Source organism: Coffea arabica, chromosome 7c (genome assembly GCF_036785885.1).
Source record: "Coffea arabica cultivar ET-39 chromosome 7c, Coffea Arabica ET-39 HiFi, whole genome shotgun sequence".
NCBI classification, from domain to species: domain Eukaryota; kingdom Viridiplantae; phylum Streptophyta; class Magnoliopsida; order Gentianales; family Rubiaceae; genus Coffea; species Coffea arabica.
This window is the reverse complement of record NC_092322.1, coordinates 9,729,428-9,797,597: the sequence shown is the minus strand read 5'-3', so window position 1 is coordinate 9,797,597 and position 68,170 is coordinate 9,729,428. Positions and strand designations below refer to the sequence as shown.

The 68,170-nt window shown below is 36.3% G+C and overlaps 8 protein-coding genes across 14 annotated transcripts; 3 read left to right on the top strand and 5 right to left on the bottom strand.

Moving 5' to 3' along the window:
* The first annotated feature begins 1,109 nt into the window (after positions 1-1,109).
* Positions 1,110-3,180, top strand: LOC113701898 (GDSL esterase/lipase At5g37690-like). Its single transcript, XM_027222786.2, has 6 exons — positions 1,110-1,456; positions 1,570-1,697; positions 1,829-1,955; positions 2,179-2,291; positions 2,392-2,641; positions 2,738-3,180. Exons 1-6 carry the CDS (start codon positions 1,222-1,224, stop codon positions 2,962-2,964), a joined length of 1,080 nt encoding a protein of 359 aa, XP_027078587.2. The 5' UTR covers positions 1,110-1,221; the 3' UTR covers positions 2,965-3,180.
* On the bottom strand, positions 3,091-5,739 carry LOC140010488 (bifunctional protein FolD 1, mitochondrial-like). 3 transcript variants are annotated; one of them, XM_072057694.1, is made up of 2 exons: positions 5,432-5,739; positions 3,091-4,962 (listed from the first exon to the last, which is right to left on the bottom strand). In XM_072057694.1, the coding sequence occupies exon 2, from the start codon at positions 4,497-4,499 to the stop codon at positions 3,393-3,395; it is 1,107 nt and encodes a 368-aa protein (XP_071913795.1). In that variant the 5' UTR covers positions 4,500-4,962; positions 5,432-5,739; the 3' UTR covers positions 3,091-3,392. The 3 variants fall into 3 exon arrangements, with proteins under 3 accessions (XP_071913795.1, XP_071913796.1, XP_071913797.1); XM_072057695.1 differs by having other exon boundaries at positions 3,091-4,658; XM_072057696.1 differs by having other exon boundaries at positions 3,091-4,653.
* Positions 5,740-7,068: 1,329 nt separating this feature from the next.
* LOC113702036 (glucan endo-1,3-beta-glucosidase 2-like) lies at positions 7,069-10,453 on the bottom strand. 2 transcript variants are annotated; one of them, XM_072058195.1, is made up of 4 exons: positions 10,139-10,453; positions 7,863-9,113; positions 7,720-7,747; positions 7,069-7,599 (listed from the first exon to the last, which is right to left on the bottom strand). In XM_072058195.1, exons 1-4 carry the CDS (start codon positions 10,194-10,196, stop codon positions 7,452-7,454), a joined length of 1,485 nt encoding a protein of 494 aa, XP_071914296.1. In that variant the 5' UTR covers positions 10,197-10,453; the 3' UTR covers positions 7,069-7,451. The 2 variants fall into 2 exon arrangements, with proteins under 2 accessions (XP_071914296.1, XP_027078773.2); XM_027222972.2 differs by having other exon boundaries at positions 7,863-9,116; positions 10,139-10,451.
* A 5,430-nt stretch (positions 10,454-15,883) lies between these two features.
* LOC113701233 (uncharacterized) lies at positions 15,884-24,885 on the top strand. 3 transcript variants are annotated; one of them, XM_027221784.2, is made up of 13 exons: positions 15,884-16,089; positions 16,195-16,424; positions 16,542-16,599; positions 17,312-17,381; positions 17,599-17,899; positions 18,103-18,142; positions 19,927-20,738; positions 20,877-20,925; positions 20,993-21,118; positions 22,603-22,707; positions 22,854-22,945; positions 23,075-23,228; positions 24,447-24,885. In XM_027221784.2, exons 2-13 carry the CDS (start codon positions 16,258-16,260, stop codon positions 24,711-24,713), a joined length of 2,241 nt encoding a protein of 746 aa, XP_027077585.2. In that variant the 5' UTR covers positions 15,884-16,089; positions 16,195-16,257; the 3' UTR covers positions 24,714-24,885. The 3 variants fall into 3 exon arrangements, with proteins under 3 accessions (XP_027077585.2, XP_027077586.2, XP_027077587.2); XM_027221785.2 differs by having other exon boundaries at positions 15,891-16,068; XM_027221786.2 differs by lacking the exon at positions 15,884-16,089 and having other exon boundaries at positions 16,351-16,424; positions 17,329-17,381.
* A 15,288-nt stretch (positions 24,886-40,173) lies between these two features.
* Positions 40,174-42,406, bottom strand: LOC113701386 (uncharacterized). The gene is made up of 3 exons (XM_027222006.2): positions 42,141-42,406; positions 41,765-41,894; positions 40,174-41,285 (listed from the first exon to the last, which is right to left on the bottom strand). Exons 1-3 carry the CDS (start codon positions 42,271-42,273, stop codon positions 40,487-40,489), a joined length of 1,062 nt encoding a protein of 353 aa, XP_027077807.2. The 5' UTR covers positions 42,274-42,406; the 3' UTR covers positions 40,174-40,486.
* A 7,978-nt stretch (positions 42,407-50,384) lies between these two features.
* Positions 50,385-54,077, top strand: LOC113701196 (ADP-ribosylation factor-like protein 8c). 2 transcript variants are annotated; one of them, XM_027221727.2, is made up of 6 exons: positions 50,385-50,812; positions 52,788-52,869; positions 52,960-52,992; positions 53,081-53,202; positions 53,369-53,530; positions 53,638-54,077. In XM_027221727.2, the coding sequence occupies exons 1-6, from the start codon at positions 50,775-50,777 to the stop codon at positions 53,753-53,755; spliced, it is 555 nt and encodes a 184-aa protein (XP_027077528.2). In that variant the 5' UTR covers positions 50,385-50,774; the 3' UTR covers positions 53,756-54,077. The 2 variants fall into 2 exon arrangements, with proteins under 2 accessions (XP_027077528.2, XP_071913792.1); XM_072057691.1 differs by lacking the exon at positions 52,788-52,869 and having other exon boundaries at positions 50,678-50,812; positions 53,638-54,015.
* Positions 54,078-58,355: 4,278 nt separating this feature from the next.
* LOC113702121 (probable inactive receptor kinase At1g48480) lies at positions 58,356-61,960 on the bottom strand. Its single transcript, XM_027223125.2, has 2 exons — positions 60,323-61,960; positions 58,356-59,311 (listed from the first exon to the last, which is right to left on the bottom strand). Exons 1-2 carry the CDS (start codon positions 61,641-61,643, stop codon positions 58,695-58,697), a joined length of 1,938 nt encoding a protein of 645 aa, XP_027078926.2. The 5' UTR covers positions 61,644-61,960; the 3' UTR covers positions 58,356-58,694.
* A 1,527-nt stretch (positions 61,961-63,487) lies between these two features.
* On the bottom strand, positions 63,488-67,177 carry LOC140010487 (probable inactive receptor kinase At1g48480). Its single transcript, XM_072057690.1, has 2 exons — positions 65,540-67,177; positions 63,488-64,532 (listed from the first exon to the last, which is right to left on the bottom strand). The coding sequence occupies exons 1-2, from the start codon at positions 66,858-66,860 to the stop codon at positions 63,916-63,918; spliced, it is 1,938 nt and encodes a 645-aa protein (XP_071913791.1). The 5' UTR covers positions 66,861-67,177; the 3' UTR covers positions 63,488-63,915.
* Positions 67,178-68,170: the final 993 nt, after the last annotated feature.

Genomic DNA, 68,170 nt, shown 5'->3' with positions numbered 1-68,170 from the left:
TAGTATTTAAATACAAACAACTCTAAAGAAATTTATCAAAAGCAAAAGCAGATTAAAACCGCTTTAACTTTAAAGCATCTTCTAGAAAAATCACACGCGAATCTTTTTCATCTCTTAAAAGAATTTTTGTTTTTCACTTTTACCTTGGAGGCAAGCAAGAAAAGCTAGTCAAGGACCATGTAGTAGTTTTCTCTCAAAATTAGAGGTGCTGTCGGGTCGAGTCGAGCTCGACTCGAGGCAAAATAACTAAGCTCGAGCTCGTCAAGTTTTTAAAATTTAAGCTCAAGCTCGAGCTCGACATCAATTTATGGAACTCGAGCTCGAACTCAAGCTCGAGTTTAATTAAATGTAATTAATTCAAATCAAGTTCAATCGAGCTTATTCGAGCTCAATCAAGCCTAATCAAGCTCAAGTAATAAAATTTAATATTTTATATATAATTTTAAATAAAGGATATTATTGATATTTTACAATAATAAAAATTAAAATATATATTATAAAAAGCTCGATAGAGCTCGTCGAGCTCTCGAGTATTATATTTCCAAGCTCGAACTCGAGCTCGATAGCTCTAACGAGCAGCTCGAACTCGAGCTCGAGCTTGGTCAACCGAGCTCGAGCTGCTGACCAAGTAGCTTGTGAGCTCGAGCCGAGCTACTTGGTTCAGCTCCAGCCCTACTCAAAATTGGAGCAGTCCCTTAAAGATTCACATCAGAAGTAAGCTTCTTTCCTGCTTAGTAATTAGTATCCTCTGTGATATTTCTGGACATCGTGCTTCTTCTACACATGGGAGTAGAAACGCTTCCATATGGTTACAATAAAAAGCAAGTAACCAGGAAGCTATTAGCATATACTAGTTACATGGATTCAATAAATTAGTCTTACCTAATAGAAAAGCCGCAGCAAGCCCTCAACTGGCTTGAAAACCTAATTAGAATAGCTGTTCTGACTGTCAGACTATGTTAAAGTAAGTTGGCCAACCGTTGAAGGAGGATATACCAACTACTAAACTTACAAATATAAGCTTCCATACACTCTGATCAGAACCCTCTGAAGATTACACCATATGGATCTTTTGCCCATATTGAAATTAATCACCTACTATCTCCAAACTTAGAGAACTGGGCATGACTTGTAAGGCATTGTACAGGCTTCGGAGATGCTATAAATTGTCTCAGCAGTTGATAATACCTAAACAGTGGAACAATAAGCAGAGAGTGAATTATGGAGTTTCAGGGACAAGTGTGTATAGTGTTGATGTTCACAGTTTTAGCAGCTGTGCCAGCAGCTGCATCCTTGGTCACATTTGTTTTTGGTGATTCCTTGACAGATGTTGGGAATAACAACTTCTTTCAGCTCTCTCTAGCAAAAGCAAATTACCCTTTCTATGGCATTGATTTCAGTGGTGGAAAAGCTACTGGAAGATTCACAAATGGGAGGACGATTGGTGATATAATATGTAATTAGTTGTTCTACGTTTAAACTGATATAAATCATGTAAAGAATCCAATTTATTAGACAATTTTAGCTGTGCATTATGTGATCATTTCTGCTGTATGGTTAAAACTGCAGCCGCAAAGCTAGGAATTCCATCACCTCCGGCATATCTTTCAATATCGCCAACTGATGATGCAATCCTAAAAGGTGTAAACTATGCGTCTGGTGGAGCTGGAATTCTCAATGACACCGGCCTGTACTTCGTAATCTCCATTCCCTTGGTTTTGTTCTTATCGTTAGCATGTCTGAAACAAATTTCTGCAGAATAACTAGAGATGTTTATGCTTAACTAACTTTTCTTGTTGTGGACATTCATTCACTGGTCACACAATAGATTGAGAGATTAACCTTTGATGATCAAATCAATTGCTTCAACAAGACCAAGGTAGCAATCAAGGACAAGATTGGAGCAGAAGCGGCAAACAAGCTCTGCAATGAGGCCATGTACTTCATTGGACTCGGTACCTTCATATCCTAAAACACAAATTTTCCCCGTCAAATTTGACACACCTTCATCTGCCCTTAATCCTTATACGTCATTAACACCCCATGTATCAAAAGCAAATGTTGTTATGTTCATGATGGAATCAATGACTCAGATGTAGGAACATATGATTCTTTTCCTTTGTCATTGCATTTGAGGTGATAGTTCCTGCTTTTCCTCATCTCTTGCCAATTTTCCAGGGAGCAATGACTATGTAAACAATTTCCTTCAGCCATTCTTAGCAGATGGTGAGCAGTACACGCATGATGAGTTTGTCGAACTTTTAGTCTCGACTTTAGGCGAACAACTCACTGTGAGTAACTCTACTCATCCTATCTAGTATCTGTACGTGGTTAAAAGTATCATATCAGATGTTTCCTGACGAGCTGCGAGACTTGTAATTCTTGGACCAGAGGCTTTACCAACTGGGGGCAAGAAAGATGGTTTTCAATGGCCTAGCACCACTTGGCTGCATTCCATCCCAGAGGGCGAAATCAAAGCAGCGAATCTGCTTGAAGCAAGTGAATCAATGGGTGCAAGAATTCAACTCAAAAGCACAAGAGTTGGTAACTGATCTGAATGGGCAACTCCCATCTGCCCAGATAGCCTTTGCAGATACCTATCAACATGTTCTGGATTTAATTGAGAACCCGACTGCCTATGGTAATTCTTCCTCAAAATTCCTAGCGCTCTTTATCCCCAAGTTATTCTAATTATTCTGAGTTTAATTTTTTTTCCACACTTTTTTGGTTCGTTTAGGATTTAATGTCTCCAACACTTCATGTTGCAATGTGGATACAAAACTCGGAGGGCTTTGCTTGCCCAACTCCAAAGTGTGCACAAACCGTGCAGATTATGTATTCTGGGATGCTTTCCATCCCACGGATGCAGCAAATGAAGTGCTTGGAGATCGCTTCTTCAACTCCTTGTTTGCGAATAAAGCTCCTGCCCCTGCCCCTGCCCCTGCTCCACAGCCTTCTCATTGACCTTCTGGGCCGAAAACAACATATTTAGTCACATAATGTAACTAGGCAGTTGCCTATTATTAAAAGTGATATAGCCTATTAATTGAAAGCAATATCCAGGAAGCACAGCAGCAGAACAAAGGACGCTGCAAGAGCAAAACTTGATTGTATTAATGTCAGAAGCCAATTACAGTCTTGCTGGTAATATATGTCATACAAAATTTTGAGCAGGATAAATTTGATTGTACTTCTATTCTTTCGTGCTAATCCCTTTGCTGATCAAATCTGATCATATTAAACAACTTCAATCATAACTTAAAGCTGAGATGCTTAATCAAAAAAAAGAAAAGAAAAAAATTAAAAGCTGAGATAATACGACGAGAACAAAGATTCCCAAAACAGGCCATATGTGATGAACAAACATTTCCAGGATTCATACGCAGCTCATTCTAAATGAAGCTTAGCGCACGTCTAGCAGATTCAAGTGTGTTGAATAGAAGCATTGCAACTGTCATAGGGCCAACTCCTCCAGGGACAGGAGTGACTGCCGAAGCTACCTTCACAGCTTCTTCATAGCAAACGTCTCCAATAAGCCGATAACCATTTTCACAGCTGGGATCTTCAATTGGATTTGTTCCAACATCAATAACAATTGCCCCAGGCTTTATCCAACTTCCACGGACTACATTGGGCACTCCAGCAGCTGCAACAAGAATATCAGCTTCACGGGCAATATTTTCTGGGTTCTTGGTGAAGGGGTGCACGATACTCACTGTGGCATGATATCTCTGCAACAGCAAGGATGCTGGTAACCCAACAATATTGCTCCTCCCTATCACCACAGCTCTCTTTCCCATTATTTCTACATCAGATCTCAGCAATAACTCAACACACCCTTTTGGTGTGCATGGGATGAACAGGGGTTCTCTCCCATGCATAGCTAAATTACCCATGTTCAGAGGGTGGACGCCATCCACATCCTTCTCAAGTCTTATTGCATCCAAAATTCTCCCCTCATCCAAATGTCGAGGCAAAGGAAGCTGCACAAGAATACCATGAATAGATGAATCCTTATTAAAGCCAGTCAATGCATTCAAAATTTCATCTTCTGTACAGTTGTCAGGCAATTCAGTCAGTACAAACTTAATTCCAACCTCCTCACAGGCAGCTATTTTGTTTCGAACATAAACCTGAGAATCTCTTCTCTGACCAACCACTATTACAGCCAATCCCGGTACTTCACCAATAGAAGCCTTCATCCTACTAACTTCAGTTGCTATTCCAAATCTAATTTCCTCAGCAACCAACAATCCATCTATTCTTCTACCCATATTTCTGTTGAAACTAGCTTGGAAAGAGTGAAAATCAGAACAGACAATATTTGAATCCCATATGTCAGGAATATCAAGAGAAACAAGGGAAGGAGATTTCAAACTACGATAGGCATGATCAGTCTTCAATGTACATAACACCCTGATCCCAGATGGCAAACAATTCCTTCTTCTCAACCATCTTTCCCCAGCAATGGTCACACTTAGCATCCTTCTCCACATCATTCTGGCCTCTTATGTCTCTTTTATATATCATTTCCTTCAAAAACAAATGCACATGTCTCTCACACAGCTTACCATTGCATTATGAGAATAGTCCTTATCAAAGGCATGTCTCAGACCCTTGCATATTATTAAGTCCGATCTCCAAATTCATATCCTGCGCTGGAATGCAGAAAGCATAAATTTTCTAACTCATGATAGTTTTCATCAGAAAAAAATAATGATGCCAAAAATTCGTTCACTTTCACTAATCTGATTAATGGGAAACCAGTAAAACTTTACGCTAATTCTTTGTCCTCTATAATTGATTATCATACAATTTTTTGTCTTGCTTATTTTTTCTTGAGAATTTGATAAATGATTTGTCATTACTCAATCTTAGCAAAAGGCAAAGAATTAAGATAAAGAAGAGATATCCCTTTTCAATTCAGCTGCTTTGGAACAGAAAATTCGATCAAAATAGTCACTGCATCACAAATAATTGGTGAAGGAATCAAGAGGAGCTAAAACCAATGACCGGATTAAATTTGATAGCTCTCAGAAAAAGGCCAAAGTTTTCCACATGAGAGATAACTAGAGGAGGAAGGCAAAAAGAAGCCCTCAAAGATTTAACCCAAAGGAAGAATCTTTCCTCACATTCCCTAATCTTAAAACTGCAATATCAGCAAAAAGCCTTCAACTTTTACCCTAGAGCAAAGCCTCATCAAGCCATCACTAATATGCACCCACAAAATTAGTTTAAAAATGAGGAAAAAATAAGGATTCTTCCTTCTTAAAATTGAAATCCAAGAGCGCTAAATTTGCCAGCCCCCATAGTCTTCTCTTTTTCGGTGTGGTTAAAGCAAATCAATCATCATTGAGCATATCAAAAAAATCACAAATCAAGAAATAATTAAATTCATAGAACAAACACATTCAAGAAATGTGGGACCTACGAGAAAACGCAAAAATCAACGGGGTGGAAATTGGAATCTGCGTGTCCATAAGTACCGAGAGAAGTAGAGAGTTAATTTTGCATCTTTTCGTATTTCCTCTGTTATTTTTGTATTGAAACAGAGCAAATCATAGTGGATGCTTTTTTCATTAATGTGATAAAAGCTCCAATTTTCTAGGACCCTTAAATCTGAAAGAGAAGAGAACTTTTGTTGACGGAGAAACTGAAGAAAGGAACAAAAAACAATTTTTTTTTTTTGAGCTGAGGTAGTGAAGTGCAGAAGTGCTAGAAAGTAGAAGCTTTGGTCAGTTTATATAGGACTAGGGTTTCAAATTGCAATAGAGTTCTTTTCTTTTATGGGCCTGGTGCGCTATCTTGCCCGAAAATAGATTTCAGCCCGCTATGACTGGTCTACAGTCTTTAATTCTTTTTCTCAGAAAAGTAGTACTAGTTCCTTTGATGAAAGTGAAACACTTGCTACTAGATTAATGATTTTCTTTTAATTTTTGAAACTTGAGACTTGGAGATGATTGTTGCAGGGGGAAATAAAAATGTCATTATTCAAATAGGGATAATATCAGAAACCTCCCCTGAAGTTATTCTGAATATCGCCTAAAGTTTTAAAAATATCACTTACCTCCCTTACTTTTGTTATTTATGTAACAAAATTTTTTAAAACCCTAAATTATCCTTCTACTTGCTAAATAAAAATGCTCCTAGATCACTTTGTTTTTTTTGCAAGAAAATCATCATTTAAAAAATAATTTCTAATAGTACTACCACATCATAATGCTATAGTTCATAAAAATATATATTTGAAAAATAAAAAAGATATTTGCAAAGAAATACAGTTGACTAATTTAACTCTACATGCTCAAAATCGATTTCTTATGAACTTTCTATTTTTTCCAACTTATTATCAACTTGTGCCCAAACCTTTAAATTGTACTAATCATTATAAAAAATAACTCAAAATAAGCAAATAAATCATACTCCACTCTATCACAATTATAAGAAGTAAAAGATAACAAAATTCAATTTATTATAATTTATAAATAGAAAATTGTATAGTCATCCAAAAAATGAGTAAGAGAGAATATTGGAGAAAAGGGAAAGAGAAGAAAGTGACTTTTGTTTCTTTTTTTTTTTTAATGTTTAGCTCCATTTTATTTGATATGTGAATTATGTTTCAAGCGAGGGTGAATACAGTCCTTTTGTAATTACTAAAGGAGTTAAGTGATATTTTTAAAACTTTAGAGGTGTCAAATAATATTAAGAGAAACCTCAAAAAAGGTATGATATTATCCCAATCCACCAGTATGTCAAATGCACGTAATATAATCCAAAGGGGGCATATCATTTGAATTGCTTGTATCAAAATTATTTTGGGTACAATGGGTCTTATATGCTTGAAATCAATATCTGACCTACTAAATCAAGAGCTGGAACCTTTTCCTACAGACTACAGTTACCACTTGAATTCTGATGATGCAGTTCAAAACCGGTTTTTGGTTCAATCCGGTTACTGTTGGTTCAAAATGGAACCATGGCTGCCTCTAAGCCTATAAGTTGACAGGAAAACCTGACAAAAATCAATATTGAAAAAACCAAATATAACAAGAATGGATACGACCAGAATGAATAGAACAAGAATAAAATGATATTTTCAGCTTATTCTGAACTTGGGAGCTATGGCCAATGGAACCAATTTCATTACACATCCTAAATTTCCTATTGCCTAGAAACACCAAGAATAACTGAGATGTCCTTTTTCAACTGAGATTTTTCACCCCGTTGCCTCATATTGTACAAAAAATTTCCCCTGCCAAAGGCCATCGTCATATTATATATCCTTTCCCGTTCACCTTCTTGTAATGTTGAAGGCTGTACAATTTTTTACCCAACAAAATACACAATTCAGATCAAAATTGTTCACAGCAATCGCGAGTACAGCGGCAAAAACCTGATACGGGAACTCTGCCATCTCAAAGCGATGATCATAGTCGAATGCATTTATCAGACTACAACAGAAGTGCACTGGCAATTGAAACCACCACTATCATGAAGTATGCTGCCGAAACAGGATTGCATTGCTGGGCAGGAGAACCTGAGCTCTTGGAACTCATAGCTGGCGCCGTGCTGTTCAGAAACGTCGCATTTTTGTCACTACTGCAAAACAGAAAAAGTAGAGACTTCGCATCATTTATGATCTAAAGAATGCGCGAATGGCAGAACTACGTAAAACCACTCTATAGCAGTTAATGAGCTCTACTTAGAGAATGAAATTACCTTCCCAGAAATAGGCATGAACCATGACCTGCAAAAAAAACAAAAGGATGATAGTACGATTAGTCGTGCAAATCACATCCCAAGCCATGTGTGATTAAGCTTGATGTAGAAGAGAATAAGTGAACATGTGGTGTGTTCATTACTTGGATTTGTAGTGGTGATTGCAGCTACTCCATTGAAATCACAAGCCAGAGGAGCCTTCCCATTTTTCTGGTAATAAGCATCAAATGCATAAGTTGCATGTGCAGAAACAGTGTCAGGTTCATAGCATGGTTGTCCCTGCAAAAGTGGAGAACAATCCACCTTGCCAGGTCCACACGCCCAATCAAGAGCAGCCTGCAGCATTTTGGAGTCTGCACTATCTTTTGCAGCACAGTACGTCTGGTTTGTGGTATCATTAGCCAATACAGATCCCGATCCAGTCAAGCGCAAAATATATATGGGCACGCCATTACCATCAAATAGTCCCCAATTCTTTTCTGACAGTGGTCCGGGTCTTGTGTCTTCATTGTAAAGCTCATAAATGTAAGCACTAACAGCAATTCCAGGGTGTTTAGGAGTTCCAGTTTTATTCAGGACATGTCTTATTAGATTGCTGTTGTAGGTGTTGGCATTTTCTATTGTGGCATCTGGCTCATGGGAGTCGCCTTTCGATGGCCAACCTGACTCAGTCACTAGAACAGGAATGTTGGTGAAGTTAAGTGATGCCATTGCAAAGAAAGCAGCATCAACCATCGCATCAAAGACATTGGTGTAGTGAAGGAGTGTGTTGGCATCAACAACTTCTCTGTTTGCAGGAAGGGGCTTGAAGAGCGCATAATCCAATGGAATGACACCATTAGACTGCATATAATCGTAGTAAGGATATACATTTAGCATGAAATACGATCCCGTGGATTGCAAGAAACTAAGCATGGGGACTAGAACTCTGTTCAAAGAGTGATTAAAGAAGGCTTGAGACGGGGGAAATGGATCGAGGATAATGGAAGAAGGAAGAGGTGTTGAAACTTTGATTTGCCTGTCAAGATTTGATGCTACGAGAGCTGACTGAATGAACCTGAGGGCATTGACAAGTATAGGTGCTGCATTGGGAAGAGAGGTAAAAACTTCTGAGCCAACGCAAACTGTAGTAATATTGGTAGCTGGGTAGTGTGACACAACATTTTGTGAGACCCAATTAGCTGCAGTTGAATTGGACTGGCCTATTGCTAGGAGTTGTTCATTTGGAACGGAGACAGCAACTTTAATTCCTGTATTGGCAAGCGCAAGAAGCATTCCACGATCCGCATTGTATAGCCTAACATATCTGATTTGCTGCTTTTTAAGTAGGGCTACTACTTGAGTTGGGTCTGGCATGTCCGAGAGGTCTGTCCCAATATTCACACCAATAAAGGCTTCTACATTGCAGAGATAAATGTCGTAAGAACAAAATTTCGAGACTTCTTCTGTCAATATAAACCTGTTTCTCTCGCACTTGTTGGCATCTATTAGTACCATATGAAGATGCAAGTAACTACTCAAAATGATGCCACTGGAATCTACTGTTCAGTTTTCCCTACTTTAACTAACTTGAGAGAAATTAAGTTGCTTTACTTGGTCAGGTTAGTGAGCCAACTCTAGTGCAAAAGTACTACCAAATTTCGTATCACATGAAAATCTGTACCAGCTGAGGCGATTGCAGAAACTGAAGCCGCATATTCAACTGACTCAACACCAAATGTATAGCAGAGCATGGAGAGGGAATTTCAAGATTAGAATCTTAATTTGATGCTATAATTCAATCAGATAGCAGCATTGGAACTTTCAACATTAGCATCCATTCTATTTATTTGGATGAGTCATTAGGGTGTGTAATATGTTATGTGAGTAGCAGTACTCTGTGAAACTATCAAAGCTTCAATGATAAGATGTCCGGCAAAAATAGCATTTTTTTGCCATTTTAAAAGGAGGAAATGAAAAGGCAATGAATGACAGCTCTTTAAATATGGACCATTGAAGATAAACTCCAAGAGGGATATGTAGTCCCACCAGCCTCCCATTTATTTTCTCCTACTAAGACCCAACTAACTAAGCTTCCGAGGGACAAAGACAAATTGAAGAGAGTGATAAACTTTACTTTAAGAAGAATGCAGCCCCACCCACCATGTCAGGAACATGGTTTTATACATTAATTAAGTAGCTAGCATAGACAACTAAATCACATGACAATGATAGTATTATTTATTCATGCATCGTTGTTCACAGGTCGAATGAGCATTCAGTAGAGGAATTTGGGATCTTAAAGATCTGCACGAACCACTTAATAAGAAAGCTAAAAGTGACAACTTGACAAGCAAGAGAAGAACTTAATAGCAAGCAAAGTACTGCACTGCATACATTGAGGAGAAGCAAGGGCAGACGGGTATGATGAAGGCCTTACCTTCATCAGCAGAAGCAGCTGATACTACAACCAAAAGCAGAAGAAACAGCAGTGCCATAGCAGCTTTATTCAAATCCCACTTGAGAAGGTGCAGCAAAACTCCAGAAGGTTGAAGAAGGAGAGAACAGGGGAGACGATGAGGAAGGAGGATACGGTGGTTTTTGTGAAATGAGACAAAGATCAAGAAAAAGAAAGAGTGGGACAATGCTGAAGTAAATGGGTATTTAAGAAGAAAGAAAGAGAGAGAAGAGCAAATGGATTCTCATTCTGCATCAATCACGTTAAACTCTTGTCAGATTGATCTAACGGCTAATGATTCATCCTCTTTGACACGATCCCTTCTCTTTTCTACCAAGTGAATATGTACCATATTCTGTTTTACAGATACTACGAAGAATACAGTAGCCCGACAAGTAATTAGATATTTTACATACATTTATACCTTATTATTATTAGTCTAACTTACTATTGCTTCGAAAAAAAGGAGAAAAAAAAATTACTACGTTAGGATGGTGTCAAAGTTTTTGCTTGCGAAAATTCAGATTATTTCGGACGGACTTTCAAGAAAAACTTTACAGTGAACTTTTTTCTGATAAATGTATTTATAAAAATAGTAGGAGCTTAGAGAACGTTTCAAAAATTTTTCATAAACATGTTTATTCAAATATAAAAGGAGCTTATATTTGGGCTTCTCAAGGTTAAAACATGTTACTTTTTCCACTACTAAACACTACTGGCTACCATTGGAACAGCCCTTGGTATTACAATTAAACAATAAAATAAATTTTATCTAATTCATTGGGAAATGACCCCATTTAGCTTTACTGGTATTTTTAACCAAGTCAGTCACAGTCTACGGTGAAGGCTGTGAAGTGTGCAGTATGGGACTATGGGGGACTGGGGAGTAGTCTTGTCTTGATTCTTGAAACGAACGAACCAAAGCAAAGCAAAGCAAAGCAACTTTTGTTGGTAGCCGTTGCGAGTTTATGAATCCTCGCATTTCAGGCTTCAGGTTTCTACTTTCTATTGGGGGTTTTGTTTTTTGTGTTTATCCGTGCATGTAGATGTGGACAACTGGGCATAGATTTAACTGAGAGAGTAGGGCCGAAAGTACAAAGAAAGGCCAGTGATTGCTGAGGCTGAGGTTGTTGTCTTCCAAAGAGGTAAACACCTTACAGCTGGTTTCAACGGTCATATGCTTTGTTTTTTGACGAGCGTCACATTCTTGAATCTGCATCCAGCGTCAAGTCCGTTTTACTTTGACTGCTTCGGTAAATAGTTCTGCTGAGGCCTGAGAGGCTACTGGATTTGGAGCTTGAGACCTGAGAGCTGTGCACGATGCAGAATTGCAGACTCTGCCAATACCAATCCAATTAAGGTCGCACAGTTAGTCGATAAGGAGTAATTCAGAAGCTATATATATATTGTCGCTGCGCCCGTTCTTAAACAATGCAAAACATTTCTTGAATAAGTAGTAATCCCTTTATTTTACACTATTTGCCATATTGTATCGTAGTATCTAAGGGGTTTGGGAGAGAAAAGGTTAATAATAGATATAATTGGTATGGTTGTTTTAATTTTTCTAATGATTTGACTTACATTTACATAATTTTATTATATTTTATAACGAGCAACAAAAATCACATGAGCATACAGTAAATTATAAAATATAATAAAATCATATCAGTGTATACTGATTCACTAAAAAAAAAAAAGTATAACAATAGTATCAATTGTGCTTAATGTTAATCGTACCTACTTCATTCCCATTACTAAGTATGTTACATTCAACTAGTATCTATTTGGATTTGTAAAAATTTTGTTTGTGATAGAGTAGCAAATTGGCGAGAAATATATAAGAAAATCGCAAGTACTCGTTTTGCTATATTTTTATGATCAATTAGAATGCTCATTTACGCTTCAAAGTGATTTTTTTTAAATGTCTTTTCATTGTTACAATTACGTTATCCCGTATTTTGGAATAAATTGTCCATGAGCTATCAATTAGATAAAATGACAACTATCACATTAAAATATGATAGAATATGGATGCAACACCAAAAAGTGTAACATAGGATCCAAAAACCCCAATTCGAACGATGACATTAGTTGATTTTTCATGTCGCGCATATCTAGCTTGTCATGAACTCTTTGATTGAAATTTAGATATGAGTAAATTTTGACCCACTGATTTTTTTATTTTTTTTGTTTGCAAAGTTACACATTATGGTCTTGTTCTTCGTTATAATTATTCTAAAGCTGAAAGGGTCAAATCAAAATGACAAATTTGTTTGTCCTTTTATGGTAACTTCCAAATTTGATGTGACGTAGAGGGGACCAAGTTAAGTTTGGGCCTGTTGTTCAGGTTTGGGAGCCCATTAATTTGGAGCTCGATCCCGGACACGTACGGCTTTGTTGGGATATCATATTATTTTAAATAATATTTTATTTATATTATAAACATATTTTTTAATTTATTTTTTTATATTTTTAATTATTTTTTAATTTCACATATATCACATTACAAAAATGTTAAAGTAATTATTTCAAATAATCCTACTCTATCCAAACAAATCATCATTTTATTGGGTGCTAAACGTAAAAGATGAAATTGTGTTTGTGGCCAGATTCGGGAATCAAAATAAAAAGAAAATTAGTTGACATGTAATTCAGAATAGTTTGTGAAAATTTAATTGCAATTGATCAAGTTGAGGCAAAATTACACTAAACCCCTCTGCAGTTAGGTGTAAGTCCACTTTGCCCCCTAAATTTTCAAAAACCATTTTGCCTCCCATGACTATGGGGAAACTTGGTAGTTTCTGTTTACTTCCAATAGTATGATCTATGACTGCATTGTTCTGGAATGTTGCTCCTTTAATTTAATTTGATTTTATTTGTCACGAATTGCCAATAAAAATTTGCACTAGTTTCACTTTACACCTTTGAACTTGCATCATATTTTCATTTTACACCCTAAATTTCAATCTTATACACTTTGTATCCTAGTTTTTCGTCTTTGCCCTCTTAAGTCCAATTAATAACAATTCACAAGTACGGCTCAATCATGTGCACAACCATGTTAACAAAAACTAGCTGAATAGAGGACCATGTGCACAAGTACGGCTCAATCATTCTGTTAGGTGATTGTGTATTTACCATTATCTTACGATTTCTATGAATCATGCAAAAAAACATGTTTTGTGCAGAGTCATCTCTTTTGTTAATTTTGCTAAATTTATTATAAATTAGATTCAAATGGGATAAAATTGAGACATAAAGATATATAGTGTCTAAAATTAAAATATTTAATGTACAATGTGAGAATGAGATGCAAGTTTTGGAGTTCAAAATAGAGCTAGTCCAAAAAGTTATAATAGAATACATGTTCAACAAACACAATCTTGAAGGGTTGTTTTGATTATGCATTTTATACACAAATACATCATTCTATGGGTGTAAACGAGTATAGTCAATTCAAATATTATAGTGTTTAAACTTATTTGATTATTTTAATTAATTTAAAATTTTGTTTAATTTTGATTTGTTATTTGTCGACTCGAATTTGAATAAACTTTTTATCAAATTTGAAAGGATCAAATTATCCGGTTAGTCACCAAACTTTTGCAATCGTCAAGTTTTGCTCACTCAACTATTAAAAGTCTAGTGAAAAAAAATGTGCCGCTGGTGAAAAAAAAAACTATTAAAAGTCTGGTTTTGGCCATTAAAATGTATCAAGTTAAGACGCGAGACTATTCTGTTAAATTTAACTGTTAAGTTCATCGATCTATCTGTTCCCACGATTTTCAAGACAAAAGGCAAGGTCAAATTAGCATTCAATGCTTCTCACAAAAATTGTCGCTCTTCTTCCTCCCTCTCCTCAAATCTTCGCCAGACGCTTTTCATCCACTGTAGACATCACTCATCCAATGCCACCAGTAGATTTTCGAGCGTCAAATTCTTCGCTGTGCCTGCAAATGCCAAGACCACCATCCCAGATGAGACAGAGGAAGCATCCCAGTCTCACTATGTTCACTCCTCAACATCCACCGCTACCCGCAGCAGTGAGTGATTCCCTCAAAAAGTATTTTTTGTAAGACTCCACTTTGGCATGGTAACACTCGTATATTTGCTAACTGAATCCTAGTGAGTGGTAACCAAGAAAATCTCTTAAAAAAATATATAACATACAAAATAACCATAAATCTAAACCGAGTCTCTACCGGGAAGAGAAGAAAAAAAAAAGTTCTATACCAAGCAAATGCTTTGACTCGTTGACTAATCTTACAATCCTACTAGTCTACTACTATCACACATTTTACTGCTGCCACTATCCACTCTTGAGTGACTGCTAGTCCGAGTCGCACAAACTCAGTCAGGATCAACAAAATGTCTGCCACTACAACCAAGGTCTCCAACTTCTCCGATCTGATCCAATGCGTCACCGCCAACTGCTTATTCAACCCCCTCGGCTGCATCTACCATGCCGAAGATGCCTCTGTTCTTCACTCCCCCGACGATGCCAACTTCAAAACTCAAGAAGATGAAGAACAAGACGTGGACAAAGAAGACGATGACCGCTACGATGTGGGTGACGAAGGAGATTCGCTGAAGAATTGGGATGTGAAAAGAAACAACAGCAAAGGGGACCGAAATTGTGACTTGAGAAATGAGAGTTATCCAAATGGAAATGTTGATTGGCGAAGTGTTCCTAAATTGACCATGCATTTTGTCTTGGAAATCGCGCGGACAGATCGATCGACAAACTTAACGACTAAATCTAACGGAATGGTCTCGCGCCTTAACTTTATATGTTTTAGTGGCCAAAACCAGACTTTTAATATTTAAATGATCAAACTTGACGATTGCAAAAGTTTAGTGACCAATCGAATAATTTGCTCATTTGAAAGTCATCAACTATAAAATATTATTTAAATTTGACTTACTTATTGACGAATCAAATTCAAACAAACTCTTACCAACTCGAGCCTGATTCGAATATGAAATTGTTTAGTTCATCCTTCAACCGTGTATCATTCTTATCATGTTTTCTAAACTAATTTTGCCACTCAAATGCTTAACCAAAAAGTGTCGTATGCAACTTTTTCCAACTCTAGGACACAAAAAACGCTTACGAGTACTGACAATGTACGTTGCAAGCTTTTGTGCACATGCTAAAAATAACCGAATTTACTTGACAAGGAGTGGTGTAGTCTGTAGTGCAACCCGATTGTGAGGAGATTTTCTAGTCATTTATTTAAAAAAAAAAAAAGAGAACATTAAATTTGATGGTTATCTCCAAGCAATTTGTTCGCATTAATATAACTTTGTTTCGACTTGGTGAATACTTAACAAGAGTTGATTTACAAACGGATAATTCTACACTAAATCACAAATAGTTTATACGATAGATATAAATTAAAAGATAATCCATCTAATTTTGATTTTTATAAATTTTTATATTTATGTCTATCATCTAATAATATCGTATTTTTAAATTTTTTTAATAAACTTGACACAATCTCCCCAACAAAATTATAAAAAATGATTAATAAAGCAATAAAACCTATGCTAGTATTACATAAGTAGAGAAGACAGAAAAAATTGGCTCAGTCATTATTATTCTACTCTACCTTATGCTAGTAAATTCCATTAAATATCAAAAAAAGAAAAAAAGGGAGGGAGAGTGAGAGTGAGAGAGAGAATAGAACAGGGCCTATAAATTGGCATAGACCGTCGGCTACAATTGGATGAAAAAGAAAAGGGTAAAGGAAAAGATAATAGCCCTGGGACTCTTATAATCAGCTCGAAACTGCCATGGCTCCACCTCCCAATTGAAAGGAACAGTAACTAGTAGAGAAAGAGACCTCTGTCCTTACCTTCTCCAATGGCGCGCAAACATTTCATAATCAAACACAAGAAAATTGCCGTAGGTACTCTCGGGAAAGCCAATGGTACTACTCATTTATCCTCTTGGATGACCTAAGATTGAATATGTACATTTACTAAGAACCCTAGTTTGATGAAATTCATCAACTTTTCTGTTTAATTTGATGCAGAAGTCGTGGCCTTGGAGGGTAAATGAATAAAGTATTGATTTTGAGAGCTATCCCTTAGAAAATATGGGTGAATTGCGTACGAGTCAGGTTCGGGATTCCGGTTTGTGGTCCGAAGAGCACGACCGGTTGCCGTTGAAGCAGCGGTTGAAAATTCTGTTGGCTCGCAGTAGTTTTTCCGATTTATTTTCGGATTTCGATTCGGAAGATGACGGGACCTCGAATTTACCCGCGTAAGCCTCTAGGTTATGTTTCTGGATTATTGGTTTTTGTTTTTGGTTTCAATATTTTAGAGCTTGAAAAAACGTTTTTTTTGTTCCTTTCTTTTCTTCTTTGTGGTCGAAATGCAGGGTCGCTAATGATGCTTCTGTGAAGGAGGAGGATGACAATGGGCAGTGTGGCTCTGAGGTGATAATCATTTGGCTTTTATTTCTCATGAATTTAGTTTGACTGAGAGGATAGGAATTCTATCCTTAGTTTGATGGTACAAATTTCTACTTTTATGATTTTATTAGAGATTTTTCTATAGTCCTATGATGCTATGAATGTTTTGGGATTTTGGACATGATTGTTCTGCTGGTAATTGTTGTATGTTGCTTTATGGAATGGAGGACACTGCCGTTTTAGATTAGAACCAAGATTGGCAATACACTTCCAGCTACGAATTAAATACTTAATAAGTTGTATTCCAATTGCACTTGTCATTCTTTAGATAACCTTTCCTTTAGATTAAAGGTGATTTTCTCCTCTGTCATTAGATGCATTCCGTATTTTGATTTTCTAGCAAATGAGTCTTGTTTGATTTAGGTCCAAATTCTGCTATTTCGGTTGGGATTTTGGTGCTCCTAATTTTGTTGGTTGGAGAGTTCTAATTACTTAAGTGATTCTGCTTCCGTGTTCTTGTTAATTCTTATGCATAATTGTGCAGAAAAATTTTCTAGTAAAAAATGCCCACAGTATGGTCAAGATTCATTCCATCTGCTGTACAATGGAATTTGGTATATTATTGTCATGTAGTTTGCTTCAAAGTTAGCTTTTCTGTCTGAATTTTTTTATGTCATTTGTATCTATACATGTTGGTCAATTTCACTTTTCAATTGGTATAAATTTTGTCTTACAGAGTTTCTCTTCTGCTAGCCTTGCTCGGGAAGGAAAGGTTGGGAGTTGGTCATATGAACAAAATCACATTGGTAAAAGTTCTTATGCCATACTTGGTGACATATAACTGGAACCTGAACTTGGTAGTCAGAAAAATCTGAACTTTTCTTACCTTTCTCTATCTCCAGACCTGATTATTGGGTCCCCTCATGAATTTGCTTCCAAATGGAGGGTTTGCTCTTTGGTAGTGCTATTTAAGAAGTCTTTTATGCGCTGTTAGACTTGATTTCTTTCTACACAAATGCTTAGGTGATCAGGGGGATTGCAGTGATCAAGTTATTGAAGCAAATAAAGTCTGTGTTGAGATGGTTCCAGCAGAGATACTTAGTGGCATGGAAAGTAGTTCCTGTCAGCAATCACTGCTGTCATCACGTGATGTTTCCATCAATGTCCAGTGTTCTGGCCACAGTCCATCAAGTCCCTTTAAAAACCCTTCAAATTGTGCAAATGGTGGTGATTTGCCAGAGATTAAGAATGATAACCCTGCTGACTTTTTTGATGAACTTGATCATGTTGTACTCAAGGAACGTCAGAGAAGGCTTGTGTTAAGGTGTCATTTTGTCTTAATTTGACTTATAATGCATTTAAGCATGTTATTGTGATCTCATTATGTGCATTTTTATGAATGTTGAAAAGCAGGTGCTAGTAGTCTGAGTTCCAGACAGGAAGAATACAGACATATTTAGTTCATTCTTATGAAAATTTCACACGGTAAGGCTAGAAACAACTAAAGTTTGACCTTTTCTTTTTCAGTTGCAGCCAAATGTTGGGGTTGACCAAGACTCCTTTAGAGGTAACTTATCTGTCCTTTCCTCCCTTGTTGATTTGCTGTACTTCTCTGCTTATTTAGTGTGAGGGGTTTAGTTTGCAAGTAAACAAATTCAATCAATCTTTAACAGATTTAGCCTTGTTACTTTATCTAGGCTATCATGCTTCATAATGCAATGCAGCTTGCAGAAAAATTTAGGATCTGGATTCTTCTGGATTCCATTTTACAGTGCTCAAAAGGTTAAATCAATTTAATGTTAGCTGGGGAGTGTTTTGAAATGCAGATAAAAGTGCAATTGTTACTTTCCTAATATTGGGTTCAGCTCTCTGGAAGTATAGTTTTTCTTTTTAGTTTGTTATTTAGAATCAAGTTTAGAATAATATCTCCTTTTAAACTTTTGTTTTCAGAAAGATTTTGATGTTCCGTGTGTATTCTTTTTGCCTTTTTAGGCAATGTGCTGTCTTGTATTTGCACAAAGTGAGGATAGTGTTGAATTTGTGGGAAAAGCGGAATTTTTTCTGAGTATGTAACTGCATAGTTTTTTCTGGAATGGCATGGTTGAAGTCTTCATAGTTGCTTTCTTTCTAGAAGTCGCATCTCATACAGTCAATCGGCATGGAGGAATTGTCTTGTTCGACCTAAGCTCAAAGGCAGAGCAGAGGACAATTCCTCTTGGTTGCTGGTTCGATTCCAGCAGGTCGAGTGCTGTGGTACTTGTGGGGCGTAGCCTCTTGCTTCCAAGTTGAGATTGGATGATTGTTTTGAGCCTTATTCATGAAGTTGGTACAATTACGTTTTTCTTTAGTATAAAACTTGAAGCTTTACATAGAAAGGTTTTCTTTTCCAGTCTTATGATTTTGCTCTTCTCCTTTGTGCATGCCCATTCAGGGAGCAAAGGGCATTCAATGGAAAAAAACCCCCTGGGTTTAAGTTTTGACTGCTCTGTCTTAATTCATCTGTTAGTTTTTCTGCAAAGTTAAAGTCAACAAAGTTCGAATGCAAAGAAATGTGTTGCTCTATTGCAGCTGACTAATGGATTGGTGGGTTGATTAGTAAATAGAGTCAAACATGGGTGTTGAAATCCCTCTGCTTTTATTGTTGTCTTTATGCACCGCAATTCTTCATTTGGTGGTTTGATGGTGTTTCAGATCTCATTTACTCTGCAGACCCTGTGATTTAAATAATAGCCTGTTATTGCTCACAATAGACCCATATCTCCTTTGTTTAATGTATACAATCGATCAACTATGTCCCACACTGACTTGTAGCTTGGTGGTTGAGTAAATACTTATCCATTGATCATGAGTTCAATTGACCAAATGAAGAATACAGCACAGGTTATTCGAAGTGTTAGGATGTTTACCTGAATATATACTTTAAATAGTTTCTGATACAGTTGATTTTGATGCATATTGGTCTGTGGTTGGAAGAATTCCAAGTTGAACATAAAGATTTTTATCAACTTGTTTGAATTCTAATTTGGATTGTAGTGAAGATACTCTGGAGTCGTTTGATTTGGTATTTGCTTATTTTGTTTTTTGTTCTTTGTTGTTCTCGAGTGGCTTTTTTCCTGCTCTTGGGGAATGGGGAATGGTAGCCTGCATGGTTTTACCATGATGTTTTCCTAAATCTTTTTTCTTTCTTTATAAATTGTTTCCAGTGTCTGATTTAAGAGATTATTTTGAGCTGTATGCAGCTCTCTGTTATATGTTCTTTTAATATTTTGACTTGTACTTAGTGGGAATTTGTTTCCATGCTTGTCTGCTTCTGCTTCTCATTACCGTTGTTGGTTTCTGGTTGGTAAACAGGGTAATACTGCCCTATCGTCTAGGTCAGCTTTGGATGATTTAAACAAGCAAGGTGCTGGAATTGTTAAAGAAGAGACTGATTATGTAGATAAGGAGTCACCATTTGGTGAAAACTCCAAATGCAAGATGCAAACGACTTCTATCTCTAGTTCATCAAAAGGCATCATTATGGCATTACCTAATGCAGATCATAGAAATTCACAGTTCTTGTGTAACTGGCAGGGTAATAAATCAATTAAATCAGGAAAACTGATGACAATTCAAGAACAGGTTAAGACATGTTCTTTGGAGAAAGAGTTCTCTACATCTGGTGCAAATGGTAGACAGAATCTTTTGTCGAGTAAAAGTATCATGCGCAATTTAGGTGTAGCAACTCAAGAACATGCTATGACATGCTTTTTGGAGAAAAAGTTCTCTATGTCTGGTGCAAACAGTAGACAAAATCCTCTGCCCAGTAAAAGTGCCATGCATAATTCAGCTGTAGCAAATGTTGTCAACATCAAGGTAGAACCCTTGGGTAATGACGAGGCAAGCCAAAAAAGTTTTCCTTCAGGTTATTTGCCTTTGGATAACATGGATCTGGTTAGAAGTGAACCTGGTCTTTCTGCTGATTCCAATGAAGATGAGCTTGATCATTTGTTGCTGCGAGAGAGGATGAAATTGCTGTCAGCACAAGTGGCTCATTCAGATGTTGTTGGAATGGAATGGTTGAGCAAGATGGTTCCTGCTGGATTAGATTGTCATCCCATTGCACAGGAATCTGCCAAGCCACTGAAGATTAACCGTCCTAGGAAAAGGAGAAAATCAGCCACGTAATTGTTTGACCATTTATATTTCAATGAACTTGCTTTTTCAAAGCTTTTGTGTGGTTTATATTTGTTTTTTCCCACCTGCTTTTGGGTGGAAATAGTTCTTTGAGCTTTGTTAATCTGCTCTGCTACAACTTGTAGGGATTCTGTTGAAACAGCATTGGAGGAGGATGCTCCTGGGCTTCTGCAGGTATAGTTTGTGTTTTATTTGGTGTTCCCACCTTGATTTGGGTTCATTTGGTTTGTTATGTGGGCAGGTATTGATTCAGAAGGGTGTATCAGTTAATGAAATTAAACTTTATGGGGAAAAGGAAAGTGACGAGGCCCTTGATGATTTGTCCACTGAAGACAACTTTTCAGAACTCGAAGCTATTATTTCGAAGGTTTGTGGGTTCTTCCTTGACAACATTAGAGAAATCTATGATGTCCATCCCTTTTCGCCCATATGCCAGAGGATATAAAATCGTCTGAAATAAGCCAATCTTTAGCTGGAATTCCCACTTTTTTGAAAATTTTCTGTGTATTTTCTTTAGAATCCTGTTGTTCTTTTACAGAGACACACAGAATTTGCCAAATGGTAGCTGTTCTTCAAATGATCATCAAAAGGATCAAAGAACTAAAGTACATAGATTTATTTTTATTTTATTCTTTTGTCCTTTGCCCTTGGATGAAATTTATTACTGTTGATAGGTATTATCACCAACTAAATAGCTTGGTGGATATGCATCATATGCCTTCCGCAATTGTCTTTAACAAAGTGAATTTTTTTTACTTATTTTCCACCCAGCATCAATTCAAGAAGATGTCTTGTTAGTGAATTTTATGCTAGGTAACACGTATATCGTCTGACTCAAGGATGAGTTAGTTGTCAGGCCCTTTTTTTTTTGGAGTTGGTGCTCACTGTGGGAAGTCATAATACATGTCCTGCCATACTCAGTGATCATCATGCCTAGGTGCTATCTTACCCTGCTGAGTTATAAGAGTTGGGGTTATTAGGATAATTTGTGGAGTGCAGGCCTTTAGGACTAGTAACAGAGAAACATGGTGCCCTTTTCATCAAAAGAACTAATGAAGTACTCCCATCCCCAACTGTCTCCAACATCACTAGTTAGCCTCAACTACTGTATGCTGGTGTATTTTTAATTGATTCTCATTCCTTGAAACTGACATCTAGGTGTTAAAATTATTTTGTGTCTAAAATTTGTCGTCTCCACCACAGTTGTACATGTTACCTGTTTATGTTGTTCAGTAGCCTGCCCTTAAGGACAATATAGAATTCACGTGTTCTAGCTCCGTAAAGAAGTGGGAAGCTGGAAACATATGGTGGATTACTGAAGAGTGAAGATTCAGGGTCTAATTTGAAGATTTGTTCCTCCCTCCCCCCTAAAATAAAGATATCTTTACAGGATGGATGAAATAAAGATATCCTGATTTTCTAAAATAAAATTTTCTGTTGGGAAGAATTTTTTTGGGGGATATTTTCTTGTTTGTTGGGTGGGATCAATCTGAAGCTTAACTATTTCCTCTTTCCACTGTGTGGTACCTTTATGGCTTGTGTCTAGACATGACATTACAGTATTACCTGTAGCAGCTTAATTGTTACAGTTAGATGTAGACTTCATCTCATATTTTCGTACTTTTGGGCTGTTAGCCCATCAGCTGTCATTGTCACACCTCCTGTGGTTATGATGACATGAAATAATGCTGCAATTGAGGATGTCCACAGATCAGGATTTTTCAACAGTTGCCTGGTTAATTTTTCAATTAATTTCATGCGATACTTTAGCACATTCACCAATTTTAATCTCTGATATGTGAATTTTCTTCCCTTTGTTTCCCTTTTTCCAATAAAAACAATGTGGGATAGCTATTTTCTCAACGGAGTTCATTGTTAAAGCTTGCTCCATTGCGGTGTGCCAAGGGTGACAAAGCTACCTATTGTTTGGCTTGTCTCTTTTCACTTGTGGAGCAGGTATAGTGTTTCCTTTTATTTTGTATCTCAGTCTTTTTATCATTATACTTGGTACTCATTTCAATTCACATCCATCCCAATCAGAGTAAAATGCATTGTACCCACTAATGGATGAACCTTTTTTTCTCGTTATACTTTTTCCTTAGGCACGATATTTACAATTCAGAAAGTGGCCTGTTGAATGGGGATGGTGCCGAGACCTTCAAGCATTCATATTTGTATTTGAGAGACACAATAGGTATGTTGTTTGTTGAATAACATACAGGATAGAGGCAATCATACAGGATAGTGCTTCTGTTTTAGGGCTTTCTCATGTTATTTTAGTGGGCTTCTATGAAGTAATTGAGATCTTCTACATAACATACAGGATAGTGCTTGAACGCCCTGAGTATGGTTACGCAACATACTTCTTTGAGTTGATGGATTCCTTACCTATAGATTGGCAGATCAAGCGATTGGTGACTGCTATGAAGCTAACTAGCTGTAGCAGGGTTGCACTGATCGAGAACAAAGCATTAGTGGTAAACATTCTTGCATAACTTCTAAGTGATTGAATTATATTATTTACTCTTTTGATATGTCTGTAATTAGTGTACATGTCAGAAGTCTTTAAACTCTGGTGGAGTTTATTGGTCCTTGTCAATCAACTGTGCCTTAAAGGAGGGAGAAACAGAAAGCCCTAAAACAGGAAGGAAAAAAATGGCAGTGCCTGACTGACTAATTATGTTTTATTGAGACAATTTGTTTTCGTTAGTTTTGATGCATTATTATAAGGTGTAAAAGCAGCACAATTGTTGATATTAGTTGAGCTGGTTGGTCCGTATCTGCTTGAAAATATTCGTAAGCCCACGGGTTTAACACAAGTTCCTATAGAAACACAGATTGGACTGTGTCATTATTTCTTGTTAGTTGTTATTCTTTTTTATGTTCCAAATTATTACTAGTATTCAGGTCAAGCTTACCCCCATCATATATCCTATTTGAGCACAGCTTCAGATGATGGAAAACTTGAGATATTGGCAATATAGCCTTTAATTGATTGGTGCAATCATCCAGATGTTTCAAAACAGTAATGCTAGATTGTTCTAACTTGAAGATTTTGAAAGTAAATAGAAATCTGAATGAGCTTTAGTTGTATTTGTTCAGTGATTATTTTCACTGAATATTCGTGCTTTCTTATTGTCTCTCTGTAATGCTAAAACAGTAATGCTAGATTGTTCTAAGTTGAAGATTTTGAAAGTAAATAGGAATCTGAATGAGCTTTAGTTGTATTTGTTCAGTGATTATTTTCTCTGAATATTCGTGCTTTCTTATTGTCTCTCTGTTTGCCATTATAATGACAATTACCCGTCAAGTTTGAGTTGCTGATTTTTCATGGAAATTAATGATTAATATTACATGCTCTCAAACAAATACGACAGGATATGCTCTTTTTACTAACTTGTTTGCTGAGAAGATAAAACGATCTTTTGGTCTACAACTGTTAGGTTGAATCATTTGGTCTACAACTGTTAGGTTGAATCTTTTGGTCTACAACTGTTAGGTTGAATTTACAGGCGTTTTTCTTCTCCATAATAACATTGCCTTCTTTTCTCTGGCATTTAGCCATAGTTGGAAAGACCTGATGTTTGGATCATAGCAACAATAGTCTAGTTATCAGTGTGTTTTAACTCATTCTTTCGTAATATCTTTGATTCAGCAATGTATCTGCTCACTGATCTTGGTTTTCAACTTAATAGGTAGGAGAGGACCTGACTGAAGGTGAAGCAAGGGTCTTGATGGAATATGGTTGGATACCAAATTCTGGACTTGGATCCATGCTAAACTACTGTGACAGAGTTGTTCATGACAGGAAAAGTGAGGACACCTCGGAGTGGAGGTCAAAAATAGGTAAGTTGCTTATAGATGGTTACAATGGTGGCTGTATAGTACCAACGGACGTTCCAAAAAAGGTGGTGGAGTATAATTTTGCTCAGGCCCCTCAGATTAAGATGGAAATGAATTGAGGTTGAGTTGGTCCTGATGTTGTAGACACGCTCAGTTCTAGACTCTTGTACATTGTAGGGCTTTAACTCCATACCTGATGACATTTTGTACGGATGATGTACCTCCAGTCTGAGATGTATTCTTTTGGGCCTCTAATAGGGGTAATATATATATGTGTGTATTTGCGCTCAAGTTGAAATTCTGTTCCTCTGATGCTGCTCTATGTGACATCTAATTTCAGAAACATAATACTGTTCGAATCTGTTGATGAACAAATTTGCTCCATCATGATGAAGAAGTTCCTTTTTCTTACATTTTGAAATCATTGCGTAATCGAAGTCGCCGCTTGAATTATATACTTTATTACGATTTCTAGAGAAAGTAAGTGGATCTTCAATGGCCAAACTGTTGTGGACTACAGGGTTGTAATTCCAGACCAGATGTGTATGTACTTTTAGGTTCGATCCATGGGACTATCCGAGTGGGTAAGCCCATCAATTGGTTTCACTCGTCGAGATAACTCGGAAAGCTGAAGCCCACGTGCTGCCATGCCATACTACGTGCTGCAGGTATGGAATCATTTTGTTTCATGCAATCGGATCATTTCTTGTTGGGTCGTGGGCTTGTTGAGCCAGCCACCCGTTGTCATAATATTGCAGTTAGGTTTCGAATTTAATAGCAACAATCCGCACCGTGTCACTTTCTGGCTGAATTTGTTTCTCCGGAAAGTGGCTCCTCTGGCTCGCATCTCATTTTTTGGCTAGAAACTTCAATGTGAAGCATGGAAGTTCTTGTAATTGGCAGGTTTATCGTTTGAACAGGCTGACCATAGTTTATTAGCTGGCACGGATATTGTCCAGCTGCCTCCTTAATCAAGTGCCACCCACCCACCCACCCAAAAGGAACAGAGAAGAGCATTTTATCTGAACCAATAGAAATGGTGATCTGAACTTGTGTGTAAACAAAACAGTTTGTTTGTGACCTGCCAAGGTCAAAGCACAAATCAAATGCCTTCGAGGGGATATCCCTATTCTAACGAACTCTAAAGCAGCACAACAAACAACTAAAGCCCATCTGTAGAAGTATGATTTGAGACAAGTTATCTTATGGATGGATTAGTCATCTGACACGGGAGACATCCAGTGGAAAACCAAAGTGAAAAAGGTGAAGGGATATGCGTCCTTATTCAACCATTTCTGAAATGGGAGGGAATGATGATGAAGTATCCTCCAAAACAAAATGTCTCCTCTGCATTCTCAAATGGCCCCAATTGGAACAATGTAGAAGATGAAGAAGCATATATGGTCACGACCTTGCAGTGGATAAGGTTATTGTATGAAGGCATTATGTTGCCATTCAAAAGGGTGCAATTATATTGTATCCATCACCACCGCCATAATCTACATCATCATTGAAAATATTGACGTAAATGAAATTTCACCTTTCACACACAACATCAATACGATTTCATCTACACGTAGCTTTCTAATTCCAGTCATGCATATTAAAAATTTAGTTATCTGCATTCCATTTTTGTTAATCGCACTCCCACTATCATTTTTGCTAATGATATAATTTTCATTTATTAGACTCTATGATAAAATAAATGGTAGGGTTGTATATAACAAAAAATAGAGTACAGATAGCATTTTCGACGTTCTTTTTTTTTTTTTGTACACATCGGTGATAACGTGAATCTAAACGACCTGCTAATAAAAATAAAATTACAATTTTCCCATTGAAGAAAGGGAATGTGAAAAGGAGAATCCCTTTAGCATTCTTCCTGTGGAGCTCCACTAACAATACGGGTTCAAAACCTGTTTATCGTACTCCAATTTTGTGCTGTGGTGTCAAAGCAGGCTCATCACAATCTTGTATGTGCCCATGTATGTGTTTCAGTTTTGTTCCACGTTTGGCTCCGTGATCCTAACCAAAAAGAGAAGAGAGTAGAGAATTGTAGGCCGCGTAAACGATTACGCTAAGGGGGACCTAAATTCCATAACAACATGCTTTATCCAAAATAAGGTTTCCAACTGTGCCAGCAAAAATTCCATTGCAAGAATCAGTGGATTTCAACCCATAAAACAGTGACTACATTGTGATACGCATACATCAATAGGTTTGATTTTCCTCCTTAAAATAAAACACATAATTAAAGGAAAAGGACACAAAAATGTGGAGTGCCTGTCTTTCATTTTTTCCCCCCTCTCTTGTTGTCAAATTCTACACGCCATGAGTTCATGGACAGAGGTTTTTCTCAATACTGAACGAAAAGATTATCAAGTGTCATAATATGGATGGTTGCATCATCCATTTATTTTTATCAGAGACTGTTTTTTTTTTTTTTTGGGCTTCATAAAATATATACGAATGCATCATTATCTTTCTTGCATACGTTCTCATACATTGTACACAAGCATATAATTATCTTTATTGCACACTATCGGTACTAGTATTTGGTGAATAAATAAGGAGAGTGAATTGTAGTGTCATAGTTTATTCTTTTTAGTCAACTGGGAGGGGATTATCTTCCAACAAATTAAAGAGTTTAATTCGTCAACCTCTTCTAAAGAAAAAAAAAAAGAATATTGCCACCAATTAAGCTCCAGAAGTATGTCGGCACCTTGTGATTTGGCATTATAGCTACTATACATGCTTAGTAATTCCATTCTAAGCATTGCATCATCCAATCCCCTGCTCTAATCATTTAAGAATAAAGTTTGGAGTTCGTGGTATAACACTAAGTCTTACCCCGGAACCCTTTCTACAAACAGGAGAAATGAAAGCATATATAGTTAAAAATTGACACGTTGAGTTGAGTTAGTTACGATGAATAGATAGATTTAAATTAGTGTTGAAATAGCTACATGCTGCATGGACTTTAGCAGTGCTTCTTTAAATTATGGTGTATTTAGAAAGAGCAGAAAGAAGGGAAGAAGCAGTACTCAATGAAACATTTGATTCACTGGATTCATGATGATAGTCGATAGACATAAACATTTTTGCCAGATACCATTTCTCAGGTGTAGCTTCGAGAGTGGAAGAGAAAGGGGCCCCAAAATCCACTAAAAGCACCCCAAACCAAACCCTTCACAGAATCAATCCACGCGCATGGGCGACCAGCCCTTTGATTCAGCAACCGCCCGAGTTGAAAGTGTACCCGTTGCTACAAACTGCAAGTTATGTATTTTAGTGGGTCTTATGGTCCTCCAAGGCCACCTATTGGTATCTGTAGTCTATTCCCATATGAAAAAGAGCTTGAAAAAGTGCCAAACATCTGAAGTTTTTCTTCTATTCCCAGAATAAACTAATACTCGTTGCTTTAATTGCCAACCTCTTTTGAGTACTTGAGAATGTGTAGTACAGACTACTGCAGTAGTATATTTGCCAACCCTCACTTTCTCACACCCTCTAAATAAACAATCATATCTATCAAAAGGGATTCTTCTTCTTGATTATGCCATTTTGTCATCCTTCCACTACTTCTCTTCTTTTTTTTTTTTTTTTATTTGAAGACATTTGCAAAACTTTAGCTTAAGGCAATCATTGTTAGATGCCGTTCTTCTTTAAACAGGTGAAATTGCTAATTTTTTGAACTTTTTTATGGTAGCTGGAAGTACAATGATAACACTCAGTGACTTTACTTTCTTATTCTCGGGCTTTCTGTGCTTTATTACTTTTTTTTGGAATGGTAAATCTTGTTCTTTCTTTTTTTTTTTTTTTGCCTATTGCTTCTAATATAGTAGTACTTAATTAAGTATAGTCTGGTTCTTGTAAATTTCCTACGGCCTTTGATTCCAATGTTTCTTTTTTTTTTTTTTTTTTGTTCTCGTTTACTCAACCGACTTGCCTAAATACCAAATGCAGTTTCTTTGTTCCACTTCCTTTCCTCATGGTTGGATTGATCTTATTATGTAGTCATTTTTTGAAGAAGAGAAAAAGAGTGTGTAAATCACTTCACTAAAAATGAGAACAAATGAGCAATAATAGACTAATAGCGCTAATTACATGCTATTTTGATTCGACGGTACGTAACAGCTAAAAATCAACTTGTCAAAGGCAAATTAATCACTAAGAAGAATTTAAATCTCTTCTACAGACTAAAAATTAGAAGTCCGGACCCCGCATTAATCTGATCTAGATAGGTCTTCTATCTACACAAGTCTAAATTTTTTTCGATAATAAGCATTTAATAGGGGAAAAGCTGAACTACACTCAGAACACATCAAAGAGAGTCTCACTCAACCTAAGAGGAACCCACAGAACTTCACCATCCATCCAGGCAATTGCTATCTACACAAGTCCAATTGGTTCTCCAAACCCATTAGAGTGGTTAGTATGAGTTTTGCTGTTGTAAAAGAAATTATGTATCTGGAGAAATATTGGCATCAGCATGATGTAAGCTATGAGTCATTTATTACTCAGGTACCAGAAAATGACAGGCCCCACTAGCCGACAAACTAGGCCATAACTTCCTATGTTTAAATAATCCTCTTACAAAACGTTTAAATAATGGATTTCTGCCCGTGTTTTTGTTTTTACGAGCGGAGGAGGTTCTGGATCAAGAATCTCTTACTTGTAATTCTTCCTATTTTATCATTCAACTCAATCTGCCAACATTTTTAGTTGAATCTAACAATTTGACATTACGTACACTTTTATACTTATTAGTTCTGAGTACAAAATACATAACAAAAATATTGTGGACAATTATTCAAATTAATGAGAACAAGCATACAGGAATTAAGAAAAAAAAAAGAAGCAAATTACGAGAACAAATTTAGCAGATTGTGAACACCTGCTTATTACACATAAAACGGTAACGAGTGCTTAATGGGCTCCTCTCTCCCTCTGCTAAACTCCCGTATAATCATCCGGTTAGGTTCCTCCTTTCTTGTAATGTCAGATAAAGAAGGATTAATACAGATATTATGGCACCGAAAAGAAATAGTTAAATTGCGCAAGTAGAAGAAGACACTACTAATTAATAAGCTACATTATGGTGGTGCTAATAGTAAATGCGCAAAAAAAAAAAAGAAAAAAAACCACGCACACACACACACACACACAGACTCATAAAACACAAATGAATCTGACAGGGAATATTTTGTTTGCACACCACAAAATCAAAGTCGTTGGTTTTGAACTCTTATTAAGGACAAAAAAAAAATAGAAAAAATCTAAAATCTGTGACCCGCAGAATTAGTGTGGAAAGTGGGAGAGATAGAGAGGGCGTTGCGGATTCTATTGGCAAATTATGTGTTTTGGTGGGGTCAACTCATCACACACGAGGGAAGATGGTATACGCTGAATCATGATTGGTCCGCAAGTCCATTTGACTTCATTCACGCCATCGCATCAGCATTGTGAAAATTTGTCTAGGGTCTTCTTTTGAAAACGCGTGGCAATTTTTTTTTTTTTTCTTTTTTAACGAGTTTTCTACTTTTCTCCCAAGTACCAAAACCTATTTACTTTTGATCTCAATATTTATATGAATCTTTTTATTTTGTTGCACACTTTCATTATGCATTTCTCTAAAAAAAAAAATACTCAAAAGCTATGTATGGATATTATTACCCTAATATTTTATTTATACGTGCAGTTGTACTCAAGAAACGAGTAGAGGGAAGGGAGATTTAAACTCTAGCTATCTAAATTTTAGAGTTTCAATTTTAGCCAATAGATCAAGATATCTTCGATCATTAATCGATTATTATTACGTTTGTGATATGACTGTTCAAGTAACTCATTCTGATTCATGCCATCGTAAACAAAGAATATGCTTCATAAAATGAAGTAAACCTGCACAAGTTTATATACTCAAAGCAATTGTAACAACTACACAATTTCACTACCACAATGTACATCTTACTCAGTAAAAACTCGTCATGAAAAAAAAAGGATGATAATTAATATAGTCATTATCCAAAACAAAAGAGAATCAAAGCTCCACCAGTCCCATTGGATTTTACATACACTAAAATTCAAGGTATAAATGGGGATGTGGACTGTTGAGAACGATGCGCATGATTACGATAATGATGACGGGGTACTCGGTTTTACTCATTCCATTGTGAGAAAAGGTTGCGGTTCAATAACTTTGAGTCAAATTTTGCTCGTACTATTCTTTTGTTTTCTGACTTTGTGGCTTGGGTTTGTTGCGTTGTGGGGGCTTCAGTCGGTGCTAGCCAAGAATGAAGACCTTGGCTTGCTTGTATTTTTTTTTTTTTTGGGAATGATTGGATTGCTAAAGTGTTGACAAGTGGAGTTTTTTTCACATCCTTTTGACAATGCAAGCCAGTTTTTTTCCCTTTCTTTTTCTGAAAATGATTAGAATTCATAGCACCCGGTTAAATTCCTCAATGATGAAGGTACGATTCTTGTCGCCCTCAGAATTAGAGGCGGCAATATGGATAAATGGTTCATAATTGGTTTTGATTTAATGGATGGTGGATAAAATTTATCCAATCCATTTAAATCCATTTAATAAATGGATCTAAATGGATGGATCTAAATGGATTAAATAAAAATCAATTATCCATTTATAATCCATTTAAATATTTTGATTACTTTATTTTTGTATTATCATTTCTTGTAATATGAAGATACTTTTTAATGTCCTTGTAAATTTTAGATGTATTTGGATGAGAAAGAGGACAAAATACGCCATTCTCTCATGGTCGTAAAAGGACTTTGGATAGCACAAGAACTACAATTAAGCTATCAAAGATTAACTGATGCAGAAACTTATCACGTGACTGAAGGTGCTTGCAATCCCCAGTTCACAAGGGAAGACGTAGTCACAAGCCATGTCAAATAACTTTACTACGATAGTTTCAAGCTTTTTAAGGTGGCAGAAAGAGATTGTAGCAGTTAATAATAACGAACACTACAAGGAATTTAAAGAACACTACAAAGAATTAGAGAAAAGAATAAAATTCAAACTGGCATATTTTATGATGCCCAATCCAGCAGGCACATGTATGCACGGCAGAGAGAGAGAGAGAGAGAGAGAGGCTACCAAGGCCAAGGGGAGCTGTTGAGGCCTCACCAGGCATTTCCTTTCCGTTTCTTTTATTTGGTTTTTAAGTAAATGGATATATGTGGTTTTTGTGGATAATCCATATAAATCCATTTAATTTAATGGTTTTGCTTTGGTCATCCATTTAAAACCAATATTATAAATGGATAATCCAAATCCATTTAATTATGGATTATATGGATGGATAAATGGATCTCAATCCAAATTGCCACCTCTACTCAGAATGGAGGAATGAGACGGTAGGGTGAGAAGAGACTAGTGCAGTATATGGTTCACACTCTTTAACCCTGTGTACGTCTGCACTAAGTAAATGTATATATATCTGTATGTCTCAAATCTTTCTGCTAAATTGCCAAAAAAAGTGGACAAATGTGATAGTTTCGAAAATTATAAGCAGGGTCCATGCTTTGCATTTTGGAAGTATAAGAATACGTAGAAAATATGTGTTTTTTGTTTTCTTTCTCTTGGTGATAGTAGAAAATGCATCATTTCGCCATTCTTAGGCAAAGGTGAAAAATTGAAGTAGCATTATTGACAGCAGCAAAAATTCACCTCCAAAACGGTCCAACAAATTAATTAAACTATTTGAGGTAATCCTTGCTTTTACCGTTCAACAAATTGAAGGCAACAAACCACATAGCTCTGCATACCTTTCACCTAAAAAGAAAAAAGGAAAAAAGAGCTTGTAGAATTAATTTCGTGTTATATATATATATATATATATCTCTGTGTGTGTGTATTTGGCAACAAAATTTTTTTAGTAGGGAAAGGGTGGGATTTAAGAAGTTGGGAGAGTACAGAAGGATTAGAACCCAAAATCTCTACGTCATGGAGTTTTAATCCTAACCATTAGATCAAAATTTTTTTTTACTAATTTCATATTATATAGCAAAGCTAGTATGTATATATTTGTATGTGCACAAAGGAAGGGCAAAAGGGGCAGTACGAACCCCCTTCCTCTCGCCCTCCCCCAAAGAAAAAAAAAAAAACCAAAATCCCATTTTTTATAGTGCTAATTCCCTATATTTAAAAAACAATATATAGTATAAGTAGGGGGCTCAAAATCGAAACCTTTCACTCGTACTCCCTCCTCCCAAACAATCCAACCATCCCTTCCCCTGCCAGTTCCTACATGCTTAGTCATTGCTCGTTCTTTTTTCCCCCTTACTTGAGCTCATTCTCTTTTAATTTTTATACAAAAATTTGTGGATCAAAATGTTTGACTATGATGGGGCATTGAACGAATCGCCAGGCCTATATTTGAAGCAAAAGTCATCAAGATTATCAGATATTCATAGTTATTAATTAATATTGTTGAAGATTGATGACATTGAATTTAAATTTTTTCTTTTCCACTACGTAATGTCTTGTACTTTGTTATAGTATGAAAACCAAGTCCACTGTCGACAAAAATGATCCATCGACTGGCCAAAAAAGTCAAAACTCGTATCTCCACCAAGGTAGAGGCAGGGTTAAAATGATAAATTCAATCTTGAGCCTTCTGTAGAAAATTACTACAAAATATGGATACAATCCAATCGTGTCCTTAATTTCTAAGTGCTCTTTCGAGCACCTCACTTACACTTGAATTCAGCTCTTCTGACCCAAAAAGGGAGCGAAAAGAAGAAGTTCCTAAAAGCAAAGAATTTATATGAAACAAATGATGGTTCCTACTTTAATCACAATGGTAAAGCATGTTTAGAGAAATGATTACATGAACTAATAATTAATAGTGTAGAAATTTGAATGTCTTTATTGGATTTTGATTCGATTCGCCCTAAGATGCCACGTTAAAATCTAAATCAGTTAACAAATCGATGAAGTCGTGAAAGCAGCGCACATAAATCTGTCGGGAGAGGCAGCGCATTTATGCTATGCCCAGAACTGCGTGAGACTCGTTGTCATAATTAATGAACAAGAAATCTTGACGCCAGTTTAATTGGATTATCATTCCCATTGCTAATAAAACTAGTAGTTAAATGCAGAAGTTATGATGTCATGTTGCGCAAAGAACCGTATTCATCAAATAAAACTTTTGCTCACCAACTCTTGCTGACGCTAAAGCCAAATTACTTTGGATTAACTAACCTTTTTTTTTTTTTTTTTCGCACTGACGGTGACAGTGAAGTGATTTTTTTATACTAATAGTTGTGAATGTATACTGTATGTACATGATTTGATTTCATATTTTATATGGCTTATCTAAATCTGCTAGTGTAAAAAAAAAAAATTATAAAGTGATTATATAAGTCTTCCAGTGAGTCCAATAGTTTACTCCAGTCAAACAAAGAATTCGAATCATAAATTTTCATCTTCGAAACAGATCATGAAAAAAAAAAAAAAAGAGATTGGAGATTTCATTTTGCGACAAAAAGGGGAAAGACCATCCATACCCAAAATGAGAAGTTTGACAAACAACAAAAAGAATTGGTGGCTCAAACGCGGAATAGAACAGGGGGGAAAGAAAGCTAGGCATCTTTTACAATCTTCACATTTTCACACTGAGCATAATGCTGAGGAGTCAAGGCTGATATAGAATCCTGAGGAGTTCCAAACACATAAATCCTAATTTCTTAAGTCGTCAGCTGAACTTCCACAAATCACTTTCTTGAATACATTAAATTCGATTAATTTTTGTCTGATGAAGAATTGTAGCAAGTCTTATTTGTTTTGCATGCTTCGTGTTTTTCAGGCTGATTTGACGTTACTGATGGGGGAATGCATCTAAGTTTGGAGCAGCCGCGGTTTTTGTCGTTCATTCCATTTTTTCCTTTCTTTGTTGTATTTTTTCTTTATGATGACATGGACTTTTGCATGGAGAATTTACTCTATAGCTTTATTTGTTTGGGATGCATTATATATAATGTGCTATATTCTGCGAAAAAATGGATAGGAAAAAGGGTAATAAAATTACAAATTTTGATATTAAAAAAAGTAGAAAAAAAATATTTGTTCACAATTTTAAGCCATAGAATTGTAATTACAAATTTATTAAATTTCGATTTCGTGCATGAAAATTGCATCTGGGAACTCCGGAGGTGTCCGCGGGCGGAGTCTAATTACTGGGCACAGACTTGGTCAAAAGGCAACCCTTACTAGCTAGAGCTGGGTACCGAATTCCAAGACTCTCTGCCTCAAATACTTTTCACCTTTTCTTCACCTAATAAATAATAGTAATACTGTAGTAATCAAGATTCAGCTGTTCGTTAACTTGAAGTGTTTGGAATTCCTGCACGTTTTTTCATTCGTTTAATAATGCAAATGAAAACCACATTTGTGGTAATTAATGCATTTTGACAGTGTCCAAGACAGCTGCCTTGCACCTAATTATTTGAGTGAGAATTCTTCACCCTCTCTGCTAGAATTAAACTTAAGATCATTAAATTTTTTTTTTCTTTAATCCAATTTTCTGTGTATAGGACATTTAGATATGGATATTGACAGTCACTTTAATAAGAAGAAAAAATTAGGGTGACTTAACTATACATTAGTCGGCGGTCAAGTGTTCTTGTTTCTCCATTTAAAACGAAACTCCGTTCTCAATTTAAACCATTTATTACAATTCCAGCTCTTAAAGGGAGGACCGGTCTATTAAGGGATTAATTAATGCAATAAATCTATACCAGCTATTACACTCTCTAAAATAGTAGTACTATTTTTGTAGCCGCCTTACACTCTTGGTTAACTGACCAATTCATTGAGTGGCAAAGATTGGCACCTCAAATAGACTAATTAATTTTCACTTCGTAAGAAATGTCTAATTAAAAATACAGAAAAATAAAATATGAGTTCACTTTGAATGGCAATTAAAACAAAAGAAGAATAGGAAAAAAAAAAAAAAAGAGAGAGAGAATATTTTGCTTATTAATATGTGGGTTTTAATGAAGGTTTCGTATTGAAACTTTTTCGCGGCTAAATTCATATGCAAAATTTTCTCATTCAAATTCTTGTGAAGATTTCAAGTTACATTTTGCCTAGTAGTATATATGAAGTCATGGCATTATGATGTGTTGAAGAAGATAAAAATTGCAGCAGTGGTCTCTCAAATTTTTCCCACCAAAAGGCTATTTTTTCAAGGAGGATAAATTCACCAATTGCTTAGATGGAGTTAATTTTTGTCATTATTTTTTAGTTGACCAAGGAGGCAATGTGTCTATTAAAATAAGTTAGGTGTAAATTATAACTGGCGTAATAATTCATGGGAATTTTCTACATTTAACCCATATATTAATGATATTCAAGTTTTCTATTACATAATTCGCAGAATCTTTTTTTTTTTTTTCCATTTTCATTTTGCCATTTCAATACGCTTGTGGGATCTCGTTGACTAATTAATCCTAACAAACCTGAAAACGACTTGACATTTTGCTTACCTGGATTTTCAGTATTGGCAATTACTTTTATTGTTGTTTATCAAAAACGAAAGACGACCGAAATATAAAAAAAAAAAAAAAAAAAAAGGGATCCATGCGATATTCTTCGTACAACATCTAATACGTTTGGAAGTCGACATTATTGAGTTTTCGATTTTCACGAATTTAAAACAAACAGAAACAGCTTTGGCCTTCAGCCCAAGGCAACATAAACAAATAAAAGAAGGACATTTTCTAGCAAAACGAAAATCATTCCAAGATATGAAACTCCAAGAAATCAAACAGGGACACTATAAATTGATGCTCAACCAATCATTCCCTTATGGTTGGCACAACTTCACAAAATTTTTTGCAACAATAGATTCCACCAAAAAACTTAAATTGACCCATCAACAAAATGTCTTATAAGCTACAACTGCATTGACAAAATCTGATTTTCTGCGTTATTTATAATGCTAGCTGTGGGGAATTAACAACTAGTTTAGGAATATTCTGAATTTAATTAAAAAATTAATTTTTTATGCACTGACACTGTATTAAAAAAATTTTTTTTTTATACTAGCAGGTTTCAATCATATCACATAACTTAAATTTAAATCATGCAAATGTAGCATATATTCATAGTTGTTAGTATAAAAAAAAAAAAAATCAATACACCATTAGCGTACAAAAAATTAATCCTTAAAAAAACTAAGAGCAACAATGTAAAATATGTGCCATATGCTAAAGACTTCTAATCTGTCGTTTTGGGATTACTTGAGAACTCCCGATTACAGTTAGGTTATCATTAATCATGATGTTTTTGCATAAATTAATGGGAGGAAAGATACTAAATGTATGCCAATTGTCAAATAACGATACCGTTGAAAGTAGCCTTTCTCAATTATGCTCTTTTTTTAGCGTGCACGTTTCCGTTTCCTAAGACACTCCTCCGCCGGCTCCTCCATTTATCGTCTGCAGAGAAAGAAAAGAAAATAACAATTGATTGGTATTATGCCAATTGTTTGGAAATTACAAAATTTTTGTGGTGTTAAGGGCAAAAAAAAAGGAAATAGAAGGGCAAAGGAAGCAAAGAACAGAGTAGCAAGATAGAGGAGAACTGAACCGCTTTTATTTCTAATTTTTAAAAAATATATATATTTTTTAATTTTAGCAATGGAGGAGTAAAATTTAAAAAGGGAGATTGAACCAAGAATTACTAAATCCTTTCATTTCAACTTTGGCTATTAGGCCAAACTTTTCTGGCAGAACAGTAAGAATCAAATCCGAATTCTGAAGTAATAAAGCGAGTCTTTTGACAGCAAAGTAATTTTGTCATATTCGACGTTTGCAGAAAAATCAACTCTGTTAAATGTACATGAACCGAAGGCTTTAGAATAATCAAGCAAGTCTATAGAAGAGGCAACTCCATATCTAACCTAACCTGTATTTGCATGAACAATAGTCTGTCTTCCATTATGTATTTGTTTGAATAATCTGTACCGAATGGTGGAACAATTTTTTTTTTTTTTTGTCTATTAGTTTGAGTCTCTAAGTACATAAATAGAAGAAAAATTTGCCAATGGTTGATTTGAATTGGAATTGTGTTTGAAGCCTAAATTTGATAATCACTTCCAAACCACTTTGAGAATTACAATTTCAGATTTAGATTAGCTCTAGCTCCTATCCGATTGTGTACCCACATCAAAAACTTTCTCCGTGCACGAATAAACATCAAATTAGAGTGGCAATGGGCAAGTCCTATAAAAGAATATTTTTCTTGTTCAAAACTAGAGGTGTCAATCACAATCTAATTATATTTGCTCTGTTCAAACCCGTCTACCATTAATCCGTCCAAATCCACCCATTAATTTTGAATAGGTCTAAATGAGTACTCAATTAAACCTATTTAATTGGTGGGAAGCGGGTTGATTCGACTTATCTATTTTAAATAATTATACATGAAAACTCAACTTTTAGCGAGTGTTAAGCAAATAAATTTGAATTTCTTATCAATCTAACAATAATAAAATACGCTTGTCTCTTATCAAATAACATGTGAAAAAAAAAATAAGTACAATTTTAAATAACTCATAAATAAGTAATTGGATGTACCTATATGTGTTTATTAAATGGACATAAATAAGTACCCATTTACACTCATTTATTTATTAAAATGTGTATAAATGGGTTGACCTAGCTTGTACACGCATTACCAAATTACGACCCATTTGGACACCTCTCCTCAGAACCCAAATAAGTCTCTCCTCTTGGGGGTGGGGGAGTCACAAAGACTAATTGAACACATAATAAATGAGGGTTCTTATCCTTAACTGGAATTCTTATCCACAAACCCCAATGACAAATAAGACTCGTAAGAACAAGCTACATTGAAGATTATATTATACATTATTTGTGGCAGGAAAGTCCTAAACGGGGCGCTTAAAAATTTCAAATGTATGGTTTCCCGTAAACATCAGTGTTGTTACGTGACTTGCATGAATGATCTTATTCCATGACTTCATCACTAAAAGTTCTTCAAATCCTTGCTATCTTTGTGGCTGTTACTTGTAGTAATATATATATATATATATATATATATATATATATATATATATATATATAGTTGTTTTTGTAGTTTTCTCCACCCTTTCACGTTTTGGCATGCAAGCCATTGTTATGTTCCAAACAAACATCTTCATCTTGATTTTAGTTTGCATTTTGGTCTTTTCCTGCCCTTGAGGTTGATGGGACTCTTGTTTTTAAGAAATAATTACGTATCGCATTTTTTAAGCCTTGTGATTAACCGAACATCCTTGTCTGGGTAGGTAGAGACAATTCCAACGCAAGATTTTCGCCCCTCTTTTTTTCTTTTCCCTAAAGTAAACTTAACCTGGTAATTGCTTAGCCTAACAAGCGAAAAGGAAATAAATGAAAGATCAGTTTTTCTCATGTTTCATATTAGATCTGGCGATGAAACATGCCAAATTTGTTTCCTCTACCTCCAGTGTTGCAAGGTTTTCTTCTAAAACGGATTGAAGTCCAAAGATTTGGGTAACCGACCCTCAAATTGTCTTCTGCCAAGTACTACATCCTGTGTTTGTGGGACTTATCAAAATTTTGACTCCAAGCCTTGATCCATGCATGCCTCATATATCAATTGGTGAATAAATAAATACAAATCCGAACATTCAGACGACGGTTGATTGGATTGCAGAGTTTTTTTTTTTTGAAAAAAAACAGAAAAATTATTGTAATACTTTTCAAAATGTGATATACGGTGTGAGATAAGAAGGTGATCAGGAAATATATAAATAAAAACGAATATTCACCACTGAAAATTAGCCATCCAAATTTGTGGCTATTACATGAGAATGGTTTTGAGTTAAATCATAGCTCTCGTAAAAAATCACACATAGCCACGTACTGTTATGACTCGTGAAATAAAATCTTACAATTAGTCATAACACACATTGTTGTTATTGTTTGTCAAATGAAATGACACTCCCGTGACAGTTATCCAAATTCATTAATATTTCTAAAATGGCCCCAGCAAAACAGCCTGGTGCAATTGACAGATTTTGAACATGTGGGTTTCAATATTTAATGAAGCTCCCTCTATAAATCTTGTGATCTTCCGTGCGCCCATCAAATTCTTATTGGTGCTATTTTAAGCCTCTTATTGATCACGGATTAAATTGGAGCATTAGCACAACATATACAAAGGTGAAAATTATTTATATGTTATTTTGCTCTAATGAACTCCTGGCAAATGCTTGGATGAGTTCTCAATTTTTATACAGAGTTTTGGTCCCAAACTTAAAAAAAAAAAAAAAAAAAAAAAAAAAAGAACTGGTCATAACCAAAAAGAATGAAATGAAATCATGAAAACTTATTGAGATAATTACCAACTTTAATACGCAAATCAGCAAGCTTTACTCCATACGCACTCATTAGATAAATTCATAATTACATTTTCACAAACTTGTAATTTACGTGGTAGCCATATGTTTCATGGGCAGGCGTAATTGGAAACTTTTGTGCCCATTGGTAGCTACATACATCACATGCTGGTGCAATATACACTTGACAATGAAAGTAGAGTATTAATACTTACAAATAAGAAATTGACTGTTGCATGCCATTATCGTACTCCAAGATGCCGGCATGTTCTTCCACTTCATTGATGTACAGAGGGATTTTATTTTTGTCTCTAACATGAACAAAAACAAAAATCTACAAAAACCCAAAAAAAGCAAAAGTAATCAATGGGTTTTGTCCCACTGATTCTTGACTTTTTATTCATTGTAACTATTGGCAGCTAATCAAGGAAAGACCAATTCAACATTAACAAGAACTTAAGCAGCTCCACTTGAATTGAAAAGAATGTCTGATATGATCACAAGTGATAAAAATTCCAGGAATCTTCATCTAATTGGACCATTTCTGGAGGGTACTGGACCAGGGAAGGTTCAACTCCAAGAGCAGCAGCTGCATTATTTGTGTCACTATTATCATTAATTAGCATATCCCAATTGCTGATGAAGTCATCATCCCAGAAACCCATGATAATGTTGTTTGTGTCATAGTAGTAGTCACATGACGATGCTGATGATGATGACAACTGCCAGCAGCAGTCCATTGTCGGCAACAACTCTTGATGATGATCAAATGCATTGTAATTATTCGAGCTGCGGTCATAAGAACAAGAAGATGATGATGATGACGATGAAGAAGGGGTTGATGAAGAATTTGGATACGGTACTAATATTGCATCAGGTTCGATCAAGGGAACTTCATCTATGCAGAAGCCATTGTTGACTTCCATGGTGGAGGAGTCAATTGGACTTTGAGAATGATTATTGCTTTTGTCATCTTCTTCTTTTGCCTCTGTTAAAGTTGACTGCATTGAAGTCTCTGCTTCTCTATTTTGCTGAGCTATTTCTGGGATTGTATCAGAAACACTATTTGAGAAAGGCGGCGGGTCTTTTTTGGCCTGTTGATCAGAATCAAGATTATTCTCTGGCTGCTCCTCTTGGGGTGGTTGATCAGCAGTAATAGTTGTTGACGGGGGCAGCGGCTTGTGAGTCACAGGATCAATCCCCATTTTCTTCAGCTTTTTCTTTATGTGAGTGTTCCAGTGATTCTTGATCTCATTATCAGTTCTTCCAGGGAGATGAGAAGCAATCTTGGACCACCTACAGAGCATGAAGATAGAAAATTAATATGATTCTGAACTCATAATTGGCCACCAGAAATGTCTGTGTAAAAAGCTATGTTTCATAAACAAAGACTATTTACACTGGAAAAGGTGCCTCAGAATAAATAATATATTCTTGAAATGCATTTTTTTTCTTTTTCTTTTTCTTTCTTTTTATTATAGAAAAAAGGGCCTTTTGTGACAGGCAAAATGCAGGGATTGGCTCAGAATAAAAGGATGATGATAATACTGAGAAAGGGATATGTGGAGGAGTGCAAAATATGATTTGCGCAAGTCTTGTCCGCCACTTTGCAAGTAGCTTCAACTGAGCTCCACATGTACAACCTCTGCTAAAGAATCCAATTGATTGAAAATGCAGAAGAACGGAGCCGGGATAAAGAGGTGCTCAAAATTCAACTAATTTTCTCATTTTGTTTTAAACTTTTCTTTGGGTAAAGATCAGGATAGAGGATTAACCTGTTGCCAAGCTGAGCATGAAGATCAATGACCATCTTCTCTTCATATTCTGACAATAACCCCCTCTTCAAGTCTGGTCTGAGATAGTTAGTCCATCTCAATCTGCAGCTCTTTCCGCATCTCAAGAGTCCTGCCAAAATTGCAATGCACTCAATCAACAAAAAAGTCCCAACTACCAAACAAAGATGAGCAAAAAGGGCCAAAAGGATTTCACTAGTCTCTTCTTTTTCTTTTTCTTTTTTTTTTCTTCTCTTACTTAAAAAGATCAATCACTAGTACATTACAGAGTGAGCTGTTTATTGACCATGTAAAAACCTTTCTTTCCCTCTCACACTCGAGTAGATAATACTGATAGAATTTTGGAGAAATGGGAGACCTGCAAGTTTTGGGACAGCTCTCCAGCAGCATTGGCCATTGGTAAGAATGAAACTGATGAGTTTCTTGTCTTCATCAGCAGTCCACGGCCCTTTCTTTAGGCCAACTTTGTCACAGCAAGGTTGCCTTCCCATCTTTTTACTTCTCTCTCAATCTGATCAATCGGATGACTGGAAGTAGTATATCAATCAATATATTGAAAGAGTAGACAAAGAAACAGTCCTATGACTTGAGATTGAGAGAAACCCGCAAGGACTAGGGACGGATGCACAAGCTACCTACATATATATATATATAGGAGAGAATTTGGACCCATGGCTGCCCTCTGGAAAAACACGTTATTAGGAAATAGTGGGAATTTGCACTGTTTAAAAAAAAAAAGGAAATTTTTTTTTTATATGGGGGGCCGGGGGGAGGGGTTCCCCAAATATTTTGACTCCACACGTGTTGTCAGACGAGAGGAGCGCGTCGAAGCGCGTGGCATATCACCTTTCAGAAAGCGCCACCTCACCTTTTCGTGGCCTTTACTTAAATTCCAAGCGTAGAAGTGCACATACAATACTGCAACTCAGCCTAAGGGTTAAAAGTAAAACATACCCTACCCGCTGATATAAAATTTGAGCAATATGTATGGAGACAGTAGAAGAAGATCAATGTCATTCATTATACTTGTAGTTATTTTTCTACTCTACTTATCGGTCCCACAACCGTATATGCTAAGCAAAATTCGGTTCCTCGTTTTCCAAAATCTTGGATTATCACATCTTTGCCAGCTTGGAAAATGGAGATATTCTAGCTAACTGCAGTCAATAATTATCCTAGGATTCCAGTTTCCTAGTCTTTCTTTTTTTTGGAGTGGGGAAGGGGAGGGGGAACGTTTTTCTCCTTCATCTGCTATAAATGCAGATGAAGGTTCTATGCGAGAAATATGATGATGGTTTGGGGAGGTTTAGATGGTATGCTTTGTCAAACTAATGTACTTTTGTTTTTTCGGTTAAGTATAGCCACTAGATGTCTAGTTTGAAGAAGAGGTTAGGATTTATAGCCAACCAATTTTTCCTATGGACGTCAAGGTTAATGTCTAACAGGCACTTAAGTGGCTAAGAATTGTACATGTCAACTGTGCTTGAGTGTTGTACCACGCAAGGGCACTCTGTCCTAAGTTATTAACTCCTAGGTAGTAGACTAAAGGGATTTTTATTTTCAAGCCAATAATTGAATTTTTTTTTTAATTTATTCTCTCTTTTTTTTTTTTTAAGGAAGACAGACTTCACATAATTTTATTGGATGAATCTCCTAAAGTCAAGTTCCAGAGAAATCAGATAACCAGTTTACACCGAAACTCCCTTACAAGTCCAAACATTTGAATTTGCATCAGACCAATTCAAGAAAAAAAAAAAAAAATCTTGATTTGGCCAATTTACTCTGCTGAAGCCACAAAATTTTTCCATCCAGGGGACCAGATTTGAAGTTACATGACGTATAATTTTTCCATTAGTTGTTTAATATAGTCATAGGCCACATGCCAAGACTTTCATGATTGTGGGCTCTTTGCACAATATTGCTATATATGCTTACAGAGACATTCGTTCTTTAGGTGAAATTGATTGCCACTTAATTGGACCAAGTGCAGTTTAAATCTCAAATTGCTCGAGCCAAATTCATCGAGTTCATACTATTATTTTTTTCTTTCTCTTTTTGTTTGTTTTTTGTTGTTGTCTTTTCGGAGATTCATAAGAATGATTGATGTAAGTTGTAACCACAGGAAGACTTGAGTCTTCTCATTTGTTCCGGTTATAGGCAGCTGGTTTACCCTTGTAAACTTTTGTGGGCCTCAATTGGGACTTGAGAAATGGGAAGAAAAGAAAGAAATTGCTTTATATATATATATATATCCCTTCTTTAGGAAATTGAGGGGGAGAAAAAGAAAATTTTTTTTGCCAAAAAAAAAGAAGTATATCCAAAACACCATGAGTTCAAAAAATCAAAACAAATATTTGTATAACTAATTATGAATTCCAACCTATTCACAGTGTAATTTTTGATAATTTTCACTTTCTAGACTTCCAAACTATACCTTAGAGCCTGTTCGGATTGTAAGTTTTTATATTTTTTGTAATAAATATATATGTGTGTGTGTACTTGTTTGCAAAGCAAAGAAAAATTGCTGCGTTTTGTTTTTCACGAATACATTTCACAATTACATTTTTACCTCACATATATCAAATCGCTACAGTAATTTTTCTAAAAAAAATTCAGAAAAACACAATATATCCAAACATGAAGCTAGTCATGTGGCTAACTTGATTTTTGCTATTAAATAACAGTGCGTTTCTTCTGTATCCCTTCTCAATCATGCACATAGATAATGTTGAGTAAAGACCGTAGAGTGGTAGTACTAAGATGAACTTCGATTGAAGGCCCTCTGACTCCTAAAATGATGCCTGCATGCCTAACTCGAACTAAATTTTCGACCTTGTGGCGACACCTGCTCTCTATTTAATGAAGTTCCTATCCTTTGGAGCCGCGATTTCTTCCTTCAGATGGTGGCTAAAATCTATATTTGTATTAAGTTGATGTTGCGAAATTGAAACCTCTTTGATTTGATTGACTAGCTTACAAAAACCATTTGACTAACTGGCTGGTTCTTGCGTAACTGCTTCAGTCATCTCTAAACTACTATTTTAATATTTAGGCCTAATTTGGTAGTTAATCATGATTTGGAGTATCGTTGGTTTTGTGTTGAACGGTTTAGTATTGCCTGTTATGTTACGGGCCGTATAACATTTCAACCGAAACAATTGTGCATGCCTTCTTTTCGCTCAACTATGACGACTTGTAATCCACGTACAAAACTTGATTTTACAACCGTACGTGAAGACAGTTAGTTATCTCTAGACAAAACCATGAAACGAACGACTATTTATATAATTTAGGTGAATGAACTAGTCATTAAGCCATAAGCCCGTTTGGTTTAGCATCTGTCAAGTTGAAAGGAAAAGGAAATTAAATGTACGTTAAAAGCTGTTTAACAATATTTGAAAAGGCTTCTTTTATTATGAAAGTTTTTATTATCAGGCTTTGGACATGAGATTAGTTACAGAAAAGGTCAAACAAATCATTTAACTAGCTCTTAAAAATAGCTTTTACCATAAATTTATAGAGCAAATACCCATCATGAGAGAAAATTGTTCTTGTGCTGGGCTGAATTAAGCTCATAGGCAACGTTGCCTTTTAAGAAAAATTATTAAAAAAAAAAAAAAAATCTCCTGCACATTTGTTGTCAAAATGGTACCACTCTACAAAGACAACCAAGCACTTACAGTCGACAAAATTGGGAAAAAAAAAATCTGTTCCAGTCCCATAATAGCATATCTTATCCTTCTTCTTTTTCTCGTTTAATGATGTTGTCGACACAATTGAAAAAATCATCTATTCCAGTCCCAGAATATATCTACGCCTTCGTCTTTTTTCTTGTTTAATGATCTAATGCCCGGAAATAAATATAATCATAAAAAAACAGGGAACAATGCAAGAGCAAGTGGCTATCTTGTCCTTGACTTAAATTTGAACGAGGGTGAGCTATATAGACTATTCACTATTTAGTGTAGACTAATCAATTATTAATTACTATCAGGTCTTCTAGATTGGTAAACTTTTTCCACAATTGCTTCATTGCTTAATGAAAAACAAAAGCAGTAAGGTTTTCTTACATCATAAGTTATCATACACTTCAAAAAAAGGATCATCTGCCGGAGAGCCGAAATGTGAGAATGCTACGGAGGACTCGTTTGAGTTCAGTCAAAAAGATGATAGCATTTAAATGTACAGTTTTTGTTATTTTTAGGCGTTTAATTTTGCAGAGGTCAATGCGATAATCATGCATGCAAGAAGCTTCTTAGTTAGTTCACGTACAATTATGCTTGTCTCTTTTGCATATCTCATCAACTCCCAACTCCCAAGTAAACGCCTCTCAGTTGAACTGGTGAAGTGGGCTGCGTTTGGTCACATTGCAATTTCTTTCTCATTTTCAATGGCTAAAGATGCACAACTGCACGATGATATATGATGATCCAATACTTTCAGACTCAAAAATATATATATATATATATATACACATACATACATACTTGTGTGTGACTGTGTGTAATCAGATAAGAAAAAAATGTCATGCAAAATTCAATAACTGGGATTACCATTTTGTGATCATTTTGCAAGTAGATCGATATACTAGTTTCTGCTCGTCAAGGGCAGAATACTACGGCTGATATCTTTTCTCAAGTTAGTACGTAGTGGGTAAATGGTAAACGCTAGAGAAAGCATGCTTGTTGATTAATAGGTATTTCTTAATTGGCGAGGAACAGCTAAGATTGAACACATATTCAAAGTCATCGCATATATCCAAATTCTACAGTTCAGTTCATGCCGAGTAAAATACTTTTCTTTTTCCAGAAGTGCATAAGCTCTTGACCTTTTGCTCTTCTTTGATTCTTTCTGCATTTGTCATAAGCTAGTTAGTGATTAATTTCAATGAAAGTTCTTGGATCATGGTGACAAGTACGTGATGCAGCAGACGAGGCGTTTGTTTTGCATTGAAGATCGATGCATAGAAGGAACCTTTGGGTAAAAAAAAGAGAGGTGCTATACAAAGATTGGTATACTAGCTAGGTCATGATCATGAATTTTGAGTAAAGTATCGAAGTTCCAATCAAACGAAGAGAATTTTCCAGCCAAAATACAGGAAAAAAAAAAACAGATGAAAACCAATTAAACATTTTAAAAGAGTCCATAAACTTAACATACTTAAATAAAGTGTTCATTCTCGAAATAGCAAATTGAATATCAGGTAAAAAGATGATGGAGATGCATGGAAAGTTTTCACGCGGTTTTCTGCATCGGGGTCCCCGGGTTTACATTTCTTTGTCAACTCAAATAGTAGGCAAGTTCAGCCGTTCAGGGAGACTACTCAGACGACTAACTACAAATAGGCATGCAGACACGTTAAAAGCAAAGGTAGCTGTATAGGCTGTATGCAGGAGGAAAATTCTTTTTGTGCATATCCAATTCAAAACGCAGATTCTTTTTAGACTCGAGCACTATCACATGTTTCAATAAATAGCTTTTAATTTTCATTTTTGGTCAAATAGATTTTTCTACTAATTAACAACAATATATAATTGTGCAAGTACATTTTTTTTGGATATCAAAACACACACATGAATGCACTTTTGGCTTAATTCCACTTAACCCCTCGTAATTAGGAATAAGCTGTACATTGTACCTTGAACTTATTATACTTTGTAGTTTACCCCCTTTAATAGATGGTCAAAATCGTTTGTTAGTTTTCATTTAAAAAGATGGCATAGTGCCTTCTGTGCTTTGACTATTAAGTGTCTAGGATGATTTACCGGTCTTTATATTTTTTTGTTTCTTTTGCTTCTTTTCTCATGCCATCACATTTTTCTTCATCTGCAGTCGTTAACACGCTTAAATCCCATATAACCTATCATGTATACGCACATATTATTAATATTCAATTTGTTCTCTTGCACGTATATACTTCACCCAAACTACATCTTAATGGACACCTAGACAATTTTTTTTTCTTTGAAAACAAAGAAAGACAGATTCTCCAAGCTTCCAATGGAGAGGAAAAAGAGTCGAATTGAAACCTTATGCTTAGGGATGGCAACGGGGCGGGGGACCCCTCCCCCGCCCTCCGCCCCGTTGCCTATTAGTTCCCCCCGTCCCCCGCCTTGCCCCGCTTCCCCCCCGCGGGGTTAATAAAATTTTATTATATAATTTTATTATAATTAAATTTTAATAAATAATCAAGTACTAAAATATCAACACATCACCAAATTATTATTCATTGTAATTTTACAATTGAAACTCATAAAAACAATCAAACAGAAGTTATTTGAATACAATCTAATATGATGAAATAAATATAACTAAAATAGTCAAGTTTTCACTTTTAGTACAAATACAATCACTAATTCATTATTGTGTTTGTGCTTTTTTTTGAGAAAAAAGTGTTATTCTATTAAGTGTAATTAGAAATTTAGTATAAATGTATTAGTAAATTTAGTATAACTAATTAATAAATTCTATTAGTAGACATGTATAATTATTCATATAATTGATAATATCAATTATATTACATAAACTAATATACGTTATATAATACATCTAACTAATAATATCATTATCATAAGTTTATAACTAATTAACTTACATATTATATATAATTATATATATATTTATATATATATATTTTTTTTTTGTTTTGCGGGTGGCGGGGCGGGGGTATACTCCCCCGCCCACCGTCCCGTTTCTAAGCGGGGGGAAAAAAATTCCCCCCCGCCTCGCCCACCGCCCCGAGAGCCCCCCGCGGGCACCCGCTCCCATTGCCATCCCTGCTTATGCTCGCCTAATTAATGTTTCTAACCCTTTGAATTGTGTTTTTGGTACAAAAGGAAAGAAGGAAAACTGAGCAAAAGACGAGGAGCTGCTGCTCGTTTAAATGGCTAGCCCAAAGCCCAATTGGCTCGCTTCAAAACAATGGAACGCCCACTCGCAAACCCGTGAACAAATACCCCCATTTTCACGCAGAGCTCATAAAGTGCAAAGCCCATTGTTAGTCCGCATGATAACGTTCAATCACGTCTACTTAAACCATTTGCATGACAAAACTGTTTGTTTGCACGGAAAAAGTAGGGGAAACTGACGGAAAGTTTTAGTTATTCTTCCTTCATGCATGTTTCGACTGGCAGAAATGGTGAAAATTTTTCTTCCACTCTCCTATATTTTGTGTCCTGTAAAATTTGCAGGATTTTCCAAGGAAAATATTTAGCTACTCATATAAATTTCAATAACTGCCATTAAATTAACTAACGTCTTAGTAATATTTTTCTTGGTAACCAAAACGTGTGTATTGAGAACTTATTTTCGTTCTTCTTTACCTCCCTCTATTTCACTTCACTTTCCTGCTCCATCCCAGCAGCAATGCTTTTGCGCCAAAGCAATCCTAGCAGTCTTGCGAGTTTTGATGGAGTGATTTCCTATGCTGAAAAGCAACCCCATTGTTCGGATCAGGATGCGTAATTTGAACGAGACGAGATCCTCTATCCAATATTTTGTGTCCATTTTCCTGTCCAGTATAAAACGACGTTGTTTTACTTATTATATTTGCCGATGTAGCACATAAAAATAGGTGGCTGTTTGGTTGTCTCTGTGTATGTCTCATATTTAATCATATATTCCATGTTAGTGAATACTTAATTTACCAAGAAAAATTTGTCAATCAAATTTGTTAGTGGGAGGCTAAAACGACGTAGGGGCTGGACGTACTCTATATTAATGAAGTTCTGTGTCCTTTGCAGAGCTGACTTGGTTCCTTCAGATGGCATCCAAAACCTATTATTGACTAGATGGTACTTTGAAATTGAGACCTTGAGTATCTAAAATTTGTTTGCCCCATTTTAATTTCTAAAGTATAAAATTTGTCTTTCTAAAGTATAAAAGTTGTTTGGATTTAGTTCTGAATGTATAAAATTTATCTAATTTAAGTACGAAGTTTATCTCACTTTCGTCAACTATCTTATTTAAGCGGGATAAATTTTATATTTAAGGATTAAAGTGTCTTATTTTAAAATTTAGAAATAAAAAATGAGAATTTGGCTATAGTTAAAAAGGTGTAGAATTAACCCTTGATTATTGGGCAAATCAATAATCAACATAGATGGCAACGTAAAATAGCCTTGCCAGGCAGAGCAACGCCTATTCTTGGTTCATTTGGCAAATTGATGAGATTATAACAGCTGCACTTTTCATCAAAAAATACTAGGACTAAAGTACATGCACATTCAGTCAAAAGTTAAATCATCTAATCTTGATTTTTTTTTCTAATCAAATGTTTATATCGTCCCCCACTAGTGTTTTCTTTTTTTTTTTTGGCCAAATAAATCTTAGTGGGCGTGCGAGTGGATGTAGAAATTTCCTATGCTTTTATGTTGTAAAAGCAACTCCGTTATCCAATTAAAAAGTCTAATTTAGTCCTTAAGATTTCAACCTGTCCAAAATGGTTTGCCTTTTTACTTGAAGAGACTCTTAATTAGCATCGCATTTACTAAATAAAATCAAAACGGAATAGTTAAATTCAACATAGATCCGGGCCAGCTGGCTGAAACTACCAGACTTCCGAAGGCCCATTATTAATACCCCAAACACTGAATTCACTGACGAGCCCAGCAATCCTACAACAGAATATGAAGGAAAGGGACAATCAAATGATTAATATCCTAAACTCCGTCATTAATTTAGGACTGCCACCGCTTCGGTAATCAGGAAATATACTGCTGAAGTCATTCTCACCTCAGCAGATTTACCTGAAAAACTTCCTCTCGATCTCCGAAAAGGATAGCAGAAGTCTAGATTCTGTTTCAGTCGGCACAAGTTATCTTATTTTCTTGCATTCTAGTACTATTTCCTTCCTTCTTCTGCTTAGTTTCCGCCCGCAGATTTCAACAAATCCTCCTGCAACCGAAAGGGTCTTCTTCAATACTTCTTCCTTTAACTGTATTTCTAGAATTTTTTTCCCATTTGCTCAATAAAGTTTTGAGCTCTTTCCTAAATGGGTTTGTGGGATTCCTTCCTCAATTGGCTTCGAAGGTAACCTTTTCCTTCATCCTTCTTATTTTCTGTTGTTTTCTTTTTTCGCCCCTACCAATTATGGCCTTTTTCTTCTCAGTCCTTGGTAGTTTATGCTCGCTAGAGTTTAACTTATTGCTGAACGGTTGAATTGATTCTTGAGAATTTAATGGAAACGATTGGTACTATTTCTACCAAGACTTTGCACCTCTGCCCAGCTTGTTTTTTCTTGCTAGATACTGAACTTTGTTGTAGCTTAAATTTGTTGTTATTTCTTTATTTGGATACTAAGAAGTTTACTATAAAATATGTGAATTATTCTGATTTATGTTACCAGCAAAATTACCCCTTTTGGGGACATTAGGGATGTCACCAAAATTTTCCCTTTTTGAGCGACCAGAAATGTGACGTATAAGATAGTGAACATATGAGACTAGAATTGGTAAATGGTAATGACAACCTAAAGCTTATTTAAGTTTGATCATCGAAATTAATAATATGAAGTCATTATATTGGACATATTTCTGAGCCTGATTTTGTGAACCGATATGATGACTAGTATAGAGTTTTACTCACTTGGTGTGAGGGTTACTTTGCTGTAATTGGAGTATGCTCTGATAACCGAAAATATTTTGTTTGATTACATGGAAAATTAATCCTGGGAGAAGAAAATGGAGAACAAAGATTATTGGAGTAGCGGAATGATTTTGAGCACCAGGGAAAGTCGTAGTGTTGTTCCTCTGGTCTACTTACATAATACAATACAGCAAAAAGGAATGGTAGTTAAGCTTTGTCTCACTTACTAAGGTGAATAGGAACTCTTTTATCTCTTTTCTGGTCTCAGATAATCTCCATTAAAAACCGCAAGTCAATTTTTGCAAGTGCAGTAGTTCTGTATAACAGTATATGGAGTGTTATGAGCTGATTGACCTTGGCTCATAGAAATGGGTACTGCCACAGGTAGGATTGGGGATTGAGAAGGCAAGATGTTATATAACTTTTCATGCGTCAGGAGTTTAACAAGGAAATATACTTGGAACTTAATAAATAGTAGTGACCAAATTAGGGGTTCCAAAATCTTTTTGCAAGGGGGAGAAGTGCTGTTACGTCTGCCAACTTTCTGTATCTGGGACTCCTAACAATCAAGTTCCCCAGAGATTCCCACCTTTTACATTGGATTTAGCTCCCAGGATTGAAAATCTTGTGTGGAAAATACTTGTAATATGAGTATTGTGTTGTTTATGTATGTGGTTGTAAACTGGTGGTGAGCTGTGCTAAACATTATCTTCTGCTTGCAATGGCTTCTAAGAGATGATTGGCGAATAATCTTCTTTCTCTTATTTTTCAACAAAGATGGACACTGTGTTTTCTCCAGGTGATACTTGATTTTTTAAGCAGTCTTTTAAGTCAGGTGTAAAATAAAAAAAAGACGAATGAAAGGGATCTAAGCTAAACAAAACACTATAGCTTAAAACATGCTTCTACTCCTTGCTGCCATGATACCACAGTGGTGCACTCTATCTTGCGTGCTGATTTGAATACAAGCCTAGATAATTGCTTTTTAGAATTGAAATATGTGGAACATTGGATTAGATTATAGGATTTTTAGTCTTCTCTTTCCTTTTATGCACACATGAAACCTGGTTCCTTTTTCCTTGTATCTACAGAATAAAAGCATATGGTAAATGGCGGTCACATGCTTACACCATTCTGACATCCTAAATTTACTGCAAAAGTATGCATCAAAATTTTCTGTTAATTTAGTGATGGCGTCCAAGATTCTTGGCATTGCCACTTTAGAACAACATGTTGGTTTTGCTCCTTGATTCCATAGATTTAACAGTCAACCGAAATAAAAAGGGATAATCCCCCTTACTTCTTTAGCTTCAGATATAGTAACTAGATTTCAGGTCCTCCTTTCAGCATTATAGCCAAAATATTGATGTGGATGCAATTTGTGGATTATTTATTTATTTCTGACTGTGTTCTCTTTCAGCCTATTCTTCAAACAGGAAATGGAACTTTCCCTCATTGGCCTCCAAAATGTGGGGAAGACATCTCTTGTCAATGCTGTTGCTGTTAGTATACATTAAATATTCTCTCATTCTCATTTTTCTTTGCCAAAGATTATCATTTCAAGCTACTTATATTATTATTTTTTTTATCAGACTGGGGGCTACAGCGAGGACATGATTCCAACTGTATGTATCTAGTTGTACGAAGATGTGAATTAGACACTGCCCTTTGGCATTATGTTATCCTGACTTTGTTTTTGTCTCTTAAAACCAGGTTGGTTTTAACATGCGTAAAGTGACAAAAGGGAATGTAACCATAAAACTCTGGGACCTTGGAGGGCAACGCAGATTTCGCACCATGTGGGAGCGTTATTGTCGTGGTGTCTCTGCAATACTGTAATTCTACATCTTCAAACATCTCTAACAATCTCAAAGATTTGATCAATTATGTATAACTTGTCTAGAACTTTGATGTACTGTACAGTTTGTTGATTCAGAAGCATATTAGAAGCAATTTAACGGTGATCCCCTTGAAACAATAAATCTCCATTTTACTAAACAGATATGTCGTTGATGCTGCTGATCGAGACAGCGTTCCTATAGCTCGAAGTGAGCTTCATGACCTCTTGAAGAAACCTTCACTCAGTGGGATCCCATTGCTTGTTCTTGGGAATAAAATTGACAAGTCAGAGGCCCTTTCAAAACAAGCATTGGTGGATCAATTGTAAGTTGACATACTTGTTGAATATTCATGTGCACGTACAAATGGTTTTCGTTTTCCTCTATCACTTGATACATGTTAACCATTCTTTTGTCTTTGTTATGACACAGGGGTCTTGATTCCATCACGGATAGAGAAGTCTGCTGCTATATGATCTCTTGCAAGGATTCAATAAATATCGACGTAGTCATTGATTGGCTTATTAAGCATTCAAAAACAGTGAGTTGATAAAGAATGGTGACAAGGTAGACATGAACTCCTGGTTAGTTTCATGGTGGATTTCTGGCTTCTGCTTGTATTGAAGTATTTATGCTGCTTTGGTTTGCAGAGCGTACATCCATTCTGAACATTTGTTTTTTAGATTGCAAATGTTCTGGAAAATTACATCAGCTCATTGTCCAAGTCCGTGACACTTTGTAAAGAAAGAATAAGATTAAATTTGTGTAGTTTGTTTTTTAATAGCTCAGAATACTCATTTTTTTGCTGAATGCTGAACCATTGACAATGCTAATTTACACAAAGTAATGACCATTGACCAGTTAAATGGTGACATCTTAGAGCTTAGGAATATTTGGATTGGTTTATCAGACTTTGTCTTGCTCTTTGTTCCTCAGTTCTCATGCAGTGACAGTCCCAAGTTTTTGTAGGATTGAATTGTCCGCTCTGGTTCTCACTTTGATAGTCGGTTAGCTTTCAGGATAGAGCTGTTTGTTTTCTAAAAATGCAGAATTTGAAATTATTAGTGATTCCAAGTTCGTTGTCATGTACATTGCTCACAGTATTTCCACCCGTGAAGTCGCTCTAATGCAAATGTAATGTATTTTTGTCCGCACCAAAAAAAAAAAAAACTTGCTATTGACTCTCATCTTTTTCGGGTCCAAAAAACTTAAAATTAGAAAAAAAATGTGATAAAATAATTTTTTTGAAGACCAAAAACTAAAATTAGGTCTTCAAAAATTACTGGAGAACAAGGCCTATGAAAATTCGATAGTTCGAACTTCCTGGTCATAGGAACGCTACCATAAAAGCCTCAAGTTTAGAGTACGTGAAATTTTTTATTATTTGACATACCAAAAATATCATATATACGAGTAACTTCCTTATTTTATAATTTATGCATAAAATCTAGGAACTAGTTCATATTCCAATTATTATTTCAAAGATATCATATGAAATCTTACTATATCAATCTGAAGGATGCCTATATAAAGCAGTTCCCACATCTTTTCTTTTAAGCAAATCTTTTTTCTTTTTTTTTTTTTAATTTTTTTTGGTCAATCATCAACATCTATACTACTTCTAAACTAGTCCATGCTAAAAAGAAAGCTTAATTAGGCCAAGAGATGTTAGATAAACCTACCGTGCGACTACAAATTCTTTGGATTTAATTGCAATAAAGTATAAGATTTGAATCCCTGACATGTGAGATTACATTTTTTTTTTCTCTCAAACTAGTCAAGGCATATATTTGTGTGTGTGTGTGTGTGTGTTTTTTTTTTTTTTTTTTTTTAAGTAAGGAAGAGATGTAGCTTAAGAAGGAGGGATTTGAACATAAAATATTTAATTTTTGAGATTTCAATTTTAGTCACTAGATCAAAACCTCCTCGACATTTATATCTATTCCTCTGCAAGAATTATCTTTGAAAATTTTTAACGTTCTTTACCGCTTAGGATGTTCTTTTGCAATTACCTTTACAGGAAAAGGAATGTACGTTTAAATCTTGAATTTATGTAGACTGTGACCTACTTCTATTCTAGAAATACAAAGCATACCACTTCGGAACCCGTACAGGTGGTAAGAAATGTAGTAGCTTCAAATACATTTTCTTTTCTACCGCCAAAATATAAAGGGTTAATTTCGGAAATCTCCCCTGAGGTTTCCCCTAATTACACCTGGCACCCCTTAACTTTGAGAAATCACACTTACCATCCTTGGCAGAATGAAGTGACATGCTGTCCCAATCACTAGAGGAGAAATTACGATGCTATCTCCGATTATTAAGTAATTCTTGTACAAGAAAATGCTGCAAAAATAGAAAAAAAAATTGAAACTATTATAATTGAAGATTGAAAGAGCAAGATTGCTATCATTTTTGGCACATAATTTGAGTGCCATTTTTGGAGTATATGAGTCTGATGGGGGCTTTCTTAACTAATCCCACCTGAGCATATAGTTGCCAATGAAGAGCTGGTGATAGTTAGGCAAAAATCAGTCATCTGGTGAAAGATAATTAACAAGTGCAGCCGAACGCGAAAGAGGTTGGGGGTACTCTTAAAGTCATGGGTTTTCAACTTCAACTCCACTAGAGCAAATAAAAATCAGTTTCACCTCCCACTTATAAACAACAAGAAAAATTCATGAGCTTTTTAATTTCTACAGATTTTTTGTTGATATTAAGGAATATGGTGAAGATCTTAGCTAATATATAGTATGCATGTTTACAAAATTGAGATGCAATGATGTTTTGTAGTCCATAGATGATGGTAATCAAACGAATATTTCTAAAACTACAAAAATAGCTAAAGGATTAGAGTCTGATCATGTTCATCCTTACTAATATTGAGTAGTAGTGGTACTTAGTCTAGGCATGAGAAATACTTGGCTATATATTTAGAGCTATGCACTTAAGAGTATGGGCATGTTGTACTTGGATTTCATCAAATTGATTTTGTAATCTGAAAAAAAAAAAAATGTAAAGAGCAATCAATATTTGATTGTTGCATCAATTGCTACAATATGCCCAAAAAAAATTGATGATGAATGATGTTGGTATCTTGTTTCCAAGCTACTTTATATAGTTTAAGCACCAGGTTAAAAATGGTTGTATCTAACGGTCCTCTACAGTAGCATAGTTAAAAAGCTTCTTTTTACAGTAATTGTGAAATAAAAATGCGATTCAAAAGATTAAAAAAAAATGTGTTAGAAAACATGTTTGTAATGCATGTAAATAATTTTTAACCAAGTAACTCCTATCTGTTTGTTGGGGTACAAAAGTTAGGAATCATAACCAAAAGGAAACTTAGCAGTAAGACAAATGCAAATTCTTGAAGATCCCATTTGCCTTTGCATTAAACACGAAAGAACTGAATGATAGTACTATAATCTTTTGGTATATATAGCCATTAGTAGAATTTTTTTCTCTCCTTTTGGCGAAGGTGATTATGTGGAAATTTGAAGAACAAATCGAATTCTGGACAAACATACCATTCCAATGACACGTTTTCTTTGGTGGGTTCCGTCAAAATATCGTAATCAAATCTGATAATATATAACATCGAGAGTGAGTGAACTTAGCTTAGCTTCAACTGGTAACAATACAAAAACAAGAACAGACATGACTACTACTAAACTAAAGCAAATACTTTCAAACAAAGTGATCATTCCCTACAAGCAATGTTCAATTAGATGCCAATTACTGTGAAATGTTTGTTGCCAATCCAGCAATTAAAAATAAGCATTTTGAACTTCTAATTGATGAATTCTTTTTTTTTTTTTTCTCTTACGAAGTTGAATTATATATCAAGCTTCTCAGAATCCTAAAATCCCTCAAAATGTTCAACCCTGAAATAGCAATCCCTGTCTATGGACATTTCTGAATATTTTGGCCAACATTTCATTTCTATGGGGATTTTCTCCAAAAATTCAACTTCTGTGATTTCGTAAGTTAGAAGATTATGGAGTTTTTTTTTTTTTTTTTTTTTTTTGTCGGAGACGATAAACCTAATCTATCCTACACTAAGGGGAAGGGGGCGGGCCTAAGGAGGCCCAGAGATAAGTCGGAGGGGACTGAACCACCACCGGACCAAACGGGTGCACAGCACACCCGCCTGAATTTTTTGGAGACAAGCCACAGAAATGTAGCATCGAATCTTGCCTCCCACCCCACTAAGTAGGTGGTGGCCACTGAGCCAAAGGCCCAGTGATTTTACGGAGTTTTACTAGAATGTAGGAAATTTGGGATTTTACTAGAATGTACTATTGACTTAATTAGGGCACGATAAAAGGGTATGAATTGGACCTCTCATCTAAGAAGGTGAAACCATGACGAGTGCATTAATCACAACTACTTGCCAAGCATAAAGGGTTAAGGTGATTGACAGACCAAATGGAAAGGGTGAGACGAATACTTCTTCTGTCTGTAGCCAGAGTTAACAGTTCAAATTGATGAATTCTTTGAGTGGGGGAAGTTAATAAAGGCGTTAAATTAGATAGATGCAAAGACCCAGTTATCTTTCTGACTTCAATAAAATAGTGAGAAGATGCAGACCATTTCTTTAATTGGAAGATTGACTTTGGATTAAAGAGTTGTGTATTTCACAACTTCCCTCGACTGATCAACTGCTCGGAAAGACTTGAAGGTCTTAAATGACAGCTATTTCTTCCCAGGCCTGTGGAAACTGCTCATCATTTGCTATCCCTTTACCCAGAAACACATTTTAGCATGCGTTGCAAATGTCAAGAAATATCTGATGGATCCCTCATCCCATCCCATCCCATCCTGCACAGTTGTAAGAATTGTACGACTCCAACGGACAAGGTAACATATGTAAGCCCACTATATTGTCCTATTTTTCTCACACCGGCTAGCTTGTAACTTGGGGTCTTGCTTGCATACAATTAGCACAAAAACAAAAAGAACAATATAAAGATGGGATCTGTTGAATGAAAACTATGCTGGACTCAAAATCAAGTTGACGTTTGTGCAGAAATTAGACGTTAATCTAGTAGTCTGAAAGCCTTTTGCGGAATACACTCACATGGCAGTGCTGGTAGATGTCATACATTAATCAGTCGTCTTTTCTGACAGGTACACAAATTACAGACACAGAGAGAGAACCAGAGATATTGAATGTAAAGGTGGAAATCGAGTAGTTCCAACATACATTCATCTGCAGCCAAAAAAAAAAAAAAGAAGAAATTTGACATTTATTGTACAGTTGATGCTAATAAAAAAGAATACTGTCTAAATCCCAAAACAGATATCAAACAAAAATACAAGACGACTAAGCGAAAAAAGAAAACTGGCTCTGTAGGAAGGGGTGGGAGAAGATTGCACAATTGAACTCACTGAAAGAACTCCAAGAATCAACAATAAAATCAAGTAGTATCTAACAATCAAAGAACCAGTGACCAAGAGAAATTTTGCTTTGATTCAAAGAAAAAAAACTATGCTTGCTTCTCTTCTGTTTCGTCGATAATGTCGGCTGCTGGATCCTGTAAGCTAGAACGGTGAATTTCCTCAATTCGACTACTGACTTCTACCATTGAAGGGCGTTTATCAGGATACTGAGCGGTGCAGTCAACTGCAAGTTGCAAGAGCTGCACCATATCCTCCTCAACACTTTGATATCTTAGGAGTTCAAGATCAAAGACTTCAGCTGTCCATTCTTCTCGAACAACAGATTGTACCCATCTTGGGAGGTCAACGCCCTCCTCATTCATTAGTGAATGAGTTGGAGCCTTACCGGTCAGAAGTTCCAATAGCAATACACCAAAACTATAGACATCTGCCTTCTGAGAGATTTTACGAGGATCTGTAACTTCCGGTGCCCGGTAGCCAGCAACACGATTAGGGGTAGGGTTGGGACTAACAAGCTGAGCAAGGCCAAAATCTGAAACACGAGCTTCATAGGTAGTGGTGAGGAGGATATTTGAAGACTTGATGTTGCCATGTGAAATTGATGGGCCCTGAGAATGGAGGAATGTGATCCCTCGGGCAGCTCCAAGAGCAATGGCGGCCCTTGTTTCCCAGTTTAATGGTGTTCTACCAGCTCCTTTATTGCCTACAACAACGTTGGACACAAGGAATAACAAGACATCAGACTGTAGAGGCATATCCAACAAAACAAACTACAAATGTTGAAAAGTATTTCTTGACCAAAAGATCAGTGACACAGAGGGCCCTTTTGTGTTTGGGGGGGGGGGGGGGGGGGGGGGACTCATGCCTGCAATACGTTTTTATATTCATTTTTCCATATTCATGTGTTCAAACAAGTCTTGAACTTTGAAACATCACATAGGCAGAACTGTCGCCAAATGAATCATGGACAGATGCTTAATCCCAAGCAGCAAGTCTTAGAGATTGCTTACAAAATTACAGTAGGTGACCACTTATATGTAACTTAAACATTAATTCTGAGTTGATTACCAACTCTAAGTTCAGGAAATGAAAAGCAAGCTGGTTGCCAAGTGAGAGTTCTAAAGCTATCTGTAGAGCAGCACAAAATTGATCAAATATTGCAGCAGGTGGCATCCATCCTCTGATAATTAGAATCAAGTTCACAAACTAGTAGAAGAAATAATTAACCTTCCAGATAGCCATCCTAAAACCATTAATTATGATCTTATGTAAACAACAGGTATTATAACATCCATCCACGTGGAATCAACTCCTCGATCTGTTTTCAGGAAGTTAGTCACCAAATTCTACTTAAGCCAAATTCTACTTCCATCTTCAATCCCACATTTGGCATATAAGACAATAAAGATACAGCAACCCCAATATACCTAAAAGTAACAATCTAAAGAAAGGAATCATGAGAACAGAAGAAAAATATCCTGCTTGAGAAAGTCAAAGGGTTCATGAAAAAAAAAAAGATCCTAACCACATTTTTACAACAGAAGATGAAATGAAAAGATTGCAATGATTTATCGAAAATGGAAAAAGATTATAAAAACCACCATAATCAAAATGACCATTGCCAAATATTGAACTCCAAACAGATGAAAAAATTCAAGGAAAGAAAAGTTAGTAAATCATTCCGAAAAAGGATTGCAAATGAGTGCTTATTTACCATGTAAAAGTGCAGACAAGCTTCCCATTGGCAAGTAATCATAAACAAGAAGCTTCTCATCCCTGCTATAGTAATAAGCCAGCAAAGGCACCAAATTTACATGATTCATCTTCCCTATTACCTCGATCTTCTCCCTGAATTCCTTCTCACTCACACTCACATCCCTCAACCTCTTCACAGCCACTGTAATCCCTGTCTCTAACGCTGCCTTATATGCCGTCCCAAATGTTCCCTTCCCCAAAACCTCAGCAGATGCCTTTAATAAATCCTCCAAATCAAATCCCCTCCCAACTTTCCCAAAGAACACCAAGCTCTTCCCTCCAGCTATATTCCCCTCCCCCTTCTCCTTCTCCTTCATTTTGGCACTCATCGCCGCGAATCCACCTCCCACTCCATCTTTCTCTACACCCTCTCCTGGTTTTTCGCGCGCCATCTCAACGTCACTCTGCTTCGTCCCACCTTCAACCTTGGATCGAACCCCACCTTTTTCACGCCTCTTTCTACACAAAAACAACAAGATCAAAACAATTAGCAACAGTCCAACCACACAACCGATCACAATCCCAGCAATTGCACCCCCTGATAAACTTTTCCCTTTCTTCTTAGTCGAATGTCCTACCCCATTATCACAAAGATCATTCAGGGGCTGCCCGCAAAGCGGATTCCCCTCAAATGCACTCTTGGGATTCTTTTCCGCAATCCCTTTTGGTATAGGACCAGTTAACTGATTGTTAGACACATTAAACTGAACTAAACCAGGCAAATTCAAATCAGGAATTGGCCCAGAAAGATTATTTTTTTCCAGGTAAAGAGTCGCCAAACGAGTCAAATTTTCAAAAGAAGTCGGAATAGGCCCTGAAAAGTTGTTGTCAGCAAGATTTAACCGAACAAGATTAGCTAGAGAGGAGAGAGAACCAGGAATCGGCCCACTAAAGAAATTGTGCTGAAGATAAAGGTTCCGAAGATCAGATAGTCTGCTGAGATCAGAAGGCAGAGGACCGGATAAAGAGTTGAAACGCATGCTTAGCGTTTGTAAATTGGTGAGATTGGAGACTGTGTTGGGTGGAACGGAGCCGGAGAGTCCCACAGCGGGGAGATGGAGCTCGATAACGGTGGAGTGGTTGGAGGAGCAAGTAACCCCGGCCCACAAACAAATATTGGGTTCTGAGACATTCCATAAAGCTGAGCGACCGCCCAAGGCGGAGCGGAGGGCTAAAAGAGCTGCCCGATCGGAAGAAAGGTCGGAGAAAGTAGTCGCCGGGAGGAGAATCAAGAGAATGGCGGCGGTGATAACTCTGATGCAAGTAAATTTAGCAGCCATAATTGGAATGCGGGTAAAAGTTGACAACTTTAACGTTGTTGATGAGAAGTAGAAGTAGGAGTAAATGAGTAGTTCGGGAATTTTGAGGAGGACTAGAGGATGGGTTTCATGTTGCCTATGTTGTCGTTTTTTCCACCATCTTCTGCCTCTGTCTCTGTTGAAGAGAGAAGAGAGAAGAGATAAGAGAGAAGAGAGAGAAGGGTACAATGTAGTTCAAACAATGGTAGAAATACAACCATTCAGAGGAAAAGGAAAGTACAGTAAAGACAGGAAGGAAAGAGAGGGAAGAAAGAAGAAACGGAAGTTTCTGAATTGGGATTGGTTGCGCATTTTCTGTCTCGATTTTCTTAATTTTACCCTTTCGTTCCTTTTCTCCTTTTGATGGGTTGCTCGTTTAGTAATTACTGGTATTTACTACTGTGTGATTCTGTTGTACAGTAACATTTCTTTCTTTTTTCATTGCTTTGGAATTCCCTTTCTTTTTTTCTTTTTCATTGTGGGAGCAAGTGAAAATCCCAAGTAACTAAAATTTTGTTGCCAATCCAGCAATTAAAAATAAGCATTTTGAACTTCTAATTGATGAATTCTTTTTTTTTTTTTTCTCTTACGAAGTTGAATTATATATCAAGCTTCTCAGAATCCTAAAATCCCTCAAAATGTTCAACCCTGAAATAGCAATCCCTGTCTATGGACATTTCTGAATATTTTGGCCAACATTTCATTTCTATGGGGATTTTCTCCAAAAATTCAACTTCTGTGATTTCGTAAGTTAGAAGATTATGGAGTTTTTTTTTTTTTTTTTTTTTTTTTGTCGGAGACGATAAACCTAATCTATCCTACACTAAGGGGAAGGGGGCGGGCCTAAGGAGGCCCAGAGATAAGTCGGAGGGGACTGAACCACCACCGGACCAAACGGGTGCACAGCACACCCGCCTGAATTTTTTGGAGACAAGCCACAGAAATGTAGCATCGAATCTTGCCTCCCACCCCACTAAGTAGGTGGTGGCCACTGAGCCAAAGGCCCAGTGATTTTACGGAGTTTTACTAGAATGTAGGAAATTTGGGATTTTACTAGAATGTACTATTGACTTAATTAGGGCACGATAAAAGGGTATGAATTGGACCTCTCATCTAAGAAGGTGAAACCATGACGAGTGCATTAATCACAACTACTTGCCAAGCATAAAGGGTTAAGGTGATTGACAGACCAAATGGAAAGGGTGAGACGAATACTTCTTCTGTCTGTAGCCAGAGTTAACAGTTCAAATTGATGAATTCTTTGAGTGGGGGAAGTTAATAAAGGCGTTAAATTAGATAGATGCAAAGACCCAGTTATCTTTCTGACTTCAATAAAATAGTGAGAAGATGCAGACCATTTCTTTAATTGGAAGATTGACTTTGGATTAAAGAGTTGTGTATTTCACAACTTCCCTCGACTGATCAACTGCTCGGAAAGACTTGAAGGTCTTAAATGACAGCTATTTCTTCCCAGGCCTGTGGAAACTGCTCATCATTTGCTATCCCTTTACCCAGAAACACATTTTAGCATGCGTTGCAAATGTCAAGAAATATCTGATGGATCCCTCATCCCATCCCATCCCATCCTGCACAGTTGTAAGAATTGTACGACTCCAACGGACAAGGTAACATATGTAAGCCCACTATATTGTCCTATTTTTCTCACACCGGCTAGCTTGTAACTTGGGGTCTTGCTTGCATACAATTAGCACAAAAACAAAAAGAACAATATAAAGATGGGATCTGTTGAATGAAAACTATGCTGGACTCAAAATCAAGTTGACGTTTGTGCAGAAATTAGACGTTAATCTAGTAGTCTGAAAGCCTTTTGCGGAATACACTCACATGGCAGTGCTGGTAGATGTCATACATTAATCAGTCGTCTTTTCTGACAGGTACACAAATTACAGACACAGAGAGAGAACCAGAGATATTGAATGTAAAGGTGGAAATCGAGTAGTTCCAACATACATTCATCTGCAGCCAAAAAAAAAAAAAAGAAGAAATTTGACATTTATTGTACAGTTGATGCTAATAAAAAAGAATACTGTCTAAATCCCAAAACAGATATCAAACAAAAATACAAGACGACTAAGCGAAAAAAGAAAACTGGCTCTGTAGGAAGGGGTGGGAGAAGATTGCACAATTGAACTCACTGAAAGAACTCCAAGAATCAACAATAAAATCAAGTAGTATCTAACAATCAAAGAACCAGTGACCAAGAGAAATTTTGCTTTGATTCAAAGAAAAAAAACTATGCTTGCTTCTCTTCTGTTTCGTCGATAATGTCGGCTGCTGGATCCTGTAAGCTAGAACGGTGAATTTCCTCAATTCGACTACTGACTTCTACCATTGAAGGGCGTTTATCAGGATACTGAGCGGTGCAGTCAACTGCAAGTTGCAAGAGCTGCACCATATCCTCCTCAACACTTTGATATCTTAGGAGTTCAAGATCAAAGACTTCAGCTGTCCATTCTTCTCGAACAACAGATTGTACCCATCTTGGGAGGTCAACGCCCTCCTCATTCATTAGTGAATGAGTTGGAGCCTTACCGGTCAGAAGTTCCAATAGCAATACACCAAAACTATAGACATCTGCCTTCTGAGAGATTTTACGAGGATCTGTAACTTCCGGTGCCCGGTAGCCAGCAACACGATTAGGGGTAGGGTTGGGACTAACAAGCTGAGCAAGGCCAAAATCTGAAACACGAGCTTCATAGGTAGTGGTGAGGAGGATATTTGAAGACTTGATGTTGCCATGTGAAATTGATGGGCCCTGAGAATGGAGGAATGTGATCCCTCGGGCAGCTCCAAGAGCAATGGCGGCCCTTGTTTCCCAGTTTAATGGTGTTCTACCAGCTCCTTTATTGCCTACAACAACGTTGGACACAAGGAATAACAAGACATCAGACTGTAGAGGCATATCCAACAAAACAAACTACAAATGTTGAAAAGTATTTCTTGACCAAAAGATCAGTGACACAGAGGGCCCTTTTGTGTTTGGGGGGGGGGGGGGGGGGGACTCATGCCTGCAATACGTTTTTATATTCATTTTTCCATATTCATGTGTTCAAACAAGTCTTGAACTTTGAAACATCACATAGGCAGAACTGTCGCCAAATGAATCATGGACAGATGCTTAATCCCAAGCAGCAAGTCTTAGAGATTGCTTACAAAATTACAGTAGGTGACCACTTATATGTAACTTAAACATTAATTCTGAGTTGATTACCAACTCTAAGTTCAGGAAATGAAAAGCAAGCTGGTTGCCAAGTGAGAGTTCTAAAGCTATCTGTAGAGCAGCACAAAATTGATCAAATATTGCAGCAGGTGGCATCCATCCTCTGATAATTAGAATCAAGTTCACAAACTAGTAGAAGAAATAATTAACCTTCCAGATAGCCATCCTAAAACCATTAATTATGATCTTATGTAAACAACAGGTATTATAACATCCATCCACGTGGAATCAACTCCTCGATCTGTTTTCAGGAAGTTAGTCACCAAATTCTACTTAAGCCAAATTCTACTTCCATCTTCAATCCCACATTTGGCATATAAGACAATAAAGATACAGCAACCCCAATATACCTAAAAGTAACAATCTAAAGAAAGGAATCATGAGAACAGAAGAAAAATATCCTGCTTGAGAAAGTCAAAGGGTTCATGAAAAAAAAAAAGATCCTAACCACATTTTTACAACAGAAGATGAAATGAAAAGATTGCAATGATTTATCGAAAATGGAAAAAGATTATAAAAACCACCATAATCAAAATGACCATTGCCAAATATTGAACTCCAAACAGATGAAAAAATTCAAGGAAAGAAAAGTTAGTAAATCATTCCGAAAAAGGATTGCAAATGAGTGCTTATTTACCATGTAAAAGTGCAGACAAGCTTCCCATTGGCAAGTAATCATAAACAAGAAGCTTCTCATCCCTGCTATAGTAATAAGCCAGCAAAGGCACCAAATTTACATGATTCATCTTCCCTATTACCTCGATCTTCTCCCTGAATTCCTTCTCACTCACACTCACATCCCTCAACCTCTTCACAGCCACTGTAATCCCTGTCTCTAACGCTGCCTTATATGCCGTCCCAAATGTTCCCTTCCCCAAAACCTCAGCAGATGCCTTTAATAAATCCTCCAAATCAAATCCCCTCCCAACTTTCCCAAAGAACACCAAGCTCTTCCCTCCAGCTATATTCCCCTCCCCCTTCTCCTTCTCCTTCATTTTGGCACTCATCGCCGCGAATCCACCTCCCACTCCATCTTTCTCTACACCCTCTCCTGGTTTTTCGCGCGCCATCTCAACGTCACTCTGCTTCGTCCCACCTTCAACCTTGGATCGAACCCCACCTTTTTCACGCCTCTTTCTACACAAAAACAACAAGATCAAAACAATTAGCAACAGTCCAACCACACAACCGATCACAATCCCAGCAATTGCACCCCCTGATAAACTTTTCCCTTTCTTCTTAGTCGAATGTCCTACCCCATTATCACAAAGATCATTCAGGGGCTGCCCGCAAAGCGGATTCCCCTCAAATGCACTCTTGGGATTCTTTTCCGCAATCCCTTTTGGTATAGGACCAGTTAACTGATTGTTAGACACATTAAACTGAACTAAACCAGGCAAATTCAAATCAGGAATTGGCCCAGAAAGATTATTTTTTTCCAGGTAAAGAGTCGCCAAACGAGTCAAATTTTCAAAAGAAGTCGGAATAGGCCCTGAAAAGTTGTTGTCAGCAAGATTTAACCGAACAAGATTAGCTAGAGAGGAGAGAGAACCAGGAATCGGCCCACTAAAGAAATTGTGCTGAAGATAAAGGTTCCGAAGATCAGATAGTCTGCTGAGATCAGAAGGCAGAGGACCGGATAAAGAGTTGAAACGCATGCTTAGCGTTTGTAAATTGGTGAGATTGGAGACTGTGTTGGGTGGAACGGAGCCGGAGAGTCCCACAGCGGGGAGATGGAGCTCGATAACGGTGGAGTGGTTGGAGGAGCAAGTAACCCCGGCCCACAAACAAATATTGGGTTCTGAGACATTCCATAAAGCTGAGCGACCGCCCAAGGCGGAGCGGAGGGCTAAAAGAGCTGCCCGATCGGAAGAAAGGTCGGAGAAAGTAGTCGCCGGGAGGAGAATCAAGAGAATGGCGGCGGTGATAACTCTGATGCAAGTAAATTTAGCAGCCATAATTGGAATGCGGGTAAAAGTTGACAACTTTAACGTTGTTGATGAGAAGTAGAAGTAGGAGTAAATGAGTAGTTCGGGAATTTTGAGGAGGACTAGAGGATGGGTTTCATGTTGCCTATGTTGTCGTTTTTTCCACCATCTTCTGCCTCTGTCTCTGTTGAAGAGAGAAGAGAGAAGAGATAAGAGAGAAGAGAGAGAAGGGTACAATGTAGTTCAAACAATGGTAGAAATACAACCATTCAGAGGAAAAGGAAAGTACAGTAAAGACAGGAAGGAAAGAGAGGGAAGAAAGAAGAAACGGAAGTTTCTGAATTGGGATTGGTTGCGCATTTTCTGTCTCGATTTTCTTAATTTTACCCTTTCGTTCCTTTTCTCCTTTTGATGGGTTGCTCGTTTAGTAATTACTGGTATTTACTACTGTGTGATTCTGTTGTACAGTAACATTTCTTTCTTTTTTCATTGCTTTGGAATTCCCTTTCTTTTTTTCTTTTTCATTGTGGGAGCAAGTGAAAATCCCAAGTAACTAAAATTTTGATTTGAGGTCAAGTTTTTAGAATTTAAAGGTTTATAAACGTCATTAGAGTTGTGATTTATTCACAAGTTAAGCAATTTCAAATTTGTTTTCACACTATTATCTTTTAGGTTTGGCTATCGTTAACTTGGGAAAGAGTTTAAATGGAGAGGACAATAAATATGAATTTCTGTCTTCACATAGCATTAGGAGTAACGGCAGTTGAGATATATTTTGGGTTTTAAGTTTTTTAGAAAAGTAAAATTCATTAGGAAACGTATATAAATGCAAATAAAAGTAATAATTATTAGTATATGTATACAGTATGACATGGTAGGTTGAGCATGATTTATGTGTATAAATAGGCGATTAGAAGACCCATTATTTCAAATTCTATTTAAAATAAAAGGGAAGGTCTTTGCGAGTTATATAAATAAAAACATTTGAGATTTTATTCCTTTATTGTAGTATCATGGTATTAAGAAAAATGAAGTATTTAAGGTGCACTTTAATTCCATATGATGTAACATCTATGAGTGTAAGATTTTCTTTTGAAGCATATCTAAAACTTGCCTAATGTAATATGAGGAAATTCTCTATTTTCTATCTCTGATAGTTGGATAAACGTATCTTGATTGATGAGGAAGATTTCGTTTTCTATATATTCAAGTCCAAAATTTTCTAACTTGAGTTTATCCACAAGCATTGGTTCAGAGTGCTAAAGTAATTACTCGGTTTGGATTAGCTGTTTAATCTTTTAAAAAATTGGATAGTAAATTATTTAAGATAATTTTGTGAA

Excerpts from the sequence above, each read along its gene's own strand:
- LOC113701898 (XM_027222786.2), top strand. The coding sequence starts at position 1,222 with ATGGAGTTTCAGGGACAAGTGTGTATAGTGTTGATGTTCACAGTTTTA. Across the intron at positions 1,457-1,569 it reads GACGATTGGTGATATAATAT|CCGCAAAGCTAGGAATTCCA; the intron begins GTAATTAGTTGT and ends TTAAAACTGCAG. Across the intron at positions 2,642-2,737 it reads TGAGAACCCGACTGCCTATG|GATTTAATGTCTCCAACACT; the intron begins GTAATTCTTCCT and ends TGGTTCGTTTAG.
- LOC140010488 (XM_072057694.1), bottom strand. The coding sequence starts at position 4,499 with ATGATGTGGAGAAGGATGCTAAGTGTGACCATTGCTGGGGAAAGATGG.
- LOC113702036 (XM_027222972.2), bottom strand. The coding sequence starts at position 10,196 with ATGGCACTGCTGTTTCTTCTGCTTTTGGTTGTAGTATCAGCTGCTTCT. Across the intron at positions 9,117-10,138 it reads AGCTGCTTCTGCTGATGAAG|AAGCCTTTATTGGTGTGAAT; the intron begins GTAAGGCCTTCA and ends TCTGCAATGTAG. Across the intron at positions 7,600-7,719 it reads TCATGCCTATTTCTGGGAAG|TAGTGACAAAAATGCGACGT; the intron begins GTAATTTCATTC and ends TCTGTTTTGCAG.
- LOC113701233 (XM_027221784.2), top strand. The coding sequence starts at position 16,258 with ATGGGTGAATTGCGTACGAGTCAGGTTCGGGATTCCGGTTTGTGGTCC. Across the intron at positions 16,600-17,311 it reads ATGGGCAGTGTGGCTCTGAG|AGTTTCTCTTCTGCTAGCCT; the intron begins GTGATAATCATT and ends TTTGTCTTACAG. Across the intron at positions 21,119-22,602 it reads TCGAAGCTATTATTTCGAAG|CTATTTTCTCAACGGAGTTC; the intron begins GTTTGTGGGTTC and ends AATGTGGGATAG.
- LOC113701386 (XM_027222006.2), bottom strand. The coding sequence starts at position 42,273 with ATGGGAAGGCAACCTTGCTGTGACAAAGTTGGCCTAAAGAAAGGGCCG. Across the intron at positions 41,895-42,140 it reads AGCTGTCCCAAAACTTGCAG|GACTCTTGAGATGCGGAAAG; the intron begins GTCTCCCATTTC and ends CAATTTTGGCAG. Across the intron at positions 41,286-41,764 it reads CATGCTCAGCTTGGCAACAG|GTGGTCCAAGATTGCTTCTC; the intron begins GTTAATCCTCTA and ends CATGCTCTGTAG.
- LOC113701196 (XM_027221727.2), top strand. The coding sequence starts at position 50,775 with ATGGGTTTGTGGGATTCCTTCCTCAATTGGCTTCGAAG. Across the intron at positions 50,813-52,787 it reads TTCCTCAATTGGCTTCGAAG|CCTATTCTTCAAACAGGAAA; the intron begins GTAACCTTTTCC and ends GTTCTCTTTCAG. Across the intron at positions 52,993-53,080 it reads GCGAGGACATGATTCCAACT|GTTGGTTTTAACATGCGTAA; the intron begins GTATGTATCTAG and ends TCTTAAAACCAG.
- LOC113702121 (XM_027223125.2), bottom strand. The coding sequence starts at position 61,643 with ATGGCTGCTAAATTTACTTGCATCAGAGTTATCACCGCCGCCATTCTC. Across the intron at positions 59,312-60,322 it reads CTTGTCTGCACTTTTACATG|GCAATAAAGGAGCTGGTAGA; the intron begins GTAAATAAGCAC and ends ACGTTGTTGTAG.
- LOC140010487 (XM_072057690.1), bottom strand. The coding sequence starts at position 66,860 with ATGGCTGCTAAATTTACTTGCATCAGAGTTATCACCGCCGCCATTCTC. Across the intron at positions 64,533-65,539 it reads CTTGTCTGCACTTTTACATG|GCAATAAAGGAGCTGGTAGA; the intron begins GTAAATAAGCAC and ends ACGTTGTTGTAG.